Source organism: Bos indicus, chromosome 20 (genome assembly GCF_029378745.1).
Source record: "Bos indicus isolate NIAB-ARS_2022 breed Sahiwal x Tharparkar chromosome 20, NIAB-ARS_B.indTharparkar_mat_pri_1.0, whole genome shotgun sequence".
NCBI classification, from domain to species: Eukaryota; Metazoa; Chordata; class Mammalia; order Artiodactyla; family Bovidae; genus Bos; species Bos indicus.
Genome location: NC_091779.1, coordinates 33,587,687 through 33,659,775, shown reverse-complemented (window position 1 = coordinate 33,659,775; position 72,089 = coordinate 33,587,687). Strand labels below are relative to the sequence as shown.

Below are 72,089 nucleotides of genomic sequence, written 5' to 3'. Positions count from 1 at the left end.
TCCAGTATTCTTCCCTGGAAAATCCCATGGACAGAGGAGCCTAATGAGCTACAGTCCAGGGGATCGCAAGAGAGTCAAACACGATGATGACTGAGCACACGATGGGTATGAAGCAGTGTCTCACTGAGGTTTTGATTTGCATTTACCAAGTGACAAATGGAAGGCAATGGCACCCCACTCCAGTACTCTTGCCTGGAAAATCCCATGGATGGAGGAGCCTGGTTGGCTGCAGTCCATGGGGTCGCTAAGAGTCGGACACGACTGAGCGACTTCACTTTCACTTTTCACTTTCATGCATTGGAGAAGGAAACGGCAACCCACTCCAGTGTTCTTGCCTGGAGAATCCCAGGGACGGGGGAGCCTGGTGGGCTGCCGTCTATGGGGTCGCACAGAGTCGGACACGACTGAAGCGACTTAGCAGCCGCAGCAGCAGCAGTGACAAATAATGTTGAGAATCTTTTCATACACATACTGGCCATTTGTAGATTTTCTCTGGAGAAATGGCCATTCAAATCATCTATGTATTTCTAAATTGGTTTATATGTCCATATTAGTTTGCTAGGGCTGCCATAACAAAATACCATGAATTGCTGACTTCAATAACAGAAATTTATTTTCTCACAGTTCTGGAAATTGAAAGTCCAAGATCAAGGCACTGGCAGATGTGGTTTCTCCAAAGGCCTCTCCCCTTGGCTTGCAATGGCTACCTTTTTCCTGTCTTACCACATGGGCTTCTCTGTACACATGCATCCCCGGTGTCTCTTAAGAGGACACTGGTCACACTGGATTAAGACCCACTCTTACGACCTCATTCAACCTTAATTACCTCCTTAAAGGCCCACCTCTAAATACAGTCACGTTGGGAGTTAGGGCTTTACCATGTGAATTTCAGAGGATACAGTTCAGTCCAAAACAATGTCTTTTTATTGTTGAGTCTGGCTTATTCTAAAAAGAACATTCAGCACTGTTCACCATCTATTCCATGTTTATTTATAAGCTTTACCAACTATGCTATGCAAAGACAGTTTTTGGTGGTAAACTTGTTTCTGACCATTCAGAGCCCCTAACTTTTTCTGTAGGTCAGTTCTCATTATCTAAATGGTTAGTATTAAATCCTATCTGGTTCCAATAGGATATAGTAGACAGGACATAACTGTAACAACACTGGCTTCCCTGGTGGCTCAAACAGTAAAGAATCCACCTGAAGTGCAGGAGACCCAGGTTCATTACCTGGGTCAGGAAGATCCCCTAGAGAAGGGAATGGCTACCTGCTCTAGTATTCTTGCTTGGAGAATTCAATGAACTGAGAAACCTGGTAGGCTACAGTCCATGGGGTCACAAAGAGTCGGACATGACAGCGACAACTAACACTTTCCCTTTTTTTTTTTTACTTTCATAATCTTTAAGACAATCTCATAATCCAACCAACCAGGTCAAGTCAGAAAAAACTGTGATACTGATACAGCAATTCAGATGGTACTTTGACTAGAAAACCATGGAATTCAAGAATCATTTCCCAAATTACAGCCACTTGTCTCCACAAGTTCCTTATTGGAGCCATAGCCAGGGGTTATGCCATTTTCCATTTTCCAGGGGCCATGGAAAACTCAAGGCACAGTAGTATTCCCTGTGAACTATGCCTTTGGCCTTAGACTGAGTGCAGAATATCTGCACTACAAAAAACAGTGATTTTTTTCCTAAAGTGCTTGTCAGTTTCAAAATAAAACAAGCCATGAACTTTGCTGCTTTCATAGTTCCCCCTTCCCACCACCCTCATAACTTCCCTCATAGCTCAGTTGGTAAAGAATCTGCCTGCAATGCAGGAGACCCTTGTTCGATTCCTGGGTAGGGAAAATCCGCTGGAGAAGGGATAGGCTACTCACTCCAGTATTCTTGGGCTTCCCTTGTGGCTCAGTTGGTAAAGAATCTGCCTGCAATGTGGGAGACCTGGGTTTGATCCACTCGTTGGGAAGATCCCCTGGAGAAGGAAAAGGCTACCCACTCCAGTATGCTGGCCTGGAGAATTCCATGGATTGTATAGTCCATAGGATCACAAAGAGTTGGACATGACTGAATGACTTTCGCTTTCACTTTCCCACTACAACTGAACCTGAGTCTAGGATGCTGTAAGTATTATCTCATGATTGCTCTCCAGGTACACCAAAAATGGAATCAGGAAAGAGAGACTCAGAGCAAGAGAGAACATTTGACCTACCGTTTAACCTGGAGCTGCCCTGGGTCACACATGGGGCTTTAACTCTAAGCTGGAAGGACTTTGGAAGAAAAGAGAGAAATACAGTTGGGCTTCTTGTCCTTGTATTCACATCAGTATCTCTACCATTCATCCATAACCTTGTATTTACCCTTTTAGGTAAATTCCACCACAGAAGAGAAGGGCACGGCACGGCAAACATACCTGCGTCATAACAACTTTCAGCCACAGCAAGTCCCTACACTGAAATCTGAACAACTGGGTAAATATTTCTCTTTCTTGAGTTCAATACAAGGGGGAAGCCAAAAGAATTCCAAGAACAATGATGAAAGAGAACTCAGGGCAACAGATCCACAGAGGAACACAGTAAAACTGTGCAAAAGGCAGCAGAGGGGGCTCAGGATGTCTCTAGATTAAAACCAAGAAAGAAAGAGAAGAAAATGAATGGATTGTTTTATATTTGGAATATTGAGGGGAGTATTCTATTTCTGTTAGTCAGAGGGAATGTTTGTAATATATACTACATAGAAAACTAAGAAATGTAAAAACAAGGCAGTTATTGACTCCATGAAAGACAGAGACGTACTCGAAAAGTAAAATGAAAATAATCGACCCAGTGAGATCCACTATGTGTAATAATTACATAGTCATATTAACAATGACTATAGATTGAGGCCAAAATTACAATCAACTGTATTGGAATTGGATGCAGGAGTAGTAAGTAAATATATAGAGGAAATGAAAGAGAGCCAAATCATATTCCTCCATAATAAAAAATCAATATTTAATATTGCAAATTTTAAAAAATGAATTAAGCACTGAAATCACAATTATGTGTGTGTATATATATATATATATTTTTTTTTATATACCAATCATATTCATAAAAATTTTACAGCCTGAAAATACCAAGTATGCTTTAGAAACTCTGATACAAAATTAGAACCATTGAAAAAAATGAACTTGGCACGATCTATTGAAGTTCGGGATAATATTCATCAATATGAACAATAACTGCAAGGACTGAAACACAGCATATATATATCTCAATGCATGACTTCATAATGATACAAAAATAGAACAGAACACTTACTAGTCACCTCTGGAGGATATTGTACAACCAACCTATTATTTTGAAAAGTGCTAAATAAAGGGGGAGAACAAAGCCTCCAATACATAAACTGCCTGTACTACATAAATCACTTCTATGGTATAAAATAATTGATGAGAAGTTTTTCTTTAAAGATGTTTTCTAGCACCAAAATTCTAACAATTATCACCATTTTTTGGCCTCTAATGAAACAATAAATCTAGGCAATAATAATCAATGTCTGCTGACATTACAAACAGATAGCCAGAAATATTTAACTTTCGGTCTAAGTATCCAAAACAACCCGTAATATATTCTTACCAGAAAACTGATGTTAAAGCTCAAGCTCCAATAGCTTGGCCACCTGATGCAAATAGCTGACTCACTGGAAAAGACCCTAATGCTGGGAAAGATTGAAGACAGGAGGAAAAGGGGACTACAGTAGACGAGATGGTTGGATGGTATCACCGACTCAATGGACATGAGTTGGCGCAAGCTCTGGGGGAGACGGTGAAGGACAGGGAAGCCTGGTGTGCTGTAGTCCATGGAGTCGCTGGACATGACTGAGTGACTGAACAACAACAAATCATTTTATAAGAAATGTAGGTCAAGAGGAACATTAATGACATTAGGTGGGATGCAAGAGACAGGGCACAAAAAGTAGAAAATTCTAAAGGACAGGCAACTCAGTTAAAAAATAAATAAATTGCAAAGAAAAAAATGAAAGGGAATCTATAGATTATAAAAGTCTAAGACATATCAACAATGCAATGAATGGGCTTTTTGGGGGGGGATTCTAATTTAATCAAACAATACTATCACTCAATGTGACACAACAGACAAAAGTCTATGTTGTACCTACTTTTGAAACTTGTCATTTTAAACCTTCCCAAAAAGGATACTGTTAGGTCTAAGTGTCAACATTTGTTAGTTCTAATCAACACTATTGAACAAGATACTGAATCTATAGGGATTCTTTGAGAAAAGAATAGGTGGAAATACTTTTCAACCTCTATTTTTAAAGAGGTCAGCATTACTCTGACTCAAGAACTAAAAAAAAAAATATAGTACAAGAAAACTACAGACCAAAAAAACAACAAAAAGAAAACTACAGACCAATATTTTTCATGAACAGTCATATAAATCCTTATTCCAAATTGAATAAAAAAAGATCTAAAAAGGATATTCCATCATAACTAAATAGGGTTTATCCCCAAAATGAAATTGACATTTGAAAAACACATGTAATTCATCATATTAAGAGAATAAAAAACAAAAATCATATGATCTTCAGATGGATGCAGGAAATACATTTATCAAATAGTTAGCAGACTAGGGAAAGAACTTCCTCAATTTAATAAAGGATGTATATAAAAACTACAGATACCACCATACTTAACAGTGAAAGACCAAAAGATTATAAATAAGGCAAGAATGTCCATTCTCACAGCTTCTATTTAACACTGTATTAGAGGTTCTAGCCAGTACCTAACGTGAGAAATGGAAATAAAAAGCATTCAGTTTGAAAAGAAGGAAAACTGTCTTCATTCACAGCTTGATAATATATATGAACAGCCTAAAGAATCTATAAAAAAGCTAATGCAACTAATAAATGTGTTATCAAGGTTGTAGGCTACAAGGTCAGTATACAAAAATAGGTATTTCTATGTAATAGTATCAAACTGGAAAATGAAATTTTAAACATACTTACAGCATTAGAAAAATATGAAATACATAGGGATAAACAACAAAAATATAGGCAAGATTCATTCACAGAAAACTAAAAAACATGACGAAGAAATTAAAGATCTAAAACAATGACAATTATGCCATAACCATGGATTCAAAGATGTGACATGGTTAAGATGGCTGCTGCTGCTAAGTCGCTTCAGTCGTGTCCGACTCTGTGCGACCCCATAGATGGCAGCCCACCAGGCTCCCTGGTCCCTGGGATTCTCAAGGCAAGAACACTGGAGTGGGTGGTTAAGACGGCAGTTCTTCCCAAACTGATTTACAAACTCAATACAATTCCAATCAAAATTCCAGCAGATTTACATGTAGATTAAGACAAATGATTCTAAAATGTACATGGAAGAAATCAGAACAGCTCAAGAATTCTTTAGGAAATAAAGAACAAAGTTGGAAAAATCATGCTGATTTTTAAGAACAGGGAAATTTCCTGGTAGTCCAGTGATTAGGACTTGATCCTTTTTCACTACTGAGGGCCCAGGATCAATCCTTGATTGGGGAACTTTTATACTAGAGGTTCTAGCCAGTGTAATAAGGTGAGAAATGGAAATAAAAAGCATTCAGTTTGAAAAGAAGGAAAACTGTCTTCATTCACAACTTGATGGTATATGTAGAACAGCACAAGATAACACAAGCTACAAGACACAGCCGAAAAAAAAAAGTAATAGACATATAGATCGGCGTAACAGAATACAGAACTCAGACCCTCAAATACATGGTGAAGGTATTTTAATAGGAAAGGGTAATTTTTTTTTTTTAATGAATAGTACCTGAATAACTGAAAACCAAGAAAGAAACCTAGCCCTTTACCTCATACCTTTCATAAAAATTAACTTGAATCAGACCTAAGTATAAAAGCTAAAACTGTAAAACTTCTACGAGAAAGGAGAAATTCTTTCTGATCTTGTAAGTACACAAAAAATACAACCGTAAGGGAAATATAACGGACTTCATCAGGGACTTGGTGGTCCAGTGGTTAAGAATCCACTTTCCACTGTAGGACACACACAGGTTCGATCCCTGTTCAGGGAACTAAGATCCCACGTGTGGGGGGGCAACTAAGCCTACGCACCACAGCTACCAAGCACATGCTGTCTGTAGCCTACATACCACACTAGAGAAAAGCCCTAGCACTGCAGCAAAGAGCCTGCGTGCTACAACTAAAACTCAATGGTTATAAATAAAGATAATTCTTTTAAAATGAAAACCAAAAAAGGAAGCCACACCATGGGAACAAAGTATTCACAATACATATATCTCAAGATTTTTAGCCAGAATATACAAAAACTTTTATTACTCAAAAATAAGATAACCCAAATAAAAAATGGACAAAATATTTTGAAAGGTATTTCCCAAAAGATATACAAATGTCAAACAAGCATATAAAAGATGCGCAACATCATCAGGAAAATACGTATTAAAACCACAGTGAGATACCATTACACATCCACTAAAATCACTGAAGTGAAAGTTGCTCAGTCATGTCTGACTCTTTGTGACTCCATGCACTATACAGTCCATGGAGTTCTTCAGGCCAAGAAATTGGAGTGGGTAGCAGATCCCTTCTCCAGCGGATCTGGCTGACCCAGGAATCAAATGGGGTCTCCTGTATTGCAGGTGGAATCTTTACCAACTGAGTTACCAGAGAAGCCCTAAAGTCACTAAAATGAAAACCAACAGCAATACCAAGCATTGACAAGGATATGGCACAACAGAAAATTAATATATTGCTGGTCAGAATGCAAAACAGTACAAATACTTTAGAAGATTCAGTTTCCTCTAAAGCTACACATATACTTACCATAAAACACAGCAATTCAATCCCCAGGTAAACATATATATTCATACACAGACTTGTGACATATGCATACAGCAACTTTATTCACAGCAGATCAAAACTTAGATGTTCATCTACAACCTAGATGTCTGTCAACAGATATGAAGAGCAAATTGTGATATATCCATACAACAGACTAGTGCTCAGCAACAAAAAGGAACACACTACACAACAGCATGGGTGAGTCTCAACACGGATGGACTTCAAAAGTATTTTGCTAAGTGAAGAAGATCAGAAACAGTATATATTGTATGATCTATTTATTTGAAATTCTAGAAAAGTCAAATCAGTGTGTAGTCACAGAAAGCAAATCACTAGTTGAACAGTGTTTGTGGGGTAGAAGGGAACTGATTATAAATCAACTTTAGAGACCTTTCTGGGTGATAGAAATACTCTCCATCTTGATGGTACTGTCAAAACTCTTCAACTTACCATCGTGTCAAAACTCTTAAACTTACCATAAGTGCATTTTATCATATGCAAAATTACACTCAAAAAAGTTGACAGGATGGGCAGAGATACTGTTTTATATCCTCTCCTTCAAATTAAATCTAGAATCAATATTGTGGTCTAGCACAACGCTAAGTCAGTAGACGTTTTAAATATGCCAAACAAATGTTTGCATACTGCCTTGGAATTAAACACTGCCCATTTTCAATAGAATTTCCATGATTTAAAAAAAAAATCTAAAATTAGAAAGAAATTTGGTTTTTGTCTCATGCTTACATTGAAATAATCTACAGTAATCTTTGTTATGAGGGACTCAAAGTAACACCCATTTTCCCTTCCTGACTTCTGAACCACTTCAGAAACAAAATGTGATGCAGAGATTTAAGTCAGATTTATTGATGAAAAAGTCTAGGTTAAAGGATATGATTGAGGTTTGTGCCAACAATGGCCACCTAGTATCAAACCCAGAATTAGACACATCTGCTCACCAAGGCATTGGCAGTCCTGAACAACTACAGGTTTCCTCTTGCAGGGACAGACAGTCTTCGCTGCAAAACATACACTTCCAGCAAGAGACCACAACATAGGCTGTCTGCAGGCATGACACATTTCAAAAAAACAAATGCAGAAAGAGGTTTGCATGTCCAGTTTTCTATCTTAAACTCCCTTTACTGGGGAGATGGCAGGGAGGAACAAAGGGAGAAACCAGAATTCCTTGGTTGATGGATGTCAAAGCACCATGGAAAAAAAGCCATCCCCTTCCCCATCCTTCTGCCTTCTCAACCAAGTATAGACTATTATTTCTCACCCTTTCTTCCACTCTGGCACGCACAGCAAGTGAGGTTCACACGTAACACACATTAAGGCACAGTTCATGGTACACTGGCTATAGGGCCATCCCCTCTTCCACTCAAGTAGGCGTATTTAATTTCACGGAGGGAAAGTGACATATTTCATTTTACTTTAGTAATGAGTGAATCATTTACAAACTTGTGTATTTTTATTATTGGCTTAAAAAAAAACATTATTTTCTCAATCCTAAAATGTCATCAATTACAAAACATAACATCAGTTTCATAATAATCCCTAAGGAAAAACACACTTAATCTACTTATTGATTTGAAGATAATTATAGAACTATGGTTCTTGTGTCAATGTACAACTCATTTAGATATATGTATGTCATGAAATCAAAGTCCAAATCAATTTTAAAAGGCTTCTGACTCATGAAGTCTGAGATTAAAGAAATTATTAACAATTTCCTGCTGCTGAGAAAGGCAGGGAAACGAGCTTTTGACGTCATTACACAAAGCACAATTTTCAAACTGAAAAGGCTATCTTGGTCAGTTATAATCATGAAAACACTAGCTTTCTGAGCCAAAGCTTTTTTAATTTAAACTCTTCTTTATAGTTTTGACATATAACATCAATTTAAAAGCTAATTTCATACTGAAGTGTACCATAAAACCCTTCACATAGGCTCCAATTAAGGTAGATCTTGGTTCAAGAGAGAGGAAACACGTATACCTGTGGCTGATTCATGTTGATGTATGGCAGAAACCATCACAATATTTGAAGCAATTATTATCCAATTTAAAAAATATAAAAAAAAATTTTTTTTAAGAAAAAAAGAATTACAAAAAAATAAAAAAGATCCAGGTTTCGTGGTCTAAACTTTGCATGTGTTTATGTAGTATTTGTTAGCACATTTAAGATAAATACTTTATAATCTAAGAACCTGTTGTCTAGAGAATAATGATTCTCAAATTATCAGACATGGTCTGGATTGTATAGTGTTCTGACTAATGAGTATCTATGCCACACACATTTTCAGATAAGAATACTACAAATTATGTTCAATATAGTATTAGTGTTTAGTGTTGTTTCAGAAAGTATATTAAATATCTTTAATTATATCATTACCATGAACATCAATTATTTCCCTCAGATTGAAAGAATTTGCTATTACAGTTACCAAGCTTAGTATAGATCTATCAGTATTCACATCCTTATAAAATAATGTATGCATTTTTCCCTTCGTACACAAGAGTGCTAAGCAGTTTTGGGGGCCTGAAGAAATGAGATCCCTTTCTCCTCCATAATTCACTATTTCGTTCTCTCCTCCATCTTGCATCTAAACCATCTTATGTCTTATTTCTGTGTAAGAAAGAGACTAACCTGGCCTACTGATGTCAGTACAGAGGCAACAGTAGGTTCATAAACAGAATCTAGTAGCTACACGTACTCCCATCCTGGATCTTGTTTCTTTTGGGTTGAGGTATGGTGGCTCAGAGGTTAAAGCATCTGCCTGCAATGTGGGAGACCGGGGTTTGATCCCTGGGTCGGAAGATCCCCTGGAGAAGGAAATGGCAACCCACTCCAGTATTCTTGCCTGAAGAATCCCATGGACGGAGGAGCCTGGTGGGCTACAGTCCATGGGGTCGCAAAGAGTCGGACACGACTGAGCGACTTCACTTCACTTCACTTCATAAACCTTATACCAACAACATTCCCCAACTGAAAGCCATCTGTCCTATAGTATCAGAAGTAGTGACTTCTCACTTCCAAGTATGGAAAAAATTACAAAGAAGTTTTCCTCCTTTCTTAAAATCAGAAGAAAGTGAGGTTAAATAAAACCAATTCAAGTGCTTCATAGAAACAGCTAACATTTACTGAGTACTTCATACACAAAACACCATACAAGGTGCCTTATATATTTTGTCTTCATATAAGAAATAAATTAATCAATCTAATTTTTTCAAAAGCTAACAACACAAATAGGCAAACCTTTAAAAGCAAAAAACCCTATTTATTCACAAACTATACAATCAACATCCATTACTCAAAACAACATATGGAACAGTAAGTGCACATTTATCTACACACCATCTACCTGCCCTTGAAGAATATGCATTATTTAACAAAATAAAATATCATTAATTTTTTTTTGATCTTTCTAAAACAAACTTCTCTAACCAGAGCTAACTATCTGATATAACTTTGGGGGGAAAAATAGTACTTTTCAAGGCAAATGCTGGCTTCTCCAACTCTGAAAAAAAGAAGTAAGCATTCCACTAAAAAAAATGTTTTTCAGTCATCTCAGACCGTTACATGTACATGCTCCCAGTGGGCAAGATAAAATTCCTTAAAATAAAAAGTAACTTACTTCCTCTCTAACAAGGATAAAATACCAATACTAGCTTCCTGAGTTTCAGAAGTAACAGTACTCAGCAGTTCTATATAACTGTACTAAAATAATAATTAACATTAGCAATGTCAGTACTGATTTGTGGATGTGATGGTGACCTTTCAATGAAATATATCCTTCAATATATCCTTTCTATTCATGGGATTAAACCATAAATCACACTTCAATTTCTGTGTATGTTGCGCCTAACGTTATTCACTCCTTTATTTCAATAACATATCTACTTTTCCCCCTCAATTTTTAGAAAAGTATAATTGAGTCATTTAAAATTGTGATTGTTTCTCATTTCACTGAGCAGTTCCATAAAAGTTAACTAGAAAAGGAATTCTAAACCATCAGCTAGGAAATTACAGCAAGAAATAAATTGTTTTTAATCTTTTAAAAATAAGGAAAAGAAAATACTGCTTTTGACTGGGAAAATAGTAGTGTAATTTGTTATGATGTATCTGTAAGAGCCACTGATTTTTTAAAAAAATGCACATCTTTAAAATGACTCACTTGGTGCTAAGGATTACTCTATCTACCTTAATAATTTAAAAAATAAACCATGATTCTGACATTTGTCAGTATCTCACACATCTAACAAATACTGAAAGTGGCAACTATCATTGTTATAATAATTATAAAGTTAAAAGCACAAATCAAAAGAGAAACTTCATAAAATGTTCAGCATACACATTTGCATGCATTTTCAAACTTTCAAGATCCTACATAGGACCAAATGACAACTCTGAATCAAAATGAGTATCAAAAAGATTCAAGCTTCGTGACGGACTTACTCTAATGAAACAAGAGAAAAAGAAGAGTGAATAGGAATAGCGGTATATTTCTAGCAGGGAAAGAAGCCTACTTCCTTTATTATAAAACAAAAATCAACAAGTCAATATTTTAATAACACTGGCCATCAAGTTATTCACTATTTGAGAACTTGCTTTTCAAGTGGTATCTTGAAAATGCATTCACTTATATATTTTGATTAAATTAAGCTTCTTAATCAAAAAACCATGTACTCAATTTTAATCTTAAGCTGAAATCATGCCTCATCAAAGTACAGTCCAAAAACTATACAATAATTCTTTCACTTAAGTTTTATATGTCTCATCTGAAAAACTTATTTAACAAGCAGGAATTTTACCCTGTTTCTCCAGACTAAAAGCCCCCACGCCTAAAATTTAAGTGGTAATCAAAGATGGATTCAAAGGACTCTTGCTAAGCTTCATCGGGCTTTGATAAAAACAGAGGCATCCGGTGGTGCAGCACCATCTTCCTTCTCGGTCACAGTCTCTACAGTCCCAGAAGCTGACACAATAACCATTGTTTTATTTGCTGCAACTGTCTTCTGTTTTTCAGCAATAGCTGCACAAACAGCAACAATCTCATCACTTTCAAAGTCATAGTCAGGAATTGACTTGGGTGAGAAATGTGTTACTTCTGCTGGTACTTCACTCTTTTTAATCCTCTCTGCTACTTTCTGCTGCTCCTGGAGTGTTCTTGCCCAAGAAAGGTCTTCTTTCCATATCTCAGGGTTCATTGGATAGATGTGAAGGGCTACTTGAAAACTTCGAATTGCCTACAGGGGAGAAAAGGTCAGACTTCTTTGCTTAGTTTTAGTAAGGAATGTATTTAATATAATCCACAATATGTCTCTCTCTCTCTTTTTCTCACCATATTACAATGTAAAGATGGAAGTTAGAGCTGTGCTGGGTATGATGGTTATGGTTTAAAAAAATGGTAAATGTTTTGGAATGATGGTTATGGTTAAAAAAACAATCAAATAGTATAAAAGAAAGTAGCTGACAAAACTGTTGACAAGGACCAAAAAGTCCATTAAAATAGAGGTATTGATATGATGGCTCAAAACAAGTCAAATGCATTGTTCAGCTTCTGGAAATCAGCAAACATGTAAATCTGGGGATTTCTTGGGCCAGCTCATGATCAGAAAGGCATCAGGAATGCCTGTCTTTGAAGCCAAAAGTTTAGGTCATAATAATGATAACATGTCTTAAGTGTCACAAGAGGGCAAAGAAGAACATTATATATAATGATAAAAGAATCAATGAACCAGAAAAATATAATAATTATAAATATATACACACCCAACATCAGAACATTTAAGTATATAAAGTAAACACTGACAGAACTGAAGGGAGAAACATATAGCAATAAAGTATTAGTAGGAGACTTCAATGTCCTACTTTCAATAATGGATAGAACATTCCAACATAAGATCAATAAGGAAACAGAAGACCTGAACAACACTACAGACCAAAGGGACCTAACAGACAAATATAGAAAGACTCATCCAACAGCAGCAGAACACACATTATTCTCAAGAACACACAGAACGTTTTCCAGGATAGATCACATCTCAGGTCACAAAACAAGTCTTAAATTTAAGAAGGCACACCAAGTATCTTTTCTGAACTACAAGAGGATAAAGCTAGAAATCAATAGAACTGGAAAAACTCACAAATACGTGGAAATTAAGCAGCACACTCTTGAACAACCAGTGAGTCAAAGAAGAACTCAAAAGAGAAATTAAAATGTATCTTGAAATGAAAATCAAACTATAACATCCTGACGCTACAGGATGGTATATTTGCAAAAGCAAAACTAACTATAAGTTTATAGTGATAAATGTTATGTTTAAAACAGAAAAGATCTCAAGCAAAAACCTAACTTTACACCTCAAAGAATTAGAAAATGAAAAACAAAGTAAGCCTGTGACCATTTCCTAACATACACACTCAGCTCCACATAAAAATCTAAATATTACTCATAGATACATATCCAACTATTGACTTTTAACTTACTCCCTGTTTAATTTACCTATGTATTTTCTTATGTTTTTGTCCATATGGATATATTAAGAACTGTTAGACGTTAAAAATTTTAGCTTGTTTTCAATATATCTTTTACAGTATTCCCTTCATTATGACAATGAATAAAGTTATTTTTTCTATTCCAATGTTTCAAAATAACAGCTTAAGTTTATCTAAAAATCAAAAATTTAGATTTTTTTCCAAATAGAGTCCTAAAATCATACTAAATGGGGGGGGAAAAAACCACTTTTGATTCCTCCAATAATTTCACAATATAAATAAGAAAGAAATTTACCAAGGGGAAAAATTTAACAGTTGAACCACTGGTACTCTTATTTTGAAAACTTAAAATACTGAATAATTTTACTTTCATTAGCTGGTTCAAAATAGTTGTGTTGTTTCATCTGCACTTTATTTTCTTTCTTTATAGGACAATCTTTGCTATATGTCCTAGAGATTTTCTCCATTACTGTAAACACTTATATGTAAAACAGATAATGATGTAAGGTTTTATTAAAAGAGAAATGGGTAAAAAGTATTATAAGCTAGACTTCTGTTTGTTTTGCAATTAACCTGTTAGAAACTAAATTCCTTTAATTTCTTTTTCCAACTGTGATATGATTTAAGTCTTCAGACAAAAGAGAGAAAAGATGACTATGTCAAATGGCAAGGAAAAAAAACAATCTCTGGTTAAACTTGTTTCCATCGCTATGAATCTTCCTTCAGACTACAATTTTGAAATTATTTCAATCCTTTTCTCATCAAGATTCTATACGATTTTTGAGAATTTGATAAATACCCTATTTGGTAATTAGAAATAATCATATATTTAACAAGAGTACCGGAAAAATCTAAGTTATCCACAACTTACTAAAACCATTACTAGTAATGTTAAAACAACTTCTTTGGGATATTTTGCTTGTTTTGTTTTCAACTATAAAAGTCTAATAAAAGTATGAAAAATTTTAATTTACTTGATGACACAGAGGAAATCTGGCACCACTATATTAGATTTGCAAACACCTGTTAGGAAATTAGCTGTTAGGTATATGTAGTTCGGTCAAAACAAAAATGAAAAGAAGACAATGCTCACAGCCAACTCTGACCTACTGAGCCTTTGCTACATACAAGGTATAGTCCAGATAAGGTGAGAAATTCATTAAGTACCAGTTTATAGTAAACTTTATACAATGAATACTTCAATTTCATAAGCTTCTACCCTCTTCCATTTCTCTGCTCACCAATCTTAGCAACTTTTCAGTCTAAAGTATTTATCACCATTATTCTTCCGTATTCTACTTTCTTCCTTCTTCAACACAATCTTTTAGTGGTTTTGTCTCCATAGTGCTACTGATATCACTTTTTAATGGGGGTAAACTGAGTGATGCAATGAACTAATCTAAAAGTTATTTTATATTTAAATAAGGTTTACCAAATGCCAACATTTATTGTTGTTGTTTTTTTTAATTCCCATGATGCCAAATACCTGAAAAATATTCTGATCCTGATATACTGTAACTGACATTTGTAATGGAAAAAAGATGATCAGTAATAAGCGAGCAGTGTTTATGGGTTAATACCTTTAAAAGGTTACTTGCTATTTACCTTTTGTGTAGATCTGATAAACGACTATTTACTTTTGGTTCAACTGATCAAAAACATGTCAAAATAAAACGTCATCACTGTAATAATCTGACTTCCTTACCAAGACTATCTCTCCTAATCCAAGTTGAGCACGCCCCAAAGTCTGCCAAGATTCCCATGAATGTGGATTTCTCTGGACAGCCATTTCTGCAGCATGAACTGCTGGGAACATTTCATGAAGAGACATTAGGACCTATGGCCAAAAAAGAAGAAACCCATCAGTAACATTCATAAATTAGCAAACTAAAAACTAAACAAAAAAAAATAGACAGTCATATATAAACAACTCTCCATTTTTGAAAATACATTTTTAGTCTGGAAAATAAAACATTTTCGTGGTTTTAACCCTCACCTCTGCTGCTGCTGCTGCTGCTACTGCTGCTAAGTCACTTCAGTCGTGTCCGACTCTGTGTGACCCCATAGACGGGAGCCCACCAGGCTCTCCCGTCCCTGGGATTCTCCAGGCAAGAACACTGGAGTGGGTTGCCATTTCCTTCTCCAATGCATGAAAAGTGAAAGTGAAGTCGCTCAGTTGTGTCCGACTCCTAGCGACCCCATGGACTGCAGCCTACCAGGCTCCTCCATCCATGGGATTTCCCAGGCAAGAGTACTACTCAGGGTTAAAAGTTATATTCTTCTTATTCCTGAAATAATTATGAAAAATATATTCTCTTTGCAACTGTTGAACCCTACTGCATGCATACATGCTAAGCTGCTTCAGTTGTGTCCAACTCTTTGCAACCCTATGGACTTTGTAACCCTATGGACTATAGCCCACCAGGCTTCTCTGTCCATGAAATTCTCCAGGCAAGAATACTGGAGAAGGTTGCCACTTCCTCCTCCAGAGGTTCTTTCCAACCAGGGATCAAACCCATGTCTCTTATGTCTCCTGCATTCACAGGCATGTTCTTTAACAATAGCGCCACCTGGAAAGCCCCAACTAAACCAGATAGCCATATTCTGGCCACGATGGCTCACAACTATTTGAACTCCAACTCCCCTTCTATTTACTCAACTTACAATGTGTTTTTTAGGGAACCCCAGGTCCTTCTGTCAAACTAGGTAAATTTAAATTTTGGTTCAACCACCCATCTTGTCCTACATGAACATTTTCCTGCTATAAAAATCATTTAAACACACCACCAGCCTGCCCACAATTAGGTTCTCCAAATCATACACACCAGAAAAATCAAGGCGTTCCAGGACCCTCTACTTCAATTTATGGGGAAGTGCTGGCTTTTATCTATAAAATTTTGACCATTTGCATTTCACAAGATTTACGACACTACCATTATCAAGTTCCAAATAAAACAACTCATTGCATACAGCTTGCCACAATCCTACCTTTAATATATACATGTTTAAGATTAAAAATTAAAGGCTTATCCAAATGAAGGTCCTCACAGCATTTCATTTAGTAGAAAATAATTTATTTGGGTTTTTCCTGGACAAATTAAAATCAGATCTGAAAAAGGATGTGCCCTATGTTTTGGATCATCATCTGAAAGACATGCTAGGTGGGCACATCAGGCTGAATTGCAACTATTCCATGCCAGAAGTATGTTAGCGCTCTGTATGAGATTTTAAAAGTCTCTTGAATAGTCTAATAGAAGTACTCCAGGAGAAGGCAATGGCACCCCACTCCAGTACTCTTGCCTGGAGGATCCCATGGACGGGGGAGCCTGGTGGGCTGCAGTCCATGGGGTTGCTGAGGGTCGGACACGACTGAGCGACTTCACTTTCACTTTTCACTTTCATGCATTGGAGAAGGAAATAGCAACCCACTCCAGTGTTCTTGCCTGGAGAATCCCAGGGACGGGGGAGCCTGGTGGGCTGCCGTCCATTGGGTCACACAGAGTCAGACACGACTGAAGCGACTTAGCAGCAGCAGCAGCAGCAGCAGAGGTTTTCTTTATGAACTTTCCCACAAAACATTAAAAATGTATTTATAAGTACAAATGTTATTTTTACACTATTAATAAACTGAGTCTATTCTGACCTTTTGCTATGGACCAGGCTGTTCTAAGAGAAATAACTTCATCCAGAATCCAATTCATCCTCATTCTGAAGAGACTGAGTTACTGTTAAGTCCACTACAATTAATTTCCAAGGAAAGCTAATACATTTCATCTATTTAAGAGATCACCAGTAACTTTTTAAAAGATACCCATCACTCATATCTTAAGCATAGTTAGGTTGAAATAAAAATTAGTTTCAATATTAAGGTAAACAAACTTCTAATTTGATGCATGAGGAAAGAGCCATAAATAATAAGGTGACATATGTTTTCCCCAAATAAACAAATTGTACTTAACAAAAGAAAATGGGAGGAAATATTCTTTTGGCTCATCACTGCTCACATCACAAACAGTGCAATTTCACAATGAAAGGGAAATTCTTCATAACCATTACCTGTGATTTCATCTCATACAGGGTAGCATCATTTGGGGTTAACTGTAGTGCTTCATCCCACTTCTGAATGGCCTCTCGGTATCTATAGTTGTTAAAGTTACATTAGTATTCTATTTTCAGTAAGTCTTTGAGAATACAAGACCAAATTTAAAGGTCAGAAAATAAGAAATAACTGTTTACCAAGAAATATCTCTATTCAATAACTGATAAGGATGATGTTACACAAGCAGAAAAATTTAAGAGATGAAGGGAAAGGACAGCAAATAACAAAATAGTTTTTTTAAAAAAGGACAGCAAAAGCAAAATATAAATTAAAAAAGACTGGAAATTTTCCCTGAAAATTTATTTTCTGGGCTAAGAAAGCACCACAGAATTTCTTTTTTTCTCTAATCTCGGTGTCTGCATATGTTGTCACTCATTTCAAATGGATTACAAAGGACTTCTCTCAAGAATTTATAATCCAGTTGCAACCCCTGACCCTACTGCAGCAATCTAGCTGACAGAGATGACAATTTAAGACGCTGCCAGGTCATTCTGTAAACATTCTTCAGTATTTAGTTTCTCTGTCTATAAGCTCCATGAGTCCAGGGATCGTATTTTATTTATCACTATCAATATACGGTAAGTTTATAAGATGTGGGTCATATGAATGAAAACCAGTATGGAGACAGTGATTTCCACCATCATCTTCTTTTCACTGATGTTCTCCCAGTCATGACTCTCTTCTGAGTCAACATCTCCACCTAGATTCCCTATAGACACCTCAGACTCAATATGCCCCAAACTGATCTTAGCATACTCCATACTAAATCTGCAGAATTATACATATATCCTTATGTATGTTTATACATATATCCTTATGGCTGATTTACACTGTTGTACAGCAGAAACCAATACAATACTGTAAAACAATTATCCTCCAATTTTATAAATCTGCAGAAATACAGCAGCATTTTCTTTTTTAAATAAAATTAAGGAAAGATTAAGTCCTACACATTATCCAAAGCAGTCATCCTCATAGCATTCTTCCCAAGCAGTTAACTCATGTATACTTTAATATTTCTAGGAGGACAAAGTTCAAATTAAGAGAATATTCTTCATTATAACAAGCTGAAACTTTCTGTACCTTTCCATCAATGCTACTCATCCTCTCTTCTAGAGCTAAACAGAAAATATATAATCCACCAGTTTTGATGGTGGATGGTGGGTGATCTAGGGAGGTTTTGGAGGAGAAAAAAATGCACACACGCACGCGCGCACACACACACACACATACACACTGGTCCCTGCTTCAGATCAATGAGACATTTCTGGAGTAGGGACCAAGCATCTGTATTTTTAAAAAGTTCCCTAGGTTATACTAGTAAAAACCAGGGTTGTGAACCACTGATAATCTCTCTCTTGGTATATTAAGCCCTACCACGTGCTGTCTTCTCCTGAATCACTTCCAGCTACCCTTCATTTCCTCTACGTATTCTTGCACATAATTTCCTAACTACTACGTGACCATAACAACCAAAAATGTGGGCTGACCTGCACTGATTTAAGCAGGGAGCAGAAAACTAAAGGCAGAATTAGGTAGAAAATACAAAGTTAAATAACATTAAAAAAGTAAAAACATTTTCACCATGCTATAGCATCCCTGTACTAGTAAATAATACAAATGGCAATACCATTTCCAAGGTCTCATGCCAGCGTGGCAAATCCTAGACTACATCTGCCACATAGCCAACTCCATGCCTAGCAGCAGGCGTGAGGGTGGACAGGGTGGCAGGGAACTTTAGAAAGTCTGCCTTAACTGCCATATGGGTTGTATCAATGGCTATTACTTCGTAGCAGCAGTCCACATACGAGGATAAGCTGAAGATTCACCCCACAATGGCTGGCAGTCTTTGTTTCTAGGCAAACCACATCTGAATATGCAGAAATGATGATGAGAACTACTATTAATATCTTCTATACTTATAGGGTCCCCTGCTGAGCTCTGAGAAGATATCTGTTTGAAGACTGTGTTTAACTCTGGGAGAAAGACCACTCGATTTTAGGAACTACTAATGATTTGAAGATAGACAGACCATCGTTCACCTCGTTTTATGACGCGCCTCCAATGCTCTGCTCCCCTGCCTCTCCCTGAGTATTTTCTCTGTAAGGCACGTCACAGCCTTCTTGGACTTAACAACAAACACTACAAAGCACCTCTGCACTACACTTGGGGGCCTTTTAAAACAGCAAAACCACCAAGAAAAAGCAAAAAATGTGGAAAACGTAACACGAAAGAGACCACAGAGAGGATGCTTGTTTTCACTGTGAGAGCTAAAATACAAAGGCAGAAGGAGTCTTTTGACTCAGCTGAGAACTCAGCTGGGAAAGCACCTGGAAACTCATTTGGGGCTTACAAATATATTTAAAATGAGCAAGTGAGCTCACAAATACAGAATCCATGAATGAAGACTGTATTTAAGAAGCAATGTTACAGCATTTTGTCAATGTCAAATAAAATGTCACTAAATACAAACGGTAATTACTTTTCACTAAAATTATGGTAGATTTCTATCATACAATTTTATGTGCTCATGCGGAAATACCAAAACAAATATAAAAGCTAGTCCTATACAGCTCTGCGCTTCATGTGTTTAGTTATGTCTGACTCTTTGCAGCCCCATGGACTACGGCCCTCCAGGCTCCTCCGCCCACAGAATTTTCCAGGCAAGAATACTGGAGTGGGGTGCCATTTCCTTCTCCAGGGGATCTTCCCAACCCAGGGATCAAACCCGCATCTCTTGCGACTCTTGCACTGACAGGCGGATTCTTTACCACTAGTGCCACCTGGGAAGTCCCTCCTATACAGACACATTTTAGTAAATCAGTAGCTAATGCAGGATTCATCACTTTATTTCCTTTTAAAACTCTATTATCAAGAACATTAAAGTTTTCACCTTATTTTATATTGTGTTCCTAATATTTATAATCATTGTTTTCCCAAAATGCTTAATGATAGAAGTAACTTTTCCAGCTTAGTTTATCAGAAGTGGCTTACCACTGTTAAGTATATAATTTTTGAAATTAGAGTTTGCTTCCTTGATTTTGGAAGAGCTTTTACAGAGAAACTATAAAGATGTTAAAAGTAGCTTTAGACAGATTTGACTGAAACGTGTATGATTTCCAATGCAGGTAGATCAGATTTCAAGTTTTAGATAATGCTCAATACACTAAATTAAGCCAAAACAAAAAAATTCTATAAATTATTTTGAGTTTTCCTGTCTAGAATTTAGAATAACATTCTGAAGAAATCAAGGAAAAAATAACGTATAGTTCCATATAATGAGCACTCATAGTAAAGAACCTAACTTCCCAAAACTTCAGGAAGGCTCAGAGAGAAAGAAAAATAAGGGAGTAAAAACAATGGAAGAGAAAAAGTATACTTCCTAACTACATATTCTCTCAAGACAGTCATACTGAAGGAGAGGGGATCTGGAACAGGAAGAAGTACTGAAATGATGCTCAGACTACAGTACATACTGTATAGAGATACAATATAAATATACTTTAAAAAGAAATGTTGAGGGACTTTCCTGGTGGTCCAGTGGTTAAGAATCCACCTGCCAAGGCAGGCAACACAGATTTGATCCCTGGTCCAGGAAGATCCACAAGCCGCAGAGAACTAAACCCACGCACCACAGCTACTGGGCCTGTGCTCTAGAGCCTCGTGTTCTGAAGCGAGCTGCAGTTTCTCAGCCCACACACCCTGCAGTCTATGCTCTGCACGGACAGAAGCCCCCGCAATGCAAAGCACACCACAACTCAAGAATCGCCTCTACTCACTGCAACTAGAGAAAGGCCGCTTGCAGCAACAAAGACCTAGCGCGGTCAAAAATACATAACATCAAGTAAAATTAAATTAAGCTAAAAATAAATTTAAAAAAAATTTTAAATAATTAGAAACGCTGGGTTGGCCAAAAAGTTCCTTCCTTTTTTCCCATAAAATCTCATGGGAAAACCCAAATGAACTTTTTGGCCAATCCAATACTAAACTGCTCTGAATTTTAGTCACCATTCTTTATTGAAACTATGTCATAAATAGTTTCAATATAAATAGTCATAAATAAAGTCACCAAACTTTACTGAAACTAAGTCATAATGTCTACTTTCAGTAATAATTTAAACTATCTACTTACACAAAAGAAGAAACAGGTCTTTAAAGGTTTCTAATTTATTAGAGACAAGAACTAATAATTTATAAAGGATCAATCCACTCTGGAAACAGGAAGGAGCTCTGAAATTACTTGGAGGTGCAAACACACTGAATAAAGATCATTTTCAAAAGCATATAAAAGCAATAATGCCAACTGCTAATTAGTAAAGGACATTTCTTAGTTATTGTATTGAACGCAGTTGCTCTATTCCACCCCTTGTGACACTAGACGATGAGAATTTTCTTAAAAACTTCTAAAAAGTCGTAATTTTAATATCAGATTCTTCCTTTAATATAAATTTTTTACTTCAGATACAAAAATTACTTAAAATATTTTACTATCTCTATTACTCCATTCATTTAGCTTACACATACATGTCACAAAATAAAATTCACTGGCAATTAATTCCAGTACAATTTGGATCCAATAAAAACATTCACAAATAAATGGGCTGGACTATAGCAAGTTTCTATACTTAAATGATGGAGAAGGCAATGGCATCCCACACCAGTACTCTTGCCTGGAAAATCCCATGGGTGGAGGAGCCTGGTGGGCTGCAGTCCATGGGGTCGCTAAGAGTCGGACACGACTGAGCGACTTCACTTTTCACTTTCACGCATTGGAGAAGGAAATGGCAACCCACTCCAGTGTTCTTGCCTGGAGAATCCCAGGGACGGGGGAGCCTGGTGGGCTGCCGTCTCTGGGGTTGCACAGAGTTGGACACAACTGAAGCAACTTAACAGCAGCAGCATACTTAAATGATAAATATGATAAAATCATAATAAAGGCAACAATAAAGAGTAATTCTCTTCACCTAGATGAACTCAATCACTTGTCTTCTCGCTCTCTTGGAGAAGCCTTCTGCTGAATACTGGCTCACGGTGTCTTTGTAAAACTATTTGAGGGGTGCTTCCCTAATGGCTCAGTAGTAAAGAATCCGTCTACCAAAGCAGGAGACAAGAATTCGATCCCTGATCCGGAAGATCCCACATGCCTTGGAGCATTTAAGCCTGTGCGCCACAACTGTCAAGACTGTTCTCTAGAACCTGCCTGTGACCCGCAATAAGAGAAGCCACCTCAATGAGAAGTCCATGCACAGCAATTAGAGTAGCCTCTGCTTGATGCAACTAGAGAAAAGCTCATCCAGCCAAAAATAAATAAATAAATAAATAAAAAAAACTATTTGAAACTTTACATTTATTTCCATGTTTATTTAAACTAAAAGCTCTATGTAGACAGTGTAATAGGTATTTTGTTCACCAAAGTATATGCAGCTGTAGCAACTATAGGATGAACTGGAACTCTATGGAAGGGGCCTGACCAGAAAATATCAGCCACTGCCTAATTCAAAACTGTAAATGGCGTAATTAGAAATGTAGTCTTAAGAGTCCTAATGACCAAAAACAAAAACCAAAAAGGAGTCCTAATGAATTTCAGTGCCATGTCTGACTCTTCGCACTCATGGACTGTGGCCTGCCAGGCTCCTCTTTCCATGGAATTCTTCAGGCAAGAACACTGGAGTGGGTAGACATTCCCTTCTCCAGGGGATGGATATTCCTGATCCAAGGATCGAATCCGGGTCTCCTGCACTGCAGGCAGATTCTTTATCATCTAAGCCACCAGGGAAGCCTGTATTTGGAGAACCTAGCAATGAAAATAAACCAAACTTTTGGGCTAAGGTAAATACATTATTTGAAAAATTAATCCCAGTGATCAATGAAGAATTTTCAGTTCATAAGATAAATGTAAAAATCCTAAATAAAGGATTAGCAATTAAATCCAGCAACTTAGTAAGGTATAAAACCACATGACCATGTAGGATACACTTCAGAAAACCATTGCAAAAGGTTTCATGAGATGATGGAGGAAAAGATTACATGACACTCAACAATGCTTACTATAATTTAATATCCATTTTTTATTATTTATAGCTATTATCTATATGATTTTTAACAAAAAAATACATACATCATTGAAGAAATTTAGTTCCTTGGTGCTGCTGCTGCTGCTGCTAAGTCGCTTCAGTCGTGTCCAACTCTATGCGACCCCTGAGACGGCAGCCCACCAGGCTCCCCTGTCCCTGGGATTCTCCAGGCAAGAACACTGGAGTGGGCTGCCATTTCCGTCTCCAATGCGTGCATGCATTCTAAGCCAGTTCAGTTGTGTCCAACTCTGTGCCACTCTACGGACAGCAGCCCACCAGGCTCCCCTGTCCCTGGGATTCTCCAGGCAAGAATACTGGAGTTAGGTTGCCATTTCCTTCTCCTCCTTGGTGCTATTATACACTAAATATTAATCATATTGACATTATCTCTAAAAGTATTAACTACATCACCCCAAAAAAGTGGCATATTATGAGTGATTATAAGCTTTTCTCTAACAATTCCAAATGTTATTATAGACACTATATGAAAAATTTTGGAAGTATGCTATGTTCTATCATCTTTCTCTTGAAAGTTAAATTATTCCTTCTTAATAATTCTTATACTCATAATTTTCTAATTTATAGTAGAGTAGTAAATTCCATAGGATTTAACAGTAGCAAGTTGATCTCTCCCAGTCTTAGCCTATCTGTCCAATCTTTTTTCTCGTACTCGCCACCACACCTCTGCTTCCCTCAGCTGTGTCTTTTTTTTTTTTTTTTTTTTTACTTTTTGGCCATGCCATGTGGCATCTTCCCAGACCAGGGATCAAACCCACACCCGCTGCGGTGGAAGTGCAAAGTCTTAACCACTGGACCACCAGAGAAGTTCCTAAGCTGCATCTCTGCCTCGTCTCTACCCACATATCTACCCTTAGTGTACAAATGTGCACATTAAGGTTCCCATTCCTCCCCCTCCTCACCTAGTCAAAGGCTCTCTGTCCTCTGAGACCAAGTAAAAATCCTCTTTTCTCATGAAAACCATGAGTACCATTTAACTGGCCACAAAGTCACACTTCTAAGTACTTTATGTTTTACTAAACACTTTCCATACAATTACCTAACACACCATTATTTTCATAGAAAGTTAATTCACTTAGTACTCACCAAGTTCTATAAGACTGGCATTATTTGTTCTCATTTTACTGAGACCATTGACCAGAGAGTAGTTACAGAAGTAGTCCAAAGACACATGAGAAACCAGGACTTGAAGCGCGCTCTTAGAACTACATGACCAATGCTTTCTCCAATGACCCCAATGTTGTTTTCATTTAATTTTTCTCTAATTCTTCCATGTATTTTTATCTTCTCTTTACTAATGAATTCAAGGACCAAAGGGTGGGTTTGCTTATATTCTCTACAACACCCAGAACATGGCTGGGCACAGAAAAGGTGCTAATATCACTGATTCTGCCTAACTAATTTGTCCTTTCCTTCTCCAAGAGAAGTCTTGGAAAGCAGCAGAGAGAAGCATGGAAGATAGCAAGAAGGGACAGGAGCTAGCATGCTTCCAAAACATTTAAACAAAAAGGAAAGAAGTAAAAACAAAATTCTACCCTAAGACAAAAGTAGCAGACACCTTAATTCTTTTTTGTTTCATCTCACCATTCTAGGTACAGAAATTACAAGAAATTCCCAAGACCAGGTGAATGGAAATATGGGTAGAAAGAAATCAAGAGATTAGAAGTAGGGGTATCTTAAGACTCTGAGAAGAGCCATTGTGGCTTTGGGGAAGGGTCTGGAGGCCAAGGTCAGCATAGTAATGGTCCATACAGTGAGTATTTCGGGCTTTGTGAGCCACAGTCTCTGACACAACTACTCAATCTGCTGTAGCACAAAATCAGTCACAGGCAATACACAAAGAAAAGTACCTGCTTGTGTCCCAATACAAGTTTATTTATAAAAGCAGACTTCGGTGTGCCAACCCCTACTCTAGTTGCCCTGTGTGTGCCAAGTCACTTCAGTCATGTCCAACTCTTTGCAACCCTATGGACTGCAGCCTGACAGGCTCCTCTGTCCATTGGATTCTCTCAGCAAGAATACTGGAGAGGGCTGCCATGCCTTCCCTCCAGGGGATCTTCCCAACCCAGGGGAAAAACCCCGTGTCTCTTATGTCTCCTGCACTGGCAGGTGGGTTCTTTACCACGAGCGCCACCTGGAAAGCCCCAACTTGATCCAACCACTGATAAACTTTGTCACTTTCAGTCCTAGTTTCTTCCTAACTCAAGCAAGGGCAGTCATCACCCCATGGGGGGCATTTATGGAGGACTTTTTGGTTGTCACTAAGGCTTGGAGACACTAGTGGCAAGAGGATCAAGGATTAGCAGCCTGCAAAGCAAAGGGCAATCATGCACAGGAGACTCTCCTGCCCAAAATGCCAACAGCATTATTCCTAAAAAGTCAGGATGGCTCTTCCCATCCACCCCCACAAAGCTGCTTATGCACTAAAGTTTAAGTCGTCCCAAAGTACAAAATAAACCAAGAAGTTTAACATGACACTGACCATCACTAGTTCTGTTTTCTCCTTTCATTAAGGCAGGCACGCATGTATGCCCACACATACAAAAACGCACACCTGCACACACAGGCACACAGATTTGAGGCAGAAAGAAAAATGTCCTCTTCCCCAGCCACATTGCTTTGATTTGGAAAACAGCCACTCCTGTTAGCAGAGGCACTGCCAGATGAAATGTGCACTGTTGCTAAAGGCACACATAGGTTTAAAGGAAAACTGAGCTGCTTTCCACTGGCTAAAGAGAGCCAAGAACTGATGGGCATTCACTTCACTACCATCAGCTTGTGGAATTCCCTCCCCTATCTCATTTCTCATTTCTCCTTTTGCTTTTTCTCATTTCTCCCCTTCTCCTGGCCTATGAATAAAAGGTGGTACCACCAAGCTCCTCCATTTTTGGATCACAGGAAACTTGGCACCTAATAAATCAATGGTCACTCATAAACTCTACAGCATATCTCTTAATTCAACTTCGGTTTGGAACAGATTGAACAGACATGGCCCTACTGCAGCTGCTGGATAGGAAGCATTAAAAGATAAAAACTTGCTTTAAAGTCACTATGGTTAATAAGTGTCCAAAGTCTGATTCAGCCAGTTTAAAGACAACCTTAACAGTATGCCACTGAACTAGCACAAAGAAGGAAGCAGAGTGAATAGTTCCAGGGACTGCCCAAGGGCTGGGTAAGATACGACCTGAGGTATAGGAACAGCTGGTGACCAAGCCAAGCAAATCAGCACACTTATTACCAGATAGAAATGTCACAGGGTTTAGCTACTTTGCTCCCAATTAGATTTGTAATTTGCTATAGCATCAAGTTTAATGAGCTATATAGTTACCAGCTTATTCATTTAGTAAGCATTTACTGAGCGCCAGAGCAGAAAACTACTGGGCCAGGTAGTATTCTAGGTACTGCGGATGCAGCATTCAACAAAATATAAAAGGACCTACCATTCTTCTCAAGTTTACATTCTAGAATGTACGTGTGTGGAAAGTCGGCACAAAAAGACAACAAATATAAATTAAAACATGGTTAAGTACCACGATGACAGACACACGGAGGGCTATGACAGGGGTGAGGAAAAGTCTCTCTGGGAAGGCATCTGAGCTGAGAGCTGAGTGACAGAAAGCGGCCAGCCAATGGAAAATCTGGAGAGGTTCATTCCAGACAAAGGAAAAGGCCAAGCGAGGCTTAAACACCCTATTTTTTTTTTTTTTTTGAGGCAAGAAAAGAAAACCAGCATGGCTGTAGGAGGAGGAGGAAAGAAGGGCACTGACAGGTAAGAGAAGTAGTCTGAAGCATGGTTATGGAACTAGTAGGTCATGGTTATGAGCGTAGATTTTCTTGTGTGAGGGATGGGGAATCCACAGTTTCCAAGCAATGCAGTCATGAATCGCTTTGCATTTTGAAAACATCAGTTGGGCCCAGCGGAGGAAAATTAACTGTAAGGGTGTAAGAGTGAGCACAGGGAGGCCTGTTAGGAGACTACCAGAGTAATCTAGGTAAGATGACAATAAACTAGACTAGGATGACAGCAATGAAAATAGAAGGGGGGATAAAAGTGATTCAGAATACATGAAAAAGTGAAATTGTCTCAACGTGGACCGGATAAGAGCAGTGAAAAAAGGAAAGGAATCCAGGATGATATGTTAGCCTGATGATACGAAGCCTAAGCTTACAGGCTAACTCTGTGGCAGATAGGATCCAAGGAAAGATTGAGGAAAAAAGAGAAAAGTGAGGCAGTTTGGGAGAATAAACACAAGGCATATGTTAAGCTGACAACAGCTTCAAAAACAAACACAGATGATTGTTAACCTTGGAGGACTTCTTCAGACACAGTGTGAAACCTCTTTGTACTGGAAACAGTCCAGTGGGGAATGGAGGAAAAAGAATTTATTTGCAGTCTCTCTCCCATATCCTGCCTCCCATTGATCAAAGTCAGTCCCACAAGGCTTTAACCCATTCACACTTCTGGGTATGTGACCCAGTCCCTCTGAAGCACCATAAGGTCCAACCTAGCCAGCATCAAGGTGTGATGGTCTTTGCATTATCAGCACCATACATGGCGGCTCTCTAGTCTGTTCTGACAGCAGCGTCTGCCTGGACCTTATGGTAATAAGAATAGTTGCAATAACCTATTATGAAAAATAATCTGAAAAAATATATATATATGTAACTGAATCACTTTGCTGTATACCTAAAACTGACACAATACTGTAAATCAACTACACATCAATTTTAAAAAAACTATCAAAAAAAAAAAAAAGAATATCATGAGCTTTCTCAAGGGCAGGGATCTGAGGGTGAGGGGGGCTGATTAGTTCTGGAATGGCACATCAACCAGCAGAGATGACTTCGCGCTTCCAGTTTGTTTGTTGTAGTTGCAAAGTCGTGCCCAACTCTGTGACCCCAAGGATGATAGCCCATCAGGCTCCTCTGTCCACATAATTTTTCAGGCAAGCATACTGGAGTGGGTTTTCATTTCCTTCTCCATGGGACCTTCCCCACCCAGGGATCGAACTCATATCTCCTACATTGCAGGTGAGTTCTTTACCGTCAAAAATTGTGAATCACTACATTGTACACCTATAACTTATATAATATTATACATCAACTATAGTTAAATTTTAAAAAGGGTAAAAAAGAGAGAGAGAAAAACAGATGATATCAAAACAAAAGGAGGGGAGACTTCCCTGGTAGGCTAGTGGCTAAGACTCCATGCTCCCAATGCAGGGCACCTGAGTTCAATCCCTAGTCAGGGAACTAAGATCCCATATGCCATAACTAAGACCTGGTGAAACCAAAAATTCATTAAACAGATTAAAAAAAAAAACCTTTTTAAAAAATGAGGGTGGTTTTAGGAACAAGATTCCTGAAAAGGCAAAAAGGGATGAGATAGGCCTTTGATAAAAGCAGGGGCACTTCATTACAACACAGTGAAAGTAAGTGGCCTTGATGCAGACACACTCAGACTGGAAGACGTGGGGTGAGAAAATAAAAGGCATTCTACACTGACTGCATCTATTCTCTTCTGCAGAATAAGAGGCAAGATCACTATCATTAAAAACATCCAGGCTGGCACTCAACAGAATGCATTTCACACAGCCAGGTCACCCTCAAGTTCACTTTGGTAGTACGCTTTTCTAGACAAGGAACAAAACTCATGGCAAATTATAAATTATTCCAGCTTTCCAAATATACACACTAATACAAGGAAAAATGAGACCACTCAGCTACACAATTAAATATCACCATCTAGTGGCTGAAACCTTAAAAGCCAGTGTATAAAAGTTTGAACCCATACTGTGATTCTTAAAAAGGTATGCATGGCCTGTGCATGCGTGTGTCCTGTGCAAGTGTGTGCGTGCTAAGTCATGCCCGACTTTTGTAGCCCGCCAGGCCACATGGAATTTTCCAGGCAAGGATACTGGAGTGGTTAAAAAAAAAAAAAAAAGAATACTGGAGTGGGTTGCCATTTCCTCCTCCAGGGGATCTTCCTGACCCAAGGACTGACTCCACATCTCCTGCATTGCAGGCAGATTCTTCACTGCTGAACCACCTTGGAAGTCTACGGTATGTCCTGGTTAGTATTAATTTGATAAAAAGATACTTGAACAAAATAATTGATAAAAAAAAATTTAATACTTCATGAAATGTATCAATCACATATAAAATCTTACATTATCTAAAGTATATTCACCAGTGCGTACTAGGTGCTATGTGGCATGCTAAGTGTTTATACATGGACTTGCTCTTTAATCCCCCAATAGTTTATGAGATAAATGTCACCTTCATTTTATATATAAGGAAACTATAAATTGACAAAGGATTAAGAATCTGCCCAAAATTTTTACAGTAAAAATGATAAAGTCAGCATCTGAATAGAATTAAAATGACTTCAAAATCCACACTCAAAACCACCAGACTTACTATACTGTCTCTGTAAGGCACCAGGGGCTTCCCAGGTGGCACAGTGGTGAAGAATCTGCCTGCCAGTGCAGGAGATGCAAGAGACGCAGGTTCAATTCCTGAGTTGGAAAGATCCCCTGGAGTAGGAAATGGCAACCCACTCCAGTATTCTTGTCTGGAAAATTCCATAGACAGAGGGGTCGCAAAGACTGAGGGACTGAGCACACACAATCATAAGGCACTAACATTATTTGGGCTTCAGTAGAAAAGTAAACCACTTTTCTGTTAGATGGAATCATGAAGACTACAAGGTAGAACTTCAAAATTTAAAAGCTATTCTGTTGCAAACCACATTTTCCTGAGAGTAGTTAATAGTTTGTTACTAATGAAGTAAACTGGACAGGGTAGAGTCTGTGATGCTCAAGAACTGTGCCTCCTTTGGAGGAAGAATGACATTAACACACTTGGATCATACATATTCAATGTACTCAGACAATTCCCTAAGTGCTAAATAAAACGAAATGAGAAAACCTGCAGGGTAAAAAAAATCTCAAGGAGGCAAAACAATGTATCCCAGGAAACTGAAGGAGCTCCCTCCTTTCCATCAACCTTCCCTCCCTCCTTCTCTAGCAATGCCTCCAGAGGCACCCCTACTTCTCTACACTCTTAGGATTATTACTCATTCCAGGTTCAAAGTTGTTTCATATTTTGTTACTTAATCCTTACCACCGTAGCTTTTGGGGAAAGGAATTGGACTCAGAAAAGAACAATAATTCTCAAGTGTCATATTCTCAGGCAGGAGGAAGACAGGAAAATTCTATTCCCAAAGGTCCTCTGTGGTTGGAATATGAAATAAAATATGTTCCCAGAATGGTGTTCCAATCTGGAGTTTAAAAATATATATTTCTATAGGTACAAGGTAATATATGGTAGTTAATCCACAAAACCTATTTAGCCACGATATACCATAACACAGCAGCCTTACAAATGTTCAGTAAATATCTACTGACTGGCCTTGTAAATGACACAAATTGTTCTAAGAGCTAAAGGTAGGGTACAAAAGTCTGTTTAGACAAAGTCCCTACATTACTGGAGCTTACATTTCTATAGAAGGCAAAGAAATATAAAGCACTAAATAAGTGAAAAATGTAACTTCAAAAAGGGAGAAATACTAAAAGAAAATTTAAAAAGCTGATGTGATTGTGGTTTTTCTTACTTTAAGTCATAAAATTACTTCTCACCATTGTTTACAAAATACAATGAAAAGGGTCTTATTGTTGCATACAGAGACCACAACCTAGTTTTCTCTCTTCAGGAGTGTGTACTGCAAACATTTTTGTATTTCTTTGCTCCAGCAATACCAACTTGGTAGAATCTTCCTAAACAGGTAAAACAATTTCATGAGTCTTTCTACTTCCATGTTCTGTCCCCACTTTCCTGAAATACTTCCCACCACTATTGGTTTGGCAAATACTACTCCTTCTTTGAAACCCAACTGAAGACTGAATTTATCTGTCAGAACTTCCTTGATATACACAGGTAGAATTGGTGGCTCTGATTTCCTGTGATTCTAAAATATTTTCTATGGACCTGTCTTACCGCACACACTACTCTAATTATTTGTATTCTTGTGCAGAAGGCAATGGCACCCCACTCCAGTACTCTTGCCTGGAAAATCCCACAGACGGAGCAGCCTGATGGGCTGCAGTCCATGGGGTCGCTAAGAGTCGGACACGACTGAGCAACTTCACTTTCACTTTTCACTTTCATCCATTGGAGAAGGAAATGGCAACCCAGTCCAGTGTTCTTGCCTGGAGAATCCCAGGGATGGGGGAGCCTGGTGGGCTGCCGTCTATGGGGTCACACAGAGTCGGACACGACTGAAGCCACTTAGCAGCAGCAGCATCTTATCAAAAGCTGAGCTCCTTAAAATTTATTAATATATCTTACCTCTCTTTGAATGTTTTTTAAAAGAAGGATGAATGGATGAATGGCTATTTGATGTTAGATTTTAATGATGACGTTACACATTTCTTAAAACTGAACACATTTTAAAGAAATTGGTACATCAATAAATGTCTAACACTGTTCATACACCTTGGTAAATCAACAAGCCTTACAGCACTTGAAATAACTGCCACCCTAACAACGAATTCACTTTCTGATCTCTCACCTTTGTAGAGATCAATTTAATGATTTTCTCTGAAACACAGATTTAGAAATATAAGTCATGAGTAAAGAAGTTTTTCAATCTTTTGTAAGGTTTATTTGATTAGCATTGCTTTCACCTAATCACAAAATAGACATTTAAAATTCTTTCTTTAAAAAAAAAGCTGATGTGATGGAAAACAAGGAAGTACAGGATGCTGTGTAGCCAGGGAGTGGTTTACTGAAAAGAGGACTTATGAGCAGAGATCTGAAGGACAAGACGATAAACATCAGAACACAGGAACTAACAGGTTTTCAGATAAGAGTCATGAGACAAAGGTGCATCAAGAACTGTCTTCAAAAACACAAGGAAGGACACTGTGGCTTAAAATGTACCGAAAATGATAGTGATTTAAGATGAAGTTGATGGGGAAAGGATTGAGTTCTAGTCTTTTAATTTAACTTTACTATTCTTCCTTATATTATTTCCTACTCCTCATATTACTTTCAATCATGTTGAATATTCTCTTAGATATTTTTAAACCATTATTTCTATTTTTTTGGCTTAGAGTAGCCAGATGACTCACAGAACTCAGATTCCTTTAATTCTGTTTAGTGATCCTTCAAAGCTGTGTATACAGTAATCCAAAAACATATGCTAAAGAGCTAAAATACTTAATTATCTCACAGTGCTCTCCATTCAAAATAAAACATCCTATCCAGCTGATTTCAGTGAAATGACTCAATGTTTTGACATGCAAGAAAAAAAAAAGCTATTTGTTTATCCACAAAGTTGATATCTCTCATCTACCACAGGAAATTCAGAGGGAATCCCATGGCAATAATTGAATGGCTCTTCCCTTCTACACACTAGTGTGGTCTAGAGAAAAAGATAAAAATGACAAAATTAATGAACTTTTAACAGGCATTTACAGGAATTTCTAAAGATGTTTTATGGATGTTCTCAAAATGATTTCATAAATGTGGAAAATTTACAGTTGATTTTCTTCTAAGATAGAATAGCCAATCTTGAGAAGTCCTACAAGAGAAAACTCTTTGTGCTTAAACATTACAAATGAGAATTCACCATCTAACATTAGGACACAAAGCTGTTAGTTGTCGCTGTCTTCCCTTCACTTTCAATTTGAGGTGCTAATATTTTATAGTTTAAGCATTACTTCATGTTTTACATTAAAATTCAATAAGATTACTCCCAGAATCAAAATAACATTCCTAGAAACAAAAAGGCTGGTTCCTCAACTTTGACTCAATTAAGACAAAAATGATAAACAAGGAATCTTTTATAATCATCCTTACCAATAGTGGGAAAAAAAGAAGAAAAAGAATAAAGAAAAGCATTTTTTAAAAGTGCTTCTTGTCAGCACTCCTACTTCTAATGTCTCAAACGCTTCAGCACCACAAAGGATATACCAGTCAGCGCCACCCAGGCCCGACTGTAGATCTCTGGATGATCTGAAGAGCGTTCCATCCTACCAAAGACCAAAGCCATCCTCTAAAAGAAAACTCTAAAAACATACCTTTTATTTTCAGCCAGAGTGGCTCCTTCATCCTTCAGCTGTTTGCTTTTCTCGGCACAGCCTTCAAGGAGACTTTCTTTCCTCCGTTTAACAGCATGAAGCCAGTTGCCTTCATCTTTCCCGACTGCATCCTTCTCATCAGCAGCTTCAGCTTCAAACTGCTGGGATGTGACCTTTGAGACCTTCTCACCGATCTTCCTTTTCCATCCAAAGGAAGCCATTCTGGAAAAACTACAAAGAGAGAGCTTTAAATTTCATACTTGGCCCTTTATAGAAGTATTCCAACAAACAGGTAAAGAAAGCATAAAAGGATAAGGCTGTCACCATTTTTTGGCCCCTAATTAAAAGAGCGGATCTAGGCGATAATCATCTATGGCTGCTAACATCCTAAAGTGAAAGTGAAAGTGTTAGTCACTCGTCATGTCTGACTCTGTGACCCCATGGACTACAGCCTGCCAGTTTCCTCTGTCCATGGGATTCTCCAGGCAAGAATACTGGGGTGGGTAGCCATTTCCTTCTCCAGGGGATCTTCCTAACTCAGGGATTGAACCCAGGTATCCTGGATTGCAGGCAGATTCTTTACTGCCTGAGCCACTAGGGAAGCCCAACACAGTAAAGAAAGACAAGTTCACAATATATATCTCTTGATGGAAGTGACACAGAAGCCTTGAAGTATTCCTGCCAAAATTAACACTAAATCACCTCATATCTCTACCAGTTTATAAAAAATAAGGGATACAGAGGAGAATGCTAAATAACATGTCTGACAAGACAGCAAGAAACAGAAATAAGGAAAAATAAAACTGGTTTCTTCAAGAAAAAAGGAAAAGTTGGGAGGTATCCCCTAGATTAAGAGAGACTTAAAAAACAAACCAAACACAACGTGTGGATCTTGTTTAGTTACAGAATCAAACAAGCCAATGGGGAGGAAAAATTTATGAAATAATAGGGCAGATCAGAACAATGCCTTCATATTTGATGATATTAAGAAATTCTTGCTTTTTCAGGTATAATAGTATTATGTTGACAAAAAGTATGCTCATCTTTTGGGAATACATATTAAAGTATTTTACATAAAATTACACATTGTTTCAAAGTAATAGCAGGAGTGATGAGTGTGATATAAGATATACAGATTAAAAGATTGCTATGGGTTGATAAGTGATCAAGTTAGGTGATGAGTACATGGAGTCTTTGTACTTTCTTCTCTCTTTGCATATATGTTTGAAATTTTCCATCATAAAAAGTTTTTGAAAAATTCAAAATTGGTTAATCAGAATGATAACAAATGTTAAACTGCTTTGTAAATCTGCAATAATAATACAAAATATAAGGGCTGAGTGAGCAAGCATAATTGATGGAACAAAGTTAAAGAAAACCCTGGAAGAATTCAACAAATATTTATTTGGAGGAGGGATTTACTGAGGGAGCAAGAACTCTTGCTAGTTACATGGAAAGGTTTATAGATACTGAGATACCTTTGGAATTGTAAATGAATTTTTATATGTTTGTATGCACCCTGCACAAGAGTCTCTAAGCTTTCATTCCATTCTTAAAGGAGCCTACAACCCCAAAGAGAGTATCAACTGACGGATCAACTATTGGGATAAGGAAAAGAATGGACCAGAGGTCTACACACAACTATCAGAGAATGGGCATTGTGGGAGTACCAGAGGGAGAGAAATGAAATAATAAGTTCCAGCACATACCAAGCTCTTCATCACCAATGCACACTGAAATAAAGTATAAGTAACCACTAGGATGAAAGAGACCAAAAAAAAAGTGTGGGTGGCTATGAGGTCACTAACATGGAAAGGCCCAAGACAATGGCAGATTTTGGAGAGGTAAGAAAATTGTGGGTCATGTGCCTAAGTCCTTAATGAAGTGTCAATAAACTACAGCAATCAAGAAATGTACTGGGTGGGACTTCCCTGGGGGTCCAGTGGTTGGGACTGCATGCTTCCACTGCAGGGGGCATGGGATCCATCCCTAGTTGGGGAACTAGGATCTCACATGCTGAGAAGGGAGGCCAGAAAACAACAACCACCCCAAAACAAACCAAAAAAGAATGCCTAGGCTGATAGGGGTAAACCACACACTTCCCACAGGAGCAGAGATTCTTAGAAAAGCCTGACGGAGTAATGGATTATAAACTATACTAGGGAATGAGGACAAAGCCAAATCCTCTTTCCAGACCCATGATAATAGGGGAGAATGAGTTTCCTATGTTTGAAGACTACTGCAAGTAACATAGGGAAAGAACAACAACAACAAAAAGCCTGAAAATGTAAGTGTGTTTACTATGAAACGGAAGTCCAGAAGTACAGAAAGAGAACATAAGGGATCGTTAGAAAGGTCTCACAAGGTATTAGAATAAGTCATGTCAAGAAGTCTTGCATTTACCACTGTCCCTAAAGGTGACAAGAATGAGGATGATTAAGTTTTCTGGGTTCAAGTTTCCATATCAGCAATGTGAGGGACGAAACAGTGTGTGTTAGCCATTCAGTCATGTCCAACTCTTTGCGACCCCATAGACTGCAGCCCGCCAGGCTCCTCTGAGCCTGGGGGTTCTCCAGGCAAAATACTGGAGTGGGTTGCCATTCCCTTCTCCAGGGGATCTTCCCGACCCTGGGATCGAACCCTGGTCTCCTTCATTGCAGGCGGATTCTTTACCACTGAGCCACCAGGGAAGGCAACATAGTGTGGGAACCCGAATAACACAGACATTTTACCCTGCCACAAGCTGGAGAACGCTTCTCTTCACTGCGTCGGAAAATGAAGCAACGATGGCGAGGAAACCGAAGAACACAAACAAGGAAGCAAAACAGCATCCTTCTGCGTATATGGATGTATTCGGAGTTGAGGGATTCCGCAAGAAACGATTTACCAGAACACGTTACCGCAAAAGAGAAACCAGTACTAGCGACTTCCCCTTATTTTGAAAACACACACACACAAAAACTGCGAAGTTCACAAGGGCTGCCCAGGACGTCACCCGCGAGTTCAGAGCCCCGCCCCAGACACGGGCCCCGTCCCCGGGGTGCAAAGTCAGCTACCTTCTGCTCCTCGCGCCCGGGGTGCGAGCACCAAGGAGGGCCTGAACCCCAAAACTGCTGGTCCCTAGAGACCAACCTTAGCGTCCCGGCTCTGCCACACCCGCGGTGGGCCTCAACTCCGAGTTCTGAAGCTCCTTACTCCCGTCACCCCAAGACCCACCAGCCTCGTTTTCCCCCACTTCCGCCGACTTCCACCACTGACCCGTAGCCTGTGTTACCCGAAGACCACTCCCCGGGTCCCCTGTTTACATTCCGCTTGCCCTTTACCCACCGGAAACGGAAATTATCGTGCCCCACCTCCTTCCCGCTTGCCGTAGGTGCCGGGTCTTCCAAGATAGTGGGGTGGTCGACCTAGGGCGTCCGAACCGTTCGGAGCAGCGAGCTGGGAAGAGGCGACTCAGTGCCTTTCATCCGCAATCCTTTCCCTGGGACTACAAGTCCCAGAAGTCACTGCGGCCGCCCCCACCCCATTATTACCCTCCGAAGCTGGTAGTCCGGGCCGCTCGGACCGGGCACGCCCTCTAGCGGCAGACGAGAGCATCGGAGCGCTGGTGCCCACAGCTCGGGAGCGAGGGAAACTACGTCTGCGCAGGCTGAGTGCGCGTGGAGAGGACTTCGCTGGTGGTATCGCGAGGCCAATCCAGTCAGCAGGTAGAGGGCGGAAAACGACTTCTGGGGAAATCGAGGGCATTGACACGCGGCCCTCCCTGAAGGAATTTACAACCTAGTTGAGATCAGCCAGGCGCTGAGGACAGAGGCAAACCCGACTATAAAAGTATATGAGGGTGGGGAGAGGACCAGGGAGGGCCCTAGATCAACTCGGGGGGATGGGTCGGCGGGCGAGGGCGGCCGAGGGGGCAAAAAGTTGGATGCAGCGTCCCTAAAGAAGAAAGAACTATGACCCGAAAGTAGCTGTTTTGAAAAATAAAGTGGGAACGTGTAACACAGGAAAGTGTGTAGGAAATTGAAAAATTGAGATTGTTTTCAGTGTTGTTGTGGTTTCATTTTTGTAGACCAAGTTTTCTCAACCTCAAGGGTGTAACGTTTCCAACTGGATCATTCTTTGAGGCAGCGGGAGGGTGGGGGTGGGGGGTGACTCCCCTGTACGCAGCAGGGTGTTCAGCAGTATCCCTGGGCACTAGATGCCATTAGTATCCACTACCACCCCACAGACTGGTTTCAGATAGGAAAAGGAGTACGTCAAGGCTGTATATTGTCCCCCTCGTATTTAACTTATGCAGAGGACATCATGAGAAACGCTGGGCTGGAAGAAGCACAAGCTGGAATCAAGATTGCAGGGAGAAATATCAATAACCTCAGATATGCAGATGACACCACGCTTATGGCAGAAAGTGAAGAGGAACTGAAAAGCCTCTTGATGAAAGTGAAAGAGGAGACTGAAAAGGTTGGCTTAAAGCTCAACATTCAGAAAACGAAGATCATGGCATCTGGTCCCATCACTTCATGGGAAATAGATGGGGAAACGGTGGAAACAGTGTCAGACTTTATTTTTGGGGGCTCCAAAATCACTGCAGATGGTGACTGCAGCCATGAAATTTAAGACGCTTACTGCTTGAAAGGAAAGTTATGACCAACCTAGATAGCGTATTCAAAAGCAGAGACATTACTTTGCCAACAAAGGTCTGTCTAGTCAAGGCTATGGTTTTTCCAGTGGTCATGTATGGATGTGAGAGTTGGACTGTGAAGAAAGCTGAGCGCCGAAGAATTGGTGCTTTTTAACTATGGTGTTGGAGAAGACTCTTGAGAGTCCCTTGGACTGCAAGGAGATCCAACCAGTCCATTCTAAAGGAGATCAGCCCTGGGATTTCTTTGGAAGGAATGATGCTAAAGCTGAAATTCCAGTACTTTGGCCACCTCATGTGAAGAGCTGAGTCATTGGAAAAGACTGATGCTGGGAGGGATTGGGGGCAGGAGGAGAAGGGGACAACAGAGGATGAGATGGCTGGATGGCATCACTGACTCGATGGATGTGAGTTTGAGTGAACTCCGGGAGTTGGTGATGGACAGGGAGGCCTGGCGTGCGCGATTCATGGGGTCGCAGAGAGTCGGACACGACTGAGCGACTGAACTGAACTAAACTGAACTGAACCACCCCACCAGTGGTGACAACCAAAAATGTCTCCAGAAGTTGCCCAAAGTCCCTGGAAGGAAGATAGGTCCCCCTCCTCTGCCTCATTGAGAACCACTGATGGGAAACAGTGATTCTCCAAAGATGAGCCTCAGACCCCTGAGGGTCCTCAAGATCCTTTCAGAGTCACAAGTATTTGGGGGACTTCTCTATGGGTTAGAATACGCCTTGAAATGCAGGGGACACAGGTTCCATACCTGATTGGGAAACTAAAAATCTGTCATGCCACAGAGCAACTAAACCTGCACACCACAGAGTCTGTGCACTGCAACAACTGAAGCCTGCCTGCTCTGGAGTGCGAGCGTGACAGTGACAGATAGCACATGAGGAAATGAAGATCTTACCTGCTGCAACAGAGACCCAGTGCAGCCAAATAAGTAAATTTAAAAACAAAACTATATTTTCATACTATCATGACATCATTTACCTTTTTCATAATGTTGACATTTGCGGTAAGAATGGAAAAGCAATGGTGGCTAAAACCACTGGGACCTCAGTACAAATCAAGGTGGTGATACCAAGCTGTACTAGTGGTCATTCTCTCCTCAGTACACATTCATTGTAAGAAAAAGAAGATTCAGTCACTGAGTGTCCTTGAAGAAGCAGTAAAAATCAATTTATTAACCCTGAGTATACACATTTCTTTTTAATATTCTGTGTGACAAAAATGGGAGGTACAAAGTACTTTTACTTCATGAAGTATGATGTCTCAAGATAAAAGCTCTTGTGAGATTACATTATAAAAACACTTGTGAGGTTACATTATAAACAAACTTTTTTGTGGAATACAGCTTTTACTTAGAAGAACTGACACACCTGCTGATTATCCAGGCTTGGGTCTGACAGACAGTTTGAAAATGAAGGAAAGGCACCTGCTACATCAAGGAAAACAATTGACAGTGTTGCCAAAAATAAAATTCAAGAATTTAAACAAGAGATAGCTGGAGTAACAGCCAAGTTTGACCTTGGAGTACAAAATGAAGCAGGGCAAAGGCTAACCGTTTTTTCAAGAGAGCACACTGGTCATAGCACACACCCTTTTGCACAAGACATGACTCTATGTGTGGACAACACCAAATGGTCAATACCGAAATCAGATTGATTATATTCTTTGCAGTGGACAATGGAGAAGCTCTATACAGTTGGCAAAAAGAAAACCTGGAGTGGACTGTGGCTCAGACCATGAGCTCGTTACTGTAAAATTTTATATCCATGGAGTCACAGAGTCCAGACACAACTTAGTGACTAAACAACAACAAACCATTTTGGAATACTTGTATTTGCCATAATTATCTTGCCAGCTTCCTGGTGCTTCCAGATTTTTTTTTTTTTTTTTTGGCCACACTGCATGTGGGCATGTGGGATCTTAGTTCCCAACCAAGGAATGCACCCACAATCCCTGCAGTGGAAGCATAGTCTTTTCCTCTAGACTGTCAGGGAAGTCCCCAGACTTTTCTGATGAGACCAGTGGTGGTATCAAATGTGGTTTTCTTTTTTATTGTTGGATTAGATGTTTCCAAGATTTATAAGAACTGCAGAAGTGAACCAGTTTTTTCAAAATAATCAGTACACAATCGTGGTAGCCAGCCTCCAAGATAGCCACCTATGAGCCCTACCCCTTGCACTCACACTCTTGTGTAGTTACTTCCCACATCATACCAGGATTGTTCTCTGTTGCCTCAAGGATATAGTAGAAGTGATAGTATATCACTTATTATATCACTTCTGGTATTAATAAAAAGATACTACTATAGTGGTGGCAATGTCACCCCACTCCAGTACTCTTGCCTGGAAAATCCCATGGATGGAGGAGCCTGGTGGGCTGCAGTCCATGGGGTCGCTAAGAGTCAGACACGACTGAGCGACTTCCCTTTCACTTTTCACTTTCATGCATTGGAGAAGGAAATGGCAACCCACTCCAGTGTTCTTGCTTGGAGAATCCCAGGGACGGGGGAGCCTGGTGGGCTGCCGTCTATGGGGTCGCACAGAGTCGGACACGACTGAAGCGACTTAGCATAGCATAGCATAGCATAGTGGTGGCAGTGTTTCTTCATCTGGGTAGAGGTTTACATGGCCATGTTCATTGCAAACCTAAAACACTGAAAATTCATCAAAGGAAATATTTGATTTGAGCACTTTCCTGCATATGTTAGACCTCTATAAATATCTTTAAAATGTATGTATCTAGGGACTCAGAGCAGGATTTATGCCTTATGGTCACATTCATAGTGCTTGGTTCATAGTAGAAGATATACAAGAAGATATAGTTTGCAGAGTGAATAAGTCAATGGTTCTTGAAGCTGTACACCTTTCTAGGAGTCTATATCAAACCTCAAAACCCCCACCACTTCCCTACTTACTTTGCTCTATGATAATGCACCTATTGATATATTTAATAATTTCCCATGCTGCCTATATAGACAACATGATCATCTTCCAAGTTGTTGGACATTCTCTAAATTTGTCATAGTTAACATTTATTGTCATTCACAATAAATAGAACAATCTTTTTACAATAGAACAGTTCAATAAATATTGATTTTTCAGGCAAGAGAATTTCTCATACAATTTTGTTCAGTCAGGGTAAACATCTAGAGTAATTTATAAGTTCCCTAAAAGAACCACCCATGCATTGTTCATAACACTCTTTAGGACTGTTTTCTGTTGTTCAATTATCAGGTTATTTTAAAGATTCAGAATGTCGACAATCTAACACAAGCCAACAATGCCATATGGGATATAAGATTTTTTACTGATTGAATTCTAACAGTAGTGGAATTCTAACCAAATCCAATGTTAGCAGCCAAAGGTAACTGCTCTTCCATTATATATAACTTAATATTTTGTTCAGGTGTTTAATTTTTAGATGAAACAAAAGCTCACTAATTTAGATGAAACAAAAATCATAACATTCAAGTGCCAAAATCTGCTCAAGCACTATACTTTATATTTAGGCACACTGTTTAAAAGGTACACAGATGGTTGGCCATAACAAGTAACTTTTTTTTTCCACATAGTTTTCTCAGAAGTTCACCACATTGTAAACCAATGAAAAATCATATTTTTTATTATCCATTTTCTAAGTCAAAGTATTTGAAATTGTATCTTTAAGTATACCCTGGTCAAGATAAACGTGAACAAGCCTCAAAAATCTTGTACCACAAAGATTAATTTCTACCGTACTACCAATTTATAGTTATGTTGTATGTAGGCTTTGATTCATCTAGTGAAGAAAAGTCACAATGAAAATAGGATTTCTGTTATGGATGGGGGGACTCGGAAGGAGTTAAGGGGAAAAGATGTAAAGCACATTCCAAAGGTGCATGGAGTTCTCCATCCACCCATAGTCCACCAGTCATTCAGTGTGAATGGTATCACTGAAAGGCCAAAAGGGGAGGTGGGGGTAGGTGGCCGGGTGAGAGGTCAGGATTTTCTGTATAAAATGATTTAAAACTCTGAAAAACTACAAAGCCATCCAAAGAAAAAATATAATCGAAGTAAAAGCAATGGAGTTTATTTCAGTGAAATTACCTTAAATTAGATATATTAAGCTCCCCAGTCCCCCAACCTGGTAGAAAAGTTCCTCTCAGTGAGAAATCATTTATTTTAATGGCAAAAATTTTACATATCAGTAAAATCTGTTATTTAAAACTGTGTACAGTACATTTCTGGCAAATGCCTTATACATCTTTCAGTTGTCAAGACAAAGTAAAAATGTGGTTGCATAAAATCACAAAAAATATAAATTGCTGAAAAGATAATAAAAAAAGATTAAAAATCATTTGCATTGACTCCCTTACATCTTCAATTAGTAAGAATTTGCAAACAACAGTAAATTTGTGGAAACTGTGATGAAACCTTGACATTCTCAACTAAAAGTTGTCATTTCAAATATCCCAGCTTAAAAAGAACCTACTTCCAATAGTCTGTGTATTTATCATATTATTTGAACAAGTGCAATATTTAAGTATCCAAAGTAAAACTCAGTAACTTAAAGGAATCACAATAACTTAAAAAGAAGCCGTTTACAAAATTAACAATTTTTAGAAGGTCCTATTTAATTGGTTCCTCTTTTTGTTCCCCACTCCCCACAACAGGTCAGAGACATTACGTCTTAGCTCTATATACAAATCTGTAGCTTTAAAAATACAGTCTTCTGTTCTTAACATTAGGAACATAATGCTGCACTTAAGAGAGCCTACATGAAGACAGTATCTCCAAAACAGAGGGCCACATACAAGTTATAAATACAGTTTGAACTTATATTTAAATGGAACTCCTATCATTTTATACAGCTTTCCGATTCTAAGTTGACTAGAATAAGCCCTGGACAGAAGGAAGCAAGGTTTTCTCCTGAATTCAGTGCATGTTTCTAGGGATGCTGGAGCTACATCTACAACTATACAAGCTACCATGGCATTTGAGAGCGTTATTATCAGGTTACATCGGTGCCAAAAGCAATACTACAATACCAAGAGTCTTAAAAGGGGGTGGGGGTGGGGGGAGAGTTCTGCTGCAATGGAGAGAGGATACCAAAAAACCTCCAAGTTAAAATATAAGGCGATTATGAACGACAGTATTTTTTTATTAGCATACACATGACACAAATTGTATCTGAGGTGGCTAAATTTTTTCTTACACCTAGTATGTAATGCATTCCACTAAGAGCAAGAAAAAGAAATTATAAATCTGAGTTCTTATGAGGATTAAGCAACTTTGGGAAGTTCCCATAATGCTACTTTAAGTAATGAAAATCCAAAGCAAATGTGACTAGTTAGAACTGATTTGTTCCATATTTTATCAAAACAATAAGGTAATAGCTAAGAGACAACCAAATGCAATGTGTAAACTTTAGTTGGAGCCTGGTTTGAAATAAATTTGTATGACAATGAGGGAAATCTAAATATGCATGATTAGATGGTATTAGAGAATAGTATTATGGTTTTTTAGGAGAATGTCATTATTTTTTAGGAGATGCTTTAAGTTTTGAGGAGTGATGAGTCTATCTGCAATGTCAAAATTGTTCAGGGGAAAAAAGCATATATACACACATACATATACACATATATATATAACTGTATCTACATACAGATATATAGATAAATATGGCAAAATGTTAACAAGTATTGAATCTAAGTGGTAGATAACACATGTGATCATCTTACAGCCTTTCAATTTTTCTTCTAAAAAATGGCCATAATGAAATTTAGGAGAAAAAATCCTGTTTAAGCAGTTAACAGTTTGTAAGACATGTCCTATGCACTGAATCAATTTAAAAGGTACATGATTGAATGACCAGACATTCCTGCATACATGTAATACTGACTGACATGATTAGGAGAGAGGACTCTGTCAAATGTCAAACTAACCAATGATTTATTTACAGTATATGCAATGCAGCTCTTGTGACAAAAAGAGCAATTTATATACAGAATATAGTGGGGCAAATTGTAGAATTAAAATTAATGCCTGGAGTGTCTGAATATGTAAGTTCTGTATGTTTTTGCACTTACCAAACTAAAAGAAAAAAATTTAACTGTGTCAGGTATCTTTAATGTGACTTACCATATACTATAGAATATTAAGGAGAGGATATGGAAGAATCATCCAGGCTGTCCCTAATGTTGAAAATACTTGCTAAATTACGGAGCCCAGAAAACAAAATCACCTCTAAAAGTCTCTGGGGATTCTAGTCAAATATTTATTTCTTTATTCCCTTTTTGGCCGCACCACGCGGCATGAGGGATCTGAGTTCCCCCACCAGGGATCGAACCTGCACCTCCCTACGTTGGAAGCACAGAGTCTTAACCACTGGACTGCCAGGGAAGTCTCTAGGCAAATATTTATTGAATAAATCTTTGAAGCAAATATATAACACATCAACATGTAATTAACATATGAAGGCCTTTATGGTAAATTAATATTCTACAAAGCCCTGTATACACTAAATATAAAATAGCCAAAAAATCAAGTGAGCCTGAGAGACCTATAATTCATTGCGCATAGTATATTATTCTATATGCCTACTGAACAATGAACAAAATTGTCTTAATTCATTTTTGCACATTATGCTTTTAACTATTAATCATGTTTCAACCTCTGTGCAAACTGCATTCCAAAAGGCCAACCCTCAGTTATAATTACGTATAACTTGATTATACATGGAAGCATTTGGCTATGATTTATTATGCATGCTTATTGCTATCAAAGAAATAAGCAAAGTTTTAGGTTTACTGTGCAAGAATTTTAATTAGATTCGCGCACATCTCAAAAAATTCTATTGTGTGACTTCCAGGTCTTGGAGTTAATTCAACAGGAGAAGAGTCAAGTGAGGTTACAGATGAGGTAAGAGAAGCTTCTGAGGATTTTCCTTGAGCCTCAGCATCTGAATCATTCCTTTGGCAAGCTCGATAGTTGCTAACTGAGCCCGATCTCTGTGGCGTAGCAGTCCCTGATTTGGCTTCAGTAATTTCATCTGGGTAAAAAAAAAAAAATTCAATTTATTCTAATCCATGACACCCTTCCCAGAATTTTAACAGTATTTAATTTGCTTCTTTAAGTGAGACCAGCTATCAAGAGCATGTTTGTTTTGAATACTCCCTATAACAGAGGCAATGAATCTGTGTCATGCCACTTGCCTCTTTTACACACAGTAATGTAGTCCCCTGATGACTTATTAAGATTGCGTACATATTTGGCTACTCATCAGTCTTGCAATCCAGGATTAAGAGGTCAATGACATAATAATGAGGCTTAATAAACATCATTCACTAGCAACAAAAGTCAACCTTTCTATATTACAATAATAAAATAAATGCACTTAAAATTTGAATCTTGGAAATCATCTCACCTAACTCATTGCTTTATTGATAAGAAAGCATAAACCCCTAACAGTTAAGTGACTTGCTTAACAAGTGACTTAAGGTAACAAGTGAACAGAGAGGTAAATCTTGAAATTAAGTCTACTAACCCTCATCTCAGTGCTCTTACTTTGTCTTCATGTTTAAGATCTTATAAAAGAGCAACAATTCCAATGAAAAAAATCAAGGAAAAACTAAAATTAGGAACACAACATAAAAACAGTAAGTGGTCATTCAGTTGGTAAACCCTGGTACTAAAAAACCTAAGGTGACAAATTTAATCCAAATACAATGGAAAAAAAGTTAAACCCATTCTGTATCTCAAACTGTATTGTTACTACCATCTGGACATAAACAGACACACAGGTTTGGCCAACATATCATAGCTTAAAGCTGTGTCTTTCTGATACTATAGGTACTATCTTTGAGTTTATAAAGAAGACAAAGCCATGGGTAAATCTCGTAAGTGAACAAAAGTGGCAACATGTCTTAATTGACTTGGCCAATGAAGAATAGCCATAAACACGTCTACTTAGTTAAAGATTCTGTTTGTGAGAGAACATTTATATATACACAGCTGTGTGCATGCATGCTTAGTCACATCCAACTCTTTGTGACCCCATGGACTGTAGCCCGGCAGGCTTCTCTGTCCATGGGATTTCCCAGGCAAGAATGCTGGAATGGGTTGCCATTTCCTTCTCCAGGGGATCTTCCTGACCCAGGGAAATAACCCTGCATTGACAGGTGGATTCTTTACCTCTGAGCCACCAGGGAAGCACTGTGCTGTACTTAATTTTATTTTTTAAGTTTAATGCTATTGACTTTAACAGCAAAGTCAACATTTATCCTAAATAAAGCATTTCATCTTACCAAAATGAACTACAAGAAACAAAAATGTAACAAACTATCACTTTAGGATAAAGCTATATAAGGCTTTAAGGATTTTAGAAGATAGTCTTAAAAGGACAATAAACTATTTCCTAGATTCTCAAATATTCAAATCTAAAAGGTGCTTTTATGTTCTTTTGCTACTGAATTACGAAGTACAATTCAAGAAGCTTCAAAAGACTCAAAGATTTACTAAAATGCCAAATTAAGTAACAAGGTCTAATATGTTGTCTACGTTGTTCTGTGTGTACATACCATCAATACTTCGGAAATCCAATAAATACGTTCTACTATCCACTTGGTATAACTGCAGACTCATTTTGGAGTATGTACTTGTCACAGGATTCTTCCTCCGAACACGCAAATAATACGGGTTTACAACCTAGCGCATGGTATGGACAAAAACAAAGTGAAAAGGAATTCTTCTATAAAACATGGTAGACTACAGGTTTGTCAAATGTGCTAATATTCAGAATGCTCTTTCTTTCTTACCTTCCATTCATAATCCAGCTGTTTAATTGCTCTACAAACTTCTGCCATGATATCATTTGGCCGACTTTGACTTCTAATTCCCAAATGCCATTTTGCTTTCCTTACACCTTGGTGTTTGGATTTCTGTGGATTTAATTCATCAAGGGTATGGCGCGCCCTGGGAGTTTCAGCAACCAAGAATGGTACTCTTTCAGGATGGGGCCGAGTCAAGTGGTGATCGTCGAGAAACGAATCTGGTGGGCTCGTTGCCAAGTAAAAATCTTTGGCCTCGTTCATTATCCTCCTGTTATCTATTATGAGGTGGTAGGCAACTGCCAAAGGGTCCTGGTGATTTCTGTTATAAAGGCAGCTGAGAACCTCCTCCTCTGAGCATTCAAATTTTTCACATACTTCTTTTAAGGCTTCATCATCAATCATGGTTGAGCTATATGATGGATCCTCAGGAAAGAGATATTTTGGAAGGTCCTGTTTAAACCATTCATGTTCCCTGAGAGAAAATGGTAGCTGTCAGAAGGGTTTGGAGGAGAGATGAGACTGAAAGCAACTGTTTGGGGGAATTTATACTCATACAGTATTATCATTTATATTTATATTCATACTGTGTCATCGTTTTTTTTAAACAGATTTTTCTCTTTTGGCTCATGTTTCATTGTATAACAGAAATGCTCCAGCCTTACTTTGATAGTAAGAGGGAGACAACACTGCTGGAGCAACCAGGAAGAAGTGTCTAAACTTTAAATTTTTGGAACAAATGGCAATGACATGCTAGTGGTAAAGACCATCTTATTTCCAGCTCAGAAAAGAACAAAATTAGTCTGTGGCTTCCTCTTGGGATATAATGTTAAGTGAAAAAAATATATAACAAAAATAGACAGCTTTAACTCATTGAATGCTTACTATGTGGTAGATTTTAGGCTGAACGCTTCATATCTGTTATCTCACCTCATTTTCAAACAACTCCAATAAGATAATAATAATATCCCCTTATATTAATGAAGGAACTAAGGATTTCCTAATTTTATATATAAAGGGATTTTTTTGACTTGAATTATATAAAAATATGCTAAAACTAAAAATATTGAGAGGAAACACCCCAAAGAATAAAGATTATCTTCTGGATGTTGGAATTAAAGATCATTTAAATTCTCTAATGTTTTTGGTGTTTTCTAAGTCTTTTCCAATTGTCACATATTTCATTTAAATTGAAAAAAAATATGTAAAACACAAGAAAAACCACCTCTAACTAAGACATTCTGAAATATACATTTTAGAGATGGATCAGTCCTTTCCCTCTAGTAGTAAAGTCATGACCTGCCATTCGTTCTCTTTTTCAGTCTGCAGAATATGGACTAAATGGGAAGGAATTAAGCTTTTTTTTTTACTGGAGTATAGTTGGTTTACAATGTTGTGTTACTTTCTGCTGTATAGCACAGTGAATCAGTTATACATATATCCACTCTTTCCTAGACTCTTTCCCCAGATAGGTCATTACACAGTATTGAATAGGGTCCCCTGTGCTTATAACGTAGGTCCTTATTGTATATCTATTTTAGCAATCAAACTTTTAAGTTCTACATATGCACTTTCTTCTTCATTGCCCTAATATTTTTTTCTTTACTAGTCCCAGATACACATCTGATTTCTTTCATCCTTCTTCCATCTCAGAGAAATGTTCTATATAGCCATTAGAAGACCAAAAGAGAAATTACCATTAACGAAAAAAGGAAAGAAAATCAATGGTAGAAGAAACAAAGTTTGCAGTATTATCTTCATCAGAAATGACCTGCTCAAATTTGAGATTTGTCATCATCACTTTTGCCTTATTTAAACTATTAGGTTGAACCACATGAAACTGGCAATAATGGTAGACTTTTCTACTTATAAAACAGTAATTTCATATGTAATTCAATGTATACTACTACAAAAACAAACATGTCATTGACTGAATTAAAATGTTCTCATTCCTTGAGATGTACAAAAGGAAAAAATACAGTAACTTGTAAGATGAGAACTCAAACAGCAACATCCAAATTTACTATGAAAAAGTATGAGAATGTATAATAGTCAAACATGAAGCATATTACAGAAAATCTTAAAGAATCACTACTAAATCTAATACCCAACTAGGGTCCTTTTTATTTTTCATTACATCTTTTTTTTTTTAATTTAAAAAGTAATATAATGTTCACAGTTACAATTTCAAAACAAATAAAGAAGCATAAGCAAAAAGTGAAAGCCTTTCCTCCTCCTAATCTTACTTCCAATGGTAGCCAGTTTAGTATTTTTAAATATCAAGATAAAATAAGTTTGAGTCTATACACTGTTTTTAATATAAAAACGGGATTGCATTGTACAAACTGTTCTGCAAATTTCTCTTTCACTTGACTTATATCACTGATACTGTTAGATCTGACAATCAGATTGCTTTATCACCTGATATCTTTGATTGTGGCTCTCTTCATGGGATCCACCTGCAGCATATGTTTCAAAAGGCTAATCACAGAAGGATTTAAATATTGAGGGGTATAAAAGATCCCATCACATATCTTCTTAAAAAGAGTTGGCACGTGATCATCATCAAACGGAAGGGTTCCACATAATAAAGCATACAGAATAACCCCACTGCTCCATATATCTACCTCTGGACCAGCATACAATCTGCAACAGGAAATACCAACTGGGTTAAACAATCATTAGTAACTTAAGAGTCAATTAATTAATCATACATTTTAAATACAGATATTTTATAAAGAATTATTAGTCAGAATATGGTTTCTATAAGTCACTGCTATGTACTACACATAGAGATTCATTTAATTTTTTTTCTCTTTTTTTTTTTATTTTATTTTTTAAAAACTTTATTTCTTTGTTCTAATTGTTTTTTTACTTTTTTTTTTTCTCTACACATAGAGATTCTACACTAATTCTATCAGTAGTATCTTGGGAAACAAAAATTAAGAATTTTTTTAAAGTTACAGACTATAGCTAAAATTCTCTCCTTACTACCTTACAATTATCCTTTGTAATTAAATTATACTATTAAATTAAATTATACTACCTTACAAAATATCCAACTAATAGGGCCAAACTTTGAACAAATATATCATTACTGAATTTAAAACCACTGTTTTTTGGTTACAGATTAAGTGATCTTTCCTCAACTGGGAATGTTCTATAGTGATAGACTATAAACCCACTCTCCCCAATTACCCAAGACCTTATACCAAGGTAAAAGGGGCCGGAAGCTGTGGAATGAAGCCCAGCTTACTGATTTGCAGAGGACTTTAAACTCATTTGCATTGTACTATAGCCTGCTGACTTAACTGTTGTTGTTATTTAGTCGCTAAGTCGTGTCCAACTCTTCTGCGACCCAATGGACAGTAGCCCGTCAGGCTCCTCTGTCCATGGAATTCCCCAGGCAAGAATACTGGACTGGGTTACCATTTCCTACGCCAAGGGATCTTCCTAACCCAAAGATCGAACTCAGGTCTCCTGCATAGCAGGTGGATTCTTTACCGCTGAGCCAGTAGAGAAACCCTATTGGCATAACTAGCTGCAGACTAATTAGGTAACCCATTCAAAGTCTGGCTTCAGGGAAAGGGTTTCTTTAAATTGGTCAAATAAATTATTGAACTGACTAATAAATACTGTTTTGCAAGTAAAGGTTTCCATACATCTAGACCACACAGAAAGACCTTATCCAAACTGGGAAAACAGACTTCAGTAACGGCCCAATATATATATGCACAATTACATATCTTTTTGTTTAGTTAATTAACAACGCCCCCAGTATCCAGGTCCTGACTTGTCTTCTTCCCCAAATAATTTACACAGCCCACGTGAAATAATATTAACATTTCCCTGCTAATATAAAAAGATAATGATGAACCTTGATAAATCTAAAATTAGGTATTTTTGCCTTACTCATATCCATGCCTTAACACAAACATAATTTCTCTGAGTAGGCTAGGCTAGCTGGCTTATGAAAATAGAAAGAAAATACTACAACATTTCTGCATTCTAAATCAGGATGTAAGACATTCAAACAAAGAAATAAGGTTTGAATGAAAAGTTATTAAAAGTTAATTATAAAAACTAGTAAACAAACTTTAGCTTCTCTGTTTTCTATTTCAGTAGTATAACGAACAATTCCTCTTCAAAAAAGTAAATTTTACTGTCATCTAAACTATTCAAAAAGCTGCCTTATACTAAGATCTTCATGTTCTCAATGCTGGTAGTTAGTATAAATAAACTGAGAGACTAGAATTCTTATTTCAGTCTCTAGAAGATTTAAAGAATGAAAATTAAAAATAAATGAAATCTGAAGATTTTATCAATATTTCAGTCCAATTCCCCAAAGTACCTTATCATAAAAGCTAAAGCTAATTTGAAAAATTAAAGCTACACATTACACTTTTAATTCCTCATCTAAGCAAATAGTAAACCATTTCTTACTACTAGATATTTCTGCATTAGTCAAGTTTTTAATGTCTCACTTTTAAACTTGCTAGTTTTTAAGCCTTCAATGTCTTCCACCAGGGGAAAAAATGAGAGTACTCTCATTTAACTAATATTATATTAACTTGCAAACCAATATCCCCCTTTATAAATGGAGTTCTTAATCCTTATTCACTTATAATGTTTTATTCTTATAATAGAACACTTTTTGGATGAGAAAAGAATAAGCTTTAAATTTCTTTCACTAGAATTGAGTATTATACTATAGACTAACGAAGTCTAGGAGAAAAATATGATTACAAATATACTGGGCAGGGAGGAGGTGTCAAACACTACCTTCCTGAAATTACTTCTGGTGCAGCATAGTTGGGTGAGCCACAACTTGTTCTTAAAAATTCACCATCTGACATCATGTTTGAAAGACCTGAAAATGCACAAAATTCACCGCTCAAGATTTCCCAAGGACAAAAATAAAAACAAAATTCCATTAAACAATAAAACTGAGTTTGCATTAAAGTGATAAATCATCATTTTGTTCTTTTTTTCAACAGAATCCTACATCCTTTATTGTTCCCAAATATTTTGCCTTTATGCCATAAAACTTGTAACCTGTTTCAACAGTTAAGTTAGTGCAAGGTCAGGAGTTCAGTGAATACATATTAAGCTATTAGTGATTTTGCTTATTAGAATAAACTGGGCAAGTTTAAGATTCACAGACTTAGACAACAAACTTATGGTTGCCAGGTGGGGTAGAACAGCGGGAAGAGATAGGGAGTTTGAGAGCGACATGTATGCTCTTGCTATATTTATAATGGATAACCAACAGATCCTACTGCAGCACAGGGAAGTAGCTGGATGAGAAGGGAGTTTGGGGTAGAATGGATACATGTATATGTGTGGCTGAGTCCCTTTGCTGTCCACTTGAAACTATCACAATATTGTCAATTAGCTATACTCTAATATAAAATAAAAAACATTTTTAAAAAATGACATGTTTTATTAATAAAGAAATTACTAGGAAAAAATGTAGACTGGAATTAAAATTCAAAGTTTCTATTAACCCCTGATCTGATTCTTAAAAAAAAAAAAAAAAGTAATTTTTAATATCCAAGTTCCTTCATAGTTCTACTACAAAAATAAAAAACTCAGGAATTCCCTGGCAGTCCAGTAGTTAAGACTCAGTGCTTTCACTGCTATGGCTCAGGTTCAATTCCTGGTCAGGAAACTAAGATCCCACAAATCACAGTTCAGTTCAGCTCAGTTCAGTCGCTCAGTCGTGTCCGACTCTTTGCGACCCCATGAACCACAGCACACCAGGCCTCTCTCCATCACCAACTCCCAGAGTTTACTCAAACTCATGTCCATTGAGTCAGTGATGCCATCTAACCATCTCATCCTCTATCATCCCCTTCTCCTCCTGCCTTCAATCTTTCCCAACATCAGGGTCTTTTCAAATGAGTCAGCTCTTCACATTAGGTGGCCAAAATACTGGAGTTTCAGCTTCAACATCAGTCCTTCCAATGAATACCCAGGACTTATTTCCTTTAGGATGGACTGGTTGGATCTCCTTGCAGTCCAAGGGACTCTCAAGAGTGTTCTCCAACACCACAGTTCAAAAGCATCGATTCTTCGGCGCTCAGCTTTCTTTATAGTCCAACTTTCACATCCATACATGACCACTGGAAAAACCATAGCCTTGACTAGATGGACCTTTGCTGGCAAAGTAATGTCTCTGCTTTTTAATATGCTGTCTAGGTTGGTCATAACTTTCCTTCCAAGGAGTAAGCGTCTTTTAATTTCATGGCTGCAATCACCATCTGCAGTGATTTTGGAAATCACAGGTGCAGCCAAAAAAAGAAAACTCTGCTTCCTCAAAAATACAATGAATAAAAATAATGACAACTAAAGAATAAGGAAGTCAAATAATTTAGTCAGTTATTTAAAAAAATCTCAGTAGCTCAGAGCTGTTGGGAACTATTTAGTGAATCTCTAAAATAGATCATATATACAAAACTGAAGAAAATAAAATTTATAAGCATCTCCTCTGATCTGAACTGAAACTAAGCAAGAGAGAGTTGCAGAGATTCATTTTTATCTTAGGTTTAATGTCAATGGCAATTTATATAGGAAAACAAATTTATTACATTTTCCTCAAGCTGAAATTATGCTTTTCTATTATTTAAATACTTTACTTTCATTTTTTAAAAATAATTTTGTTCACATAGTTTGCCTTCTGGCTTTCAAAGTCCGAGTAACTTCATCCCAGTCTCTTTCCTCTTGCTCCATAGTTGATCAAAAGAACACATGGAAATAGGTTGCTAACTTCTCCTTCACAAATAATGGTCTTTTTTCAGATGATGTCGCTAATGCTGCGAATTTAAATTGTTTGTCTGCCTAATGTAATAAAAGTCAGTTTTAAAGACATAAAGCTATGAAAAGAGAATTCCTTATTTTTACTCCTTTTCGTATGCTCCTAGACTAATAGTGAGGATATACTACTTTGGGATATTCAGTTGATTATATGCAAGTTACCTGAAGAAACCTACTGATGTTTGTTAAATGAATATATGAAACTATAAAAATCTCCTTACCAAAATCAGCTATCTTTGCATTCATGTGTGCATCAAGCAGGACGTTTTCAGGTTTCAAATCTCTGTGGACCACCATATGCCTGTGACAGTAATCCACACCAGAAAGGATTTGTTGGAACAGTCGTCGACTTTCTTTTTCATCCAGCTAAGAAAAAGCAGAGAGGCAACTTAAAGGTGTATCTTTCAAAAGAAAGTAGTCTATCTATAATTCTCTAGCCTATAAAACTGTGAAAATGCAAGAGCCTTCCAAATGAACCTCACTCATGAGATGCTTTTCAAATGGGGAGGTGGTACAGACCGCACAAAACAGAAATGCTAGGAGGATCTTAGAACTCAAATCGGTAACTCAATTTTCTCATATTATCACTCTCATGACTATACTCTAATAGCTTGTTCTCATCTAAATATCATGTGCTATTTCGAATAATTTCAATTTTTACTTGAAACTAGGCATGTTTTCTCCTATAAATTACAAATACTTACTCTTTGATTCTTTTAACAAATATTTATTGAATACCTTCAATGTGCCATGCACTGTTTTAGACACTTGTGATATAGCAATGATAAAAAGAGGCCCTAATCTAGTTAAAGACAACAGACACATAAATAAAAAGAGTAAGAGTGTTCTGGAGAAAAACAAAGCAGGACAAAGGCACAGAGAATTATGTTGGGGTGGGGAATACTGGTTTGAACCATATGAGAAAGCAACATTTAAGCATCGTTGATGAATTAGCAAGCAACCATGTTATCCTAGCTTCTGAAATAAAAGGTGTTTTAATTAAAAAAAAAAAGAAAAACCCTAATTCGTTTGTTTTATAAAATAGAGTGAAAGTGAAGGTTGCTCAGTGTCTGACTCTTTGCGACCCCATGGACTATATACAGTCCCTGGAATTCTCCAGGCCAGAATAGTGGAGCGGGTAGCTGTTCCCTCTCTAGGACATCCTCCCAACCCAGGGATCAAACCCAGGTCTCCTACATCGTAGGCAGATTCCCAGCAGGGAAGTCTTTATAAAATATAATAGCATTTATCTTTACTCTGCTTACTGAAAAAATTATATCTTATGCTGTACTACATTTTTAAAAATATTTTTTAAAAACATTTTTTAAAAACTTCTCTTTCCATTTATCCACATTTTCTTATTTTATGATTTTTTTCCATAAGTGAAAACCATTACTTGGATATGCCTGCTCCCAAGAAGTCATATTTAATAAATAAGCTATTAATCCTCTAGATAAAGGACGCTAACATGCAGTTCTTTAACACAGGTCACAAATTAGCATTCTAAAACCAGGTTCCTATACCTTAAATGGTAATAGATAATCTGGAAGATGAACCAGTAAATTCTTTTGAAAACAAAACCAAAACTATCAAAGAGATAAGAGATACCCTTCCTCAAGAGCAGGTAATAATGATTAGCAATCTAATTTACTTCTAGAAGAAATATAAGTTCATTTTCTAATACAACTCCATATATAAATATACTAAATGAAAAGAACAATGTGTTCTAAATGTGAAAGAGAAGAAAATTAACTGAGTGAACAAAATACAAGCAGTAAAATAACTAGTTAGGCTACAAAAATGAAAATTATATTCGATACTATATTAATACAGTACAAAGGATCAAGGAGGGGAAGTCTATAAAGAAAGACTAGAAAAGTGAAAGCATATTTAAACATGGAAGATGGAACATCACTAAGATGACAGCATATAAAGACAAAAGAGCAAGAGAAGAGATGGCAGTAATTGAGGGGAGTCACTAAGCAAAAGGGTACGTGAACAGTGATAAAGACTTGGCTAACCACAGAAAGCTGGAACCCAAGCCTCTAGAGGTGGAACTCAATGATAAACTCATCTGCACACAGACTTCTTGAAGGGCTTAGATAGAAGTGTTGGGAATTTCTGATGGTAGAAGTGAGAAATGGACTGGAAACAGGACAGCTGATTGAAGAAAGAAGTTTTAAGCTCACCACCCTTACTGAGGAATAAAAGCCATGATTTACTCTTTAGTAAGGAAAGCTGAGTGCCGAAGAATGGATGCTTTTGAACTGTGGTGTTGGAGAAGACTCTTGAGAGTCCCTTGGACTGCAAGGAGATCCAACCAGTCCATTCTAAAGGAGATCAATCCTGGGTATTCTTTGGAAGGACTGATGCTAAAGCTGAAACTCCAATACTTTGGCCACCTCATGCGAAGAGCTGACTCATTGGAAAAGACTCTGATGCTCAGAGGGATTGGACACAGGAGGAGAAGGGGACGACAGAGGATGAGATGACTGGATGGCATCATCGCCTCAATGGACATGAGTTTGAGTGAACTCCGGGAGTTGGTGATGGACAGGGAGGCCTGGCATGCTGCGATTCATGGGGTCGCAGAGTCGGACACGACTGAGCGAGTGAACTGAACTCAACTGAACTGAAGGCTAAACCAGCCCTGTTCCTCAAGGACACTAGAACAGGAATGAGGCACCACATGGAGAACATAGGGCTTAAATGAAAGTCAGCATAGGAATCAGTGAGCCTTCTGGACCTTTCTCCATTTAGCTCACAAAGCACTGGCAGCTAAGCTCACACCCTCAAGGAAACTGGAAGGTTTCTTCTGGAGCAACTATCTCAGCAAGGAAAAAATATTGTTTATTATTGACATTTGGTGTTCCCTAGTAAACAGACAGGTCCCTACCCATTCAACCAATGGGAAGGTCCATCAATTAATAAATTCCATCCTCCTGACCTTGGCATTTAGAATTTCACTCTCAAATATGAGTGGACAACCCACAATCACCAGATATCTAAGCAAGGGTCATGCACAAAAGACAAACACCAATAAAATGAACAGAAAAAAGCAGGGAACACAGAAGGTACAGAAGCAATGAAGGAAAGAAAAGAAAAAAAATTTTAAAGAAATTGGCATCCTCAAACAGATGTTTATTATCTTTGTGGAACAAAAAAATAGGCTATTTAAAGAAAGATGACTTCAGAAAACAAGAAAGAAAGAAAAAATGACAGCTGGAATTTTAATATGCAATGGGTAAAATTGAGCACAATTTCCATAATGTAAAACAAAATGATCAGGACATGAAAAATGGAAAAGATAAGAAGGCAAGACACCAATTCAACTTGTGTCTTTTCCCATTTTTTAGGCAGAACATTGGTGCCAGGGATGGGGGCAGGGGGTTGGTAGAGGAAGCAGGGGGTGAAAAAGACAAGTGAAAGAGCTGAAATTGAAATGAATCATGTCAAGAAATGGTAAAATAAAAATTAACTTTGTTAATGATTTTGATTTTGATGAAAGTGAACAGATATACTACGCAGAACAAATGAATGAATGATATAAAGAACTTTAGATTGGGAGGGAAAACAATTGGCTTCTTAGTGCTTGATGAGGCTCCTCCAAAAGAGGTTTTTGCATACCACATACTCTGGGTATGAGAAAAAGTACAGTAGGGGCAATGTTCTGTTTTTGTATCTGTAACTTAAGATACTGTTCAAAATGTCTTCTAAAATTCCTTCCAATTCTAAATTCTTTAAGTCTAATTCCTACCTCCTTCATGGAGCCTGTTCTTTCTACTCCAGGTACATCAGATTTCTGAAACCAAAAATGAATGCAATTTAAATGTGGCTAGGGGTTGACTGTTGGAGAAGGAAATGGCAACCCACTCCAGTGTTCTTGCCTGGAGAATCCCAGGGACAGAGGAGCCTGGTGGGCTGCCATCTCTGGGGTCGCACAGAGTTGGACACGACTGAAGCGACTTAGCAGCAGCAGCAGGGGTTGACTAGCAAGGCCCAGATTTCTAAGTATTAAATAATATGTTTTTTAAGGATTAAATACATACTTTAAGATATATATTACAAGTATTCATATGCCCCAGAAGCTAAGTCTGAAGATCCTGAGTTCTAGGGTCTCAATCTAATCCTATCACTGATAAATCAAGTGACCTTGAGCAAAAAAAAAAAAAAATCCGTTGAGTCTCAGTTTCCATATCTGTGTAAGTAGGCTAAGGATATAATCTTTAAGATCTAGCTCTAACAAGTCTATGATTCTAAGCAAATATGTGACTAAGGGGACTGGTTATTAAATAGAACTCTTAACAGAATTGCTTTCTAATATTCTGATGCTCATAAAGGATAAGGGGAGTTACAAAATATATACAGGATTAAATCAGAACTGCTTACCCTTCCATTTTTACAGATATAATCAAATAGCTCTCCTCCTGAGACATATTCCATCACCATGAAAATATCAGATGGTGTACTGATGACCTGGTACCTGGTGAGAGAAAACATTATCTACCAGTATTAAAACATGTATATTCATTCACTCAATAAATATCTACTAAGTGCCTATAATACACCAGGCACTGTGCTAGAGGCTGGGAAAACTGCAGTGAACAAAACAGATTCTCTGCACTCACGGAGTTTATTTTCCAGGAGCCAGGAAACAGACACTAAATAAAAAAGCAATATCTCAGGTGGTGGAACATGCTATGAAGAGAAATAAAGCAAACTAAGGGAAGGAAATCTTTCATACAGGGTGTTCAAGGAAGGCCTCTCTGATAAAGTAACATGTAACAGAGCCTAATGCAAATCAGGGAACAAACCATGCCATTACCAAGAAGGTGAACCAGGCAGAGGGAAGAGCAAGTGCAAAGGCCCGCAGGGGGAAGCCTGCCTGGCATGTCTGAGCAATAGTAGGAAGGCTAGAGCTGAGTAAGCTGGGAGAGAGAAAACAGGATGTGGGGTCAAAGAGGCAACTGGTACCAGAGGACACAGAACCTTACAAAGCCATGATGAGGCTGTGGCTTTTATTCTCTGGCAGAGAGACAGCTAATGAAGGTTTTAAGCAAAGCAGTCATGTGGCCTGGCCGATTAAAAGGGTAATAACTTTGACTGATGGTGGCAATGTGAAGAACTGACTGGGCAGTAGGGTAGAAGCAGGTGGCTATTGCAATAGTCCATGAGAGAAATGAAGGGGGCCCACACCGGGTTGATGACAATGAAGGAACTGGAATCAGATCCTAGATATACTTTTGCAGGAAGAGATGGAATGGAGGTTGGGAAGTGAGAGAAATAGTAAAGTTAAGGATAGTTCCTAAGTTTCTGCCCTCAGGAACCAGATTATCACCTGAGATGGTAAAAACTGTGGAAGACCAAGTGTGAGAGGGTAATAAAGAGTTCAGGTTTACCCATACCGAGTTTCACGTGCCTCGTGGGCACCCAAATGGAGATGTAAAATATAGCGGGAATAGGAGTCTGCCATCCAGGAATGGGTTTCAAAGCAGGACACGTATACTTAAGGGCTGTCGGCACAAAAATGGTATTTAAAACCATGGCACTTCAACAGATTAGAAGAGGTGAGAGTGAAACAAATTTTGAGTCAGCCAGTTCAATACAAAAACCTAAACGGTTTTAATTTACAGTCTGCATAATAAAGCCAAGCAGTAAATAAGTTATCTGTAGACCCTACAACTGGCAACTGTAAAACAACAGAAATACTACTGCCTTTTGAAATCTGGATTTCTAAAGTTCTATTTATTACTTGTTTTATCAGATAGAACCAGTGTAGGGGAGTGAGGGACAATTTCTACTGTGTTGTCTCGATGAGGCTAACTGATACCACGTGGAAATTTGGAGGTCAGGAGTTTTTGTTTTGTGAATCATTGTTGGTTCTATAGCAGTAGGGGGGCACTGAAAGTCATCTATCAAAAGGGCATCAGCTCAGAAAATAAGAAATATAGCAGCTGATAAACACAAGGGCTAAATGTGGACTCAGGCTTAAGTGACCATGAGTGGGGTTAGATAAATACATGAATAGGAAGAACTTCTAAAACTCTCAGGAATAAAATGAAATGTCACTCAGCTTTCTCACTTGTCAGATTAAGTAGGATAACAAAAATGATGAAAACATGATATGACTATATTTAATATAATCAGATCTTACAGTTTAATTATATGAGGATGCCTGAAAAGCTTGAGGTTCTGAATTTCTCTGCGGATTTTTCCTACTACATCAAGGCTTCGAATCTTCTGCCGATTCAGTATCTTCACAGCAACTTTATGCCCAGTCAATTCATGTTTGCCAACTGTAGGAGAAATAATTTTAATAAATTAGTGCCAGGTTTGGTTAATAACATATTTAGAACTATTCTAAGAGTAGAAATCTTAGCATTCTCCAAAAATACTTAATCAAGTCCAAGTTCCTTCCAGTTCTGCCTGATTTACCCCTGAGTGTTTAAGAGTGATTAAGTATGGGCTTCCCTTGTGGCTCAGATAGTAAAGAATCTGCCCACAGTATAGGAGACTCAGGCTCAATCCCTGGGTTGGGAAGATCCCCTGGAGAAGGCAATGGCTACCCACTCCAGAATTCTTGCCTGGAGAAGTCCATAGTCAGAGGAGTTTGGCAGGTTAGAGTCCATGGGGTTGCAAAGAGTCAGACATGACTGAATAACTAATACTTTCACTTTCAAGTGGGAAGACACATAAGAAACTACTGTGGTTTTTTCCAGAAAAGAAAGTTGGAGGGCTAAGCCAGAGAGAAAGAAAGCAACTTCTTTATTGTTCTCTACCTTTTTATACTTTTAAATTCTCTTAATTTACTTTTTAGTTTTTAATCTGTCATACATACAAATTGAGCTTTTCTCTCTTGGTGTGCAGTTCTATGGATTTTAACACGTGGAAATTGGTGTCATCACTGTTATAATCAGATACAGAACAGTTTCCTCATTCCAAAAACCTCCCTCATGTTAAAGACACACTTTCTCTATAAGCCCTTGAACCTTTTAAATTTTGGTTCATGAGCATGTAGTTTCTATTTTTTTAAATAAGAAAAAAATTTAAGTGATTACCTTTCCATTTTGAATGTTATACCCAGATAATCAATGGTTATAACAGAATTTAGACATTTTTTAATAGTGGCAAAGTCTTTTCTAAGGGTCTAGTGGAGAATTTATATTCCAACAAAATCAAGAAGTAAGCCAAGATGGTATTCAGTAAAGAAGGGGTCCAATATAGGAGAAAAAGAAAATGACTCCCAGGAAGTTAAGGAAGCAAAGTCTGAAGCAACAGCTGTGTGGAAAGCTCTCTAGTTACTAAACTTTGACTTGAACAAGTTAAATTATTTCAACTTTGTAGTCAAAATAACAATACTACATACCCCATAGGGTGACATGAAGTAGGGCTTGTAAAACACTTTCCATCATGCCCAGCACAGTAATTTCTTCATGAAAAAACGATGACTATTACTATTTAAGGTTATTTATTTTCCATTGCTCCCAAATGTCTCCCCTGTTCCTAGCTAATCAGTCCTAAAATTTCTGATTAATCCTGTATAGCCAATTTTATCTCAGCTTTTTGATTTGTCCTTTTTATAGTTAGATTCAGTGCCATGCCTTTTTCCAGGTCCACAGTAAGTACTAAACAATAGCTTCTCTGCTGGCTCAGACATCTGCCTGCAATGCAGGAGACTGGGGTTCGATCGCTGGGTGGGATCAGGAAGATCCCCTGGAGAAGGGAATTGCTCCCCACTCTGGTATTCTTGCCTGGAGAATTCCATGGACAGAGGAGCCTGGCAGGCTACAGTCCACAGGGTCACAGAGTCGGACACAATTGAGCAACTAACACTTTCATTTTTTTTTCCAAATAGCTGTAATTTCTATGCACCTGGCTTCTATCCCCATAAGCTTCAATCTTACTAACCTGCTCCATCCCCCGCTCCCGCCAACACCAGAGATTCCTAGCTTCCAAAGTTCAACCCAATTCCTGACTTTGGTTAATTTTCAACATGATATTGCTAGATGTATATACACAAAGTAAGATTTCACTTACTACCCAAAAACTATAGAAACATTTATTCAGTCACAGAAGAGCACAGAGGTAAAAATAGGTTTATCTGACTTAATTTGAAATCAGATTTTTTAAATGATTACTATTTTTTTAAACATATAAATCTAATTGGTTTATAATACATAACATAATTAAGGTATACAACTCAGTAGTTAATATTCATGACATACCCACTTTATAGCCAAACATACTGCCTCTAACTCTCCCAAGCCTGGAAGACTAGCAATATTAGCAACACTTTACAAGTAACTGAAGTACAGGAAGATGAAATAACCAAGATGAAATAACTTGCCCAAAGTTACATAGCTAGTGACTGACAAAACAAAAATGTCTGTCTCAAAAACTTGTCCTTTTTCCAAAAATGGTATGTGAAATGTGATTATTTTTTAAAAGATGATCTTCAAAAGAATATTACATATATAATAATACTAAATAAATATCCTTTTAATAAAAGATATAGAAGTTGAACATGTAAGAGGAACCCTTGATTCACAGTCTTATAATTTTGAAAAGAATAACAGATTGAATTCTCCAAACTAATAAGACTTACTCTAAAACTTCATTCATTTATTTAAGAAATAGTTATTGAGTACCTGCACCCACTATGTGCCACGCACTTGCTACTATGACCTTTCTCCTGTATGAGAAAATAAATCCACTCTAATAGGCTTCCCAGGTGGCTCAGACGTAAAAAAAAAAAAGAAAATCTGTCTGTTAATGCAGGAGACGCAAGTTCAATCCCTGGGTTGGGAAGATCCCCTCAAGTAGAAAACTGGCAATCCACTCCAGTATTCTTGCCTGGTAAATTCCTTGGACAGAGGAGCCTGACAGGATACAGTCCATGGGGTCACAAAGAATTGGACACCACTGAGGAAAATCCCATGGACGGAGGACCTGGTGGGCTGCAGTCCATGGGGTCGCTAAGAGTCGGACAAGACTGAGTGACTTCACTTTCACTTTTCACTTTCATGCACTGGAGAAGGAAATGGCAACCCACTCCAGTGTTCTTGCCTAGAGAATCCCAGGGACGGGGGAGCCTGGTGGGCTGCTGTCTCTGGGGTTGCACAGGGTTCAGGTCGGACACAACTGAAGCGACTTAGCAGCAGCAGCAGAGCAACTAAGAATACATGCACATGCAGTAAAAACCTGCTTCTTATCAATTTTAATGTTTTATAACAAGAGACCAAAAAAGACATTTTATTCATTCTATTAAATCTGTTTAAAAGTTACTCAAAAATCTACAACTGATCCTTGAACAACTCGGGTTTGAACTGCAAGAGTCCACTAATACTATAATTTTTTTCAGCAGATAAACATTTAGCCCTCTTATCCCTAGATGTAGAACCCAAGGGTATAGAGGGCCCACTATACTATGTCACTTAATAAAAAGGACTTGAACATCTGGGGCTTTTGGTATCCTTGGGGGCTCCTAGAAACAACCCCTCCAGTATTCTGAGGGGTGACTGCATCATAAGACAAAAATGAAGAGCATAAAACTAAGCACATAGGGAATTCCCTGGCGATCCAATTGTTAGGACTCAGGGCTTTCACTGCTGGGCCTGGGTTTGATCCCTGGTCAGGGAATTAAGATCCTGAGAGCAATGCACTGCAGCCAAATAAATAAATAAAAGCACATAAAATATAATGCAAGTGTACTGGGTTGAAGAGTGTCCCCTCTTCCCCACAAATTCACATCTACCATCACCACAGAATGGGATATTATTTGAAATCAGGGTTTTGGGGGGCATAGTTAGTTAAGGATCTCAGGATAAAATCATCCTAGATTTAGGGTGGGCTCTATATCTAATAACTGGTGTCCTTATAAGAAAAGGAGAGAACACAGGCACGCACACATAGAGGTGACCACGTGAAGACAGGCAGAGACTGGAGTTTTGCTTCTACATGCCAAGGAACACCAGGAGTCACCAGAGGCTGGAAGAGGAAGAAAGATTCTCCCCTAAAGCGTTCAGAGGGAGTGCAACTCTACTAAACCCTTGCTTTCGGGACTTCTGGTCTCCAGAACTCCAAAATAACTTGTTTTAAGTCACCCAGCTTTGTGGTACTGTTACCACAGCCCTAAGAAACTGACAGGCTTAGGACGTGTGCTCTGTTGTGTTTAGTCGCTCAGTCGTGCCCAACTCTTTGCAACCCCACGGACTGTAGCCCACCAGACTCCTCTGTCCATGGGGATTCTCTAGGCAAGAAATGGAGTGGGTTGCCATTTCCTCCTCTAAGGGATCTTCTCAACCCAGGGATCAAACCCGCATTCCCTGAGTCTCCTGCATTTCAGGCAGATTCTCTACCACAAGCCACGTGGGAATCCCTAGGTTTATGATAGTCACATCGAAATCAACAAGTTAACAAGGGTAATCTTTTTTGAAAACAGATTTTTCTGAACTGTACTACATGTGTCCACGCATTCTTAAATGGAACACATGATGACAGGGACCACAGGGACATCATGGGAGTTACTTCTCTAGATAGCACTTCTTGCTCCCAGGCTATTATGGGCCAGATCCTAGGGTTTTCTACTTTTTGAAGTTGTGTTTCATCCTTCACGGTCTATCAGGAGTCAATTCACAGCCTCTTCTCCAATGTTCTAATTTCAAGAATTCTAATTTTCAATGGGCTAGAAAAATCATAAAACTAAAATTATTAGAATAAATTTTCTAAAGTATGCTTTACAAAACACTAGGACTGGAGACTCTTCATGGGAAAAGATTTCAAAATCAAGTGGTCTTGGAAAGGGTGTCTCCTCTCCTTTTTAGAAACTTATTATGCATATTAACACAGTAACACCGATAGAGCCCTACTGGAAAGAAACCCATCAAGTGTTTAATCTGGTATTTCCCAGTCTTAACTGGATACAGGTTTTTCCTCCAAGGTTTGAAAACAATGTCCCAACACTGAGAAAGAGAAGAGTGAAAAAGCTGGCTTAAAGTTCAACATTCAGAAAACTAAGATCATGGCATCTGGTCCCATCACTACATGGCAAATAAATGGGGAAATAGTGGAAACGGCAGCTGCAAAATCACTGCAGATGGTGACTGCAGCCATGAAATAAAAAGGCACTTAATCCTTAGAAGGAAAGTTATGACCAACCTAGACAGCATAAAAAAAGCAGACATTGTCAACAAAGGTCCATCTAGTCAAGGCTATGGTTTTTCCAGTAGTCATGTATGGATGTGAGAGTTGGACTGTAAAGAAAGCTGAGTGCCAAAGAACTGATACTTTTGAACTGTGGTATTGGAGAAGACTCTTGAGAGTCCCTTGGACTGCAAGGAGATCCAGCCAGTCCATCTTAAAGGAGATCAGTCCTGGGTGTTCATTGGAAGGACAGATGCTGAAGCTGAAACTCCAATACTTTGGCCATCTGATGCGAAGAGCCCACACATTGGAAAAGACCCTGATGCTGGGAAAGACTGAGGGCAGGAGAAGGGGACAACAGAGGATAAGATGGTTGGATGGCATCACTGACTCATGGACTTGAGTTTGGGTGAACTCTGGGAGTTGGTGATGGACAGGGAGGCCTGGCATGCTGCAGTCCATGAGGTCACAAATAGTCGGACACGACTAAGCGACTGAACTGAACTGAACACTGAGGACTCCAAATGTTTTCTTTTTAAGAGAAGGCAGTATCTCCTATTATTTTTTTCCCTTTTTCTTCCCAGCAAAATCTCGGTAATTTTCCAGCCATCATATGATTAATATGTTATGTTTTCCTTACTTATAGGAACAACGATATTTGCCTTGAACCCACTGCCAACATAGTTCAGTATTAGAATTTTAGTAGCATAATAGTTTTGAAAGTATAGTTATTTTATTATAGCTTAGGAAACACAAGATCACATTTGAGCCTCACAATAAACCTATGATGCAGGTAATATGAGGCGCTGAGAGATTAACTCATTGAAGTAAAGTTATTAAGTGATCAAGGCAGAACAGGTCTTCTAGTTGGAAGAATTCCAAGTCTGGGACCTATCCACTGTACAGCACCATCAGTGTGCACTGTGAAGGGAAAGAAGCCTTGACAACAATATCAAAATCTGAACTGTTTCCTCAAAACTAAGCTAAAGATTCTCCAGTGACTAAACTCAGTTGCAGCCAAATTAACTGCTGCTCCATAAGTCAATCAGTGCAGTACATGGACTTTGTCAAGGATATGCACTTCTGAAATATTTCTCCCTTGGTCCAAAGCTCAAAACTTTACTCTTCAGACGTCACTGTTTTACAGTAATAGCAAGATGTGGCTTTTGGGTGAAATGGAAGACAGGTATTTCTGCCATGGAAGACCTGAGTCACTCACAGCAAAGGTTACCACAATTCACAATATCTCCCTCACAACAACAGCAACAGATGAGTCAACTAACATTAGCTAACAACCTGTTACTGCTTTCTAAAAGGAACTTTGTCTAACTGTAGAACTCTGTAAACATGCTCTTCTAATCAGATATGTAATCCTCAAGTAAAGTAAGATCATACGTTGAAAGAGAGAATTTTAAACACTGATAAAGAGTTGCCACAAAGAAATGTCTACTAAAGATATTCTAATCACCCAACCATTTCATTTTCACTCTAAAATTGAAAAACAAAAACAAAAAACCCCTCACTGCTAAAAGTATCAGTGAAATAACTGAATTCTGGCTGGAGAGGGATGAATTTTAAAACTATAGGTGGAAATTTGAGAAAGGTACCTTTTCTTAACAAAACATTTTAGGCATCCCAAAAGGCAAAGCAAATACCCATGTTCCACCCAATAGCCGCTTAAGCAATAAAACATTACAGATGCAACTGAAGCCCAGTCTGACTCCTCCCAGATTCCTTCCTCCTTTCCTTCTCCCTAGAGGTTACCACTATCTTGAATGTGGTTTGTCTTTCCCACATATATGATGATATAGTAACAATTTTTTCATATGTTTACTTTCACAAACTATATATTCTTTTGAATTCATAATGAATTCATGCAGATTCAAAAATATAAAAAGATATACAGTGACATGTCTTCCTACAACCTAGTTCCCCTCCCCTGAACATGTGTAATATTCACTTTCTACTGTAACACAGTTTCATGTGTGTCTTTAAAGAAACACTGTATACAGATGCACATGGTTACACTCAGATACTTTAATTTGCCCCTGCTCTTTATCCACAAATGGTAGGTATGCTATACACTTCGTTGATTATCTTTATTTTTTTTCTCTCTTAAAAATACACCTTGGAAATTGTTCCCTATATTATATGAAGTCTTGCTTTTTTTTTTTTTCCTTAATGTTTGCAAGGTATATACCACTGTATGGGTAAACCATAATTTAACTATTGTCCTGCTAGCAAGGTTACTTCCAATCTTTTGTACTGACAAACAATATGGCAATGAATAACTCATTATTCCATATACCTACAGGATAAATTCCTAGAAGCTGAACTGCCGGGTTAGTTTTATAAATACTGTCATACTCTGTAGACGTGGTACCGATTTGTGCTCCTGTCAGCAATGTATAAGTCTTTTTTCATGTTTTTAAATTTTATATGAATAACATGACTGGACATATTCTTCAACTTCTTCTGTTTTTGTGGCCTAACCTTATATACTTGAGATTCACCCATGCTGGTATATATAGCTCTAATTCATATCTAGACTTTTTTACTTAAAAGTTTTTAAATAACTTTTTTTTTTAATAACTTCAAAAAGAAGTCACCTATTTACCTAAACTTTCAGTTTCATGTATAAAATACTCATCAACTTAATAAACAGATTATATGTATAAAAACTCATTTGGGAAAGATTACCCATCCTACTGAAGAAGTATCTTCTCTTAGAAAATGAGCAAAAACTTCCACTTATATTTACTGCAATAATAACTCTATTCATCCATGCTTTTATAAATGTTCTTCCTGGGAGGAGAGGGGAGTAGAACCACAAGGGAGTGGAGACCAACCCCTCGACAATCAAGGGGGTGGAAAAAAGGTATCTTGGAAACAATATTTCAAGCATAATTCCAAACTAACCCTAGTTGTCTAAAGTTTCCCCTCAAAATGTTCCCATTAAGTTACCAAAGGATTTTTTAAACCTTAACAAGAAACAAAATAATGCCTATGAATCTGCAGTCCTCCCCATCCCCTCAATAAGTTTCCTATAAGTATATCATATTGGGAATGATATGATATCACATCTTCTATTAGACTCTCTTTCTATGTTAAATTTACCAGTGTGTATGACTAAAAAGCTCTATCTCCTCCAAACTGCCTCCTTTGAAATATGTGGCTAATCGTATAATTTGTAAGAATTCCGGTCAAATTCTTGGCTACTGTAAGTTAACATGTCATCACTATAGTGGCTATTTCTGCATGTTCACCAAGCATCTAGGTCCCCCTTTCTCTCTTCCAAAAAAAACCCCGTTTCTGTGCAGGTGTCTACCCTATCTCCCCATACTAGTCAAGTACTTCAGAAGATGCCCTCCCACCCATACGTCCGAGAGGGGGCGCTCTTCCTTCAAGGGTAATGCCATCTGCCCTATAGGAACACAAGCCTAAACCAATTAGCACATAAAAATCCTGGCCAGACGGACTGACTGAGCCAGTAAGACTCTTGAGGGCGATGCTGGGGCTTCCTCGCCCTGGACACAGAACCACAGAAAAGACGTTCTTGGCTGGGCTGTGTTGAATTTTCTATTATTTGGGGGCAGGAAGCATTTCAACTGTTTTAACAACTTTAAAAAGGCTGTGATTGAAGACTTTGACCACCATCAGTTCATGTATTTATGAACAAAGGAACCCGATCCATGAAAACTATGATCCTCTGACTAACACTGGCCTTTCTATATTTGGAGAGATGGTTGACTCTGACAGCATGTGTTATTTCGAGAGGCAGGTGTGGGGAGTGAAGGTTAAGGAATAGCAGTCACTGGAGGGATTCATGTCACTGCCACAACACAGATCAAATCCAGGAAATGAGGAATATCCTCTGGCTTTCCTATCTACCATCTACCTTGCCAAAAGCCACCTAGCACAAAAGAACGTGAGACCTGACTCTATTCAGGTCTGAATTAGGAGAACAATGAGCATGCTAATCCAAGCAGAACCCTGGGCGGAGTGAAGGCAACAAAGCTGTCATTACTATTTGGGGGGCAATAGTGAATACTTCAGTATTTACAAACTGAAAGCAGTCTGTAATGGCTAACAAGTAAAGAAACAACATCGTCAAAAATAAGTAACTTCAAAAGCACAGAAACATCTTACTGGCCCCAAAACAAACCCACCCTAATAGCTGTAATTACCCTATTCTGGCATTTGCTTCTTACTTTCTTACATTGGTGGCCTTGCTGATTTTCTTAAGAAGGTTTAGGCAGTTGCTTCCCTGTGGGCTATACAGCAATTTTCCAGTTCTATGACTCAGGAAGAGCAAGAGAAGGAAGGGCTCTCCTCTTCCATCCCTAGATAAAATCAGAAAATGTTTATTTAGCTCTGATAGAGCAAGGCTCGGTTAGTTAATTCACTGTACAGACTTTCACAAACTATTTTCTCTTTCAAATATTTACCAAGAGCTTATTATATGCAAGTCACAGGCTATTCTTTATTCAAAGCCAATGCATAATAATTTTTATCAGTTCCATACTTCCTTCCTCTACATTCCTAATAGCAGAGTCAACTATTTCAAAGAAAAAATATTTATGCCTCACAAAATTTGCAATTAAACTCTTTGTGCCAGAATTGGTGACTTGAAGGGCAAGTTTGTTATTTCCAGAATACTGTACTGAAACACAAGAAAAAGCGATTCCACTTTTCTTCAAAAAAGAAAAAAAAAATTCAGATGAACATTAAACTACTCATTAAAATATAAATATCTTGTGAAAATAAACGGAAGCGAATTGCATCAATGAATAAACACTATCCGGAGGAAAAATCTGCCTACCGGGTTTGGTAATTAAGAAACACTAAGGACACCGGGTGTGCATTCAGACCATAAACCATAGATCGCAAATACATATAGGACCAATTTATAATCATTAACCACTCCGAAAAAAAATCAGTGATCCTTTCCGACGAGACGGCCTTTTTTTTTTTTTTAAATAATTCTGTAAACTACCTCCAAAGCAACCTTACTTCGGGGGCGTACACATTTCACACCTGTCAGCCAGCTAGGGCAGGTAAGCCAACAGTCTCCTAAGGAGGACAGAAATACGGACAATGCCGAGGACGGCCAGGGAGGCGATGGGCTGGCCCTGATCCGAGGGACCACAGCCGGGTCGAATAGGAGGCCGCCTCTCCCGGGTTCCCCGCCGAGACCCCAGCGCCCGGACCCAGCAAAGGGAGCACTCAGCACTGCCCGCGACTGTCGGGCCTGGGAAAGTTAGCACCTCCGCATCCCCGCCCCTCTCACGTACAAGCCCCTCCAGCCGCCGCACCGTCGCCATGGCGACCAGTCCGCACCTCACCCCCACCCGCCGCGGGCAGGGGGCGGGGGGCTGCGCCGCAGTCCCGCGGCGGCCTCGGGTTGTGCTCGCGCCGGAGCAGGACAGGGGCTGCGGAGCCCGGGAGACCAGGAACGCAAGGGGCGGGGGAGGATGAAGAGGTGCGAAAGGCGGAAATCTCCTGGATCCTGGGCGGGGGGCCGAGCCTTGCCCCGGGGGTCCTCACCCTTCACTTTGCCGAAGGTCCCGACCCCCAGCGTATCCCCCAGGATGTAGTGACCGATCTTCACCCGCCCGTCGTGTTTCTGCTTCTCGGCTGTCGCCATCTTTCTCCAGGAACTGAGTCTGCGCATGGCGCCGCGGGAGGGGGCGGAGGGGGCGGGCAGGGCCGCGCCGGGGGCGGGCGGGGAGGGGGTGGGGACGCGGGAGGGGAGCCGCGCCGCCGAGCCGCCGCCCTGCACCGCCCGCCGGGTCCCAGCCGCCGGCCGTCGGGCGCAGACGCTCCCCCTGGCGGGACTGGCGGGGGTCGCTGGGAGGGCCACCGGTACCCCTCTCCTCGATCTGCCTCCGCGTGGCCAGGGGCGCCCGCCCACCTGCGCGCGGGAGGGGGTTTCCTGGATTGCCGAGGAGGGCCGGAGCCGCTCGGCTCCTTTCCTCTGGCGAAGTCTACGCAGACAGTAGGCTCCCCTAGTTATTACTCCGGACTCGTGGGGGCCCCTCTCCCGACTCCAAGAGGGAAGATAGGCTTGCTTGGGTAAGGCAGATAATGTGGTTTGTTACTAGTACAGCGTGAATTTAAATATGGCTGGAGATACCACCTTGCCAGTATTTTCTAACCTTTTCATTTTTCCGCTTCGGATCGGAATCTAGCTAGACGCCACTGGGAGTTGTCACTTGTATCTTTGATGAAGTTTCCTCTTTCTGCACCCCACCCCCCGCACGCGCTGCTCTTTTTTGAGCCGGAAAGCTGCTATCGAGCACCTCGACAGCTCCTGTAGCGCTGTCGGTCTTTCCTCCTGCTGAATACCTTCCTGAAACGTCCTCCCCACAACAAGCTCCGTTGCGAGGAGCGGGTTGGGGTAAAGGGTGAATGGGTGTGTGTTCGGGAAGCAGGACATTATCCAGACATTAGATGTACAGGAGTTAGTATTTTTAGATCATCAGTAAAATGAAGACTTTGAACTGAAAACAAGGCTTACAGTTGCATCAACCAAATCAATCGACAAATATTTATTGTACTTTCAGTGAGTAAAAGCCTATACAAATGGGTTCATGGCATATCACAGGGGGAGTAGAGAAAGTATGCTTATTTGCAGTAGGATTTTAAGGGTGTTACCCAATTATATTCCTGCATCGTGGGCAAAATTAAACGGACAAACAAACCAGTTTATGTGATCTCAGTTTTGCAGTGTCATAGCATTTGGACAGGTATCAATGGGCAAAGATTTGGCCTCTTCATGAAAATCATGTAAAAAAAAAAAGACTAAAAATGTTATTTTTCTTTCCCAATAAAAGTTACTCAACTGTTCTGGTTTTTATATACTTGATGAAATCAAGGTAATGTGCATTAAGCACAGCTTTGTTCCAAGCAACGTACTGCAGAGGAGGCAAAAAAGCCTTTGAGCTTAGAATTACATCAAATAATCAGAAGACATTAACAACTAATCTTGGACAAGTCAGTTCCTACTGTAGTATTGACTGCAGTATAA

At 38.5% G+C, this 72,089-nt stretch overlaps 2 protein-coding genes across 14 annotated transcripts; both read right to left on the bottom strand.

The window, feature by feature from the left end:
• Positions 1 to 7,133: 7,133 nt before the first annotated feature.
• On the bottom strand, positions 7,134 to 37,241 carry TTC33 (tetratricopeptide repeat domain 33). Of its 5 annotated transcripts, none has more exons than XM_019982783.2 (5): positions 36,972 to 37,241; positions 33,645 to 33,875; positions 17,425 to 17,506; positions 15,074 to 15,205; positions 7,134 to 12,116 (listed from the first exon to the last, which is right to left on the bottom strand). In XM_019982783.2, exons 2-5 carry the CDS (start codon positions 33,863 to 33,865, stop codon positions 11,763 to 11,765), a joined length of 789 nt encoding a protein of 262 aa, XP_019838342.1. In that variant the 5' UTR covers positions 33,866 to 33,875; positions 36,972 to 37,241; the 3' UTR covers positions 7,134 to 11,762. The 5 variants fall into 5 exon arrangements, with proteins under 5 accessions (XP_019838342.1, XP_019838344.1, XP_019838343.1 ...); XM_019982785.2 differs by having other exon boundaries at positions 36,998 to 37,241; XM_019982784.2 differs by lacking the exon at positions 36,972 to 37,241 and adding an exon at positions 36,903 to 36,966.
• Positions 37,242 to 42,347: 5,106 nt separating this feature from the next.
• Positions 42,348 to 70,749, bottom strand: PRKAA1 (protein kinase AMP-activated catalytic subunit alpha 1). 9 transcript variants are annotated; one of them, XM_070774725.1, is made up of 11 exons: positions 70,607 to 70,705; positions 69,271 to 69,402; positions 60,072 to 60,213; positions 58,307 to 59,430; positions 57,675 to 57,719; positions 54,139 to 54,283; positions 51,884 to 51,971; positions 49,523 to 49,747; positions 47,090 to 47,576; positions 46,853 to 46,979; positions 42,348 to 45,324 (listed from the first exon to the last, which is right to left on the bottom strand). In XM_070774725.1, exons 4-11 carry the CDS (start codon positions 58,415 to 58,417, stop codon positions 45,080 to 45,082), a joined length of 1,473 nt encoding a protein of 490 aa, XP_070630826.1. In that variant the 5' UTR covers positions 58,418 to 59,430; positions 60,072 to 60,213; positions 69,271 to 69,402; positions 70,607 to 70,705; the 3' UTR covers positions 42,348 to 45,079. The 9 variants fall into 9 exon arrangements, with proteins under 9 accessions (XP_070630826.1, XP_070630823.1, XP_070630827.1 ...); XM_070774722.1 differs by lacking the exon at positions 69,271 to 69,402 and having other exon boundaries at positions 58,307 to 58,400; positions 70,607 to 70,749; XM_070774726.1 differs by having other exon boundaries at positions 58,307 to 60,213; positions 69,247 to 69,402.
• Between the last annotated feature and the right edge of the window lie 1,340 nt (positions 70,750 to 72,089).

What these genes read in the sequence shown, in the direction of transcription:
- TTC33 (XM_019982783.2), bottom strand. Translation starts at nt 33,865, where the DNA reads ATGGCTTCCTTTGGATGGAAAAGGAAGATCGGTGAGAAGGTCTCAAAG. An exon ending in ACTCTGGCTGAAAATAAAAG is followed by an intron (nt 17,507 to 33,644) that starts GTATGTTTTTAG and finishes TAACAACTATAG; the next exon opens with ATACCGAGAGGCCATTCAGA. An exon ending in TGTATGAGATGAAATCACAG is followed by an intron (nt 15,206 to 17,424) that starts GTAATGGTTATG and finishes TTTTGGCCATAG; the next exon opens with GTCCTAATGTCTCTTCATGA.
- PRKAA1 (XM_070774722.1), bottom strand. Translation starts at nt 70,733, where the DNA reads ATGCGCAGACTCAGTTCCTGGAGAAAGATGGCGACAGCCGAGAAGCAG. An exon ending in CATCCTCATATAATTAAACT is followed by an intron (nt 58,401 to 60,071) that starts GTAAGATCTGAT and finishes TTCTCTCACCAG; the next exon opens with GTACCAGGTCATCAGTACAC. An exon ending in GCCACAATCAAAGATATCAG is followed by an intron (nt 47,577 to 49,522) that starts GTGATAAAGCAA and finishes ATTTTCTCTCAG; the next exon opens with GGAACATGAATGGTTTAAAC.